The sequence below is a fragment of the Bombina bombina genome, chromosome 4, assembly GCF_027579735.1.
Source record: "Bombina bombina isolate aBomBom1 chromosome 4, aBomBom1.pri, whole genome shotgun sequence".
NCBI classification, from domain to species: domain Eukaryota; kingdom Metazoa; phylum Chordata; class Amphibia; order Anura; family Bombinatoridae; genus Bombina; species Bombina bombina.
In genome coordinates, this window is record NC_069502.1 from 813,686,799 (window position 1) to 813,758,887 (window position 72,089).

The following is a 72,089-nucleotide window of genomic DNA, read 5'->3' on the forward strand; positions in this document are numbered from 1 at the left end:
TTCTCAGAGTACATAAAGTACGTGATCAGTGCGATGGACCTGACTATGCCCCTTATGCTCAAAGACTTGATCTAGGCTGGGTGATAGTGGGCGATGAGTGCTTGGATAGAATGCGTAAGTCATCTGAGATCCACTCCTTCAAAACTTACATATTAGGAAATGGACGTGCATCCCACATCAAACAGTACCCTCACCATTATGAAGTAATGGAGAAGCCTCTTGACATCATCCAAATACCTGATGTTACTCCCATCCTTTGTGATGACAATCTGGGTACCACAGTGTTTTGTACTACAAGCGATGACAACAAAATAGCCTTGTCAGTGGAAGACAGAGAATTCATCAAAGTAATGGACAAAGAATTCTACAAGGACGAGTCTAAAAACTGGGTTTCTCCATTGCCTTTTCATGCTGCATTGGTCAAACTCCCAAAAAATTGTGAACAGTCGCTATCCAGATTCAACTCACTTCAATGAACACTAAAGAATAGGCCTGAAATGAAGGACCATTTCATTACCTTTATGAAAAGAATCTTTGACAATGATCATGCCGAGCCAGCTCCACTACTTCAAAAACTCCATGAGTGCTGGTACCTGCCTTTCTTCAGAGTGTATCATCCACGTAACACAAAACAAATCAGGGTAGTGTTTGACTCCAGTGCCAGGAATCAAGGCATATCCTTGAATGATGTTCTTCTTACTGGTCCTTACCTAACCAACAACCTTGGAGGTGTACTTATGAGGTTCAGAAGAGAGCCAGTTGCCATAACTGCTGAAATTGAACAAATGTTTCATTGCTTCATTGTACAAGAAGACCATAGGAACTTTCTAATGTTTCTGGGGCACCGTGACATCAACATGGACAATGAGATGATTGAATACTGCATGAAGGTACATGTTTTCAGAAAATGCCCCTCACCTGCTGTTGGTGTGGATGCTTGACACTTCTGTGAGAGAGACTTCTATGTGGACGATGGACTTAAATCTTTACCTATAGATGAAGAAGCCATAGATCTGCTCCAAAGGACACAACGTATGCTTTCTGAGGCTAACCTTAGACTACACAAGATTGCTTCAAATAGTGTTACTGTTATGAAGGCCTTTCAACCTGGGGACCATGCAGCAGGGTTTAAAGACTTAAATCTGGGAATGGATATTCCACCTGTACAGAGAAGTCTGGGCCAAGGGTGGGACTTATTAAAGGACACCTTTGGCTTTCAAGTCAGCTCTGAAAACAAGGCATGTACCAAACGTGTTCTATCAGTGGTGAACAGCCTATACGATCCACTGGAATTTGTGGCCCCCATCACCATACAAGGTAAAGCCCTATTGAGACAGCTCTCAGAGACTATTAAAGATTGGTATGCTCCACTACCAATAGACAAGCTTTCAAAGTGGGAGTCCTGGAAACAATCTCTACATGCCTTAGATGGAATTTGTATACCACGCTGCTACACTTCAGCTTCCCTTGCTACAAGTCAGAGAAAAGAGCTTAACATATTTTCAGATGCCATAGCAGCTGTTGCCTACCTCAAGGAAAGAGATTCTTCTAATCAAACTTATATAGGGTTTCTGTTTGGGAAAGCTAAATTAGCTCCTAAGCCTGAACACACAATTCCCAGGCTTGAACTTTGTGGGACCGTGCTAGCTGTAGAAATTACAGATTTCATTGTGCGGAAACTAGACAATCAGATAGATGACATCAAGTTCTTCACAGACAGCAAAGTTGTTCTGGGCTACATATATATACATATATATACATATATATATAAATATAGACAAAACGTTTCTAGGTCTATGTCAGCAACCATGTAGAAAGAATCAGGAAATCATCTAGGTCAAAACAATGGCATTATGTTCCATCTGAAATTAATCCTGCAGATCATGCCACCAGGCCGGTGTCTGCAAGTGTCTTTGCAATTTGTTCTTGGTTAACAGTTCTGGAATTCCTGCTGGATCATCCAGAAGAAACCACAGCTCATGTCTTCAGTCTTCTAGAACCTGACACTGATCCAGAGAAGTAAAAACCCTTGTCACCAGAACTGAACAAAGACTCGCTTTGAACGTTTCTGCAAGTGGACAAGGCGTGTACGCACCACTGCAAGGTTAGTCCATATTGCATACTTCTTTCACAAGAAGCCCTTAGATGCTCACTGTCAAGGTTGGCACATGTGCCAAAAGTTTCTTTCTGCAAATGATATTGCTGAAAGTGATCTGTTCATAATATGCAGTGTACACTAGGATGTATTTGGCTCAGAAAGTAAATGTATCGTGACAAGAGGGACATTCCAAAAAAACAGTCCAATGGCTTACCTGAACCCATTCATTGACGACGATGGCATGTTAAGGTTTGGAGTACATCTAAACAAGGCTTAGTTGGGAGGTCAAGAACAGAATCCTCTCATTATACCTGCTCGCAATCATATCACCACTTTGCTCATGCGGCACTACCATGAAGTGGTTAAGCACCAAGGTAGACACTACAGAGAGGGTGCCATAAGAGCTGCAGGCCTTTGGATTATAGGAGCAAAAAGACAGATTATAGCTACACTGCACAGCTGTGTTCAGTGCCATAAACTAAGAGGTAAACATCAGCAACAGCAAATGTCAGATTTGCGCGCTGACAGGTTAAGAACTGACCTACCTTTCACTCATGTTGGTTTGGATGTCTTTGGACTATGGATGGTAACAGCCAGCAGAACTCAAGGTGGCCAAGCAAATAGCAAACAATGGGCAGTGCTGTTCACTTGCATGAGTGTGCGTGCAGTACACATTGAAGTAATAAAATATATGGATGCCTCAAGATTCATCAATGCTCTAAGGTGATTCCTTGCCATCAGAGGACCAGTCAAAACATTAAGATCTGACCGTGTGTCAGGGTTTTTCCCTGTTGTGTTTGCCATGTGCTGCTGGTAGCCATTTTACTCACCTCTCTTCCTGACTATGGTGCATTGTGGGGGATGCTGCTCAATTCCTGCACTTCCTTTTATGGCCAGACTGGTGTGCATCATCCATGTGAGACAGGATGCAGTCTCAGAATTGTGATGTCATCACTTATTATTTAAAGGGCCTCTGTTCAGTATGCTTTGCCTTTGCGTTGTCTCAGACCTGTTTGTGAGAGTTCTTGTGTATTACCTGGCTGCCTGACGTCCTTCCTGGTTCCTGATCCCTGGCTTGTTCCTGACTCTGCTGTTTTCCTTGTTCATGATTCCGGCTCGTCTGACTATTCGCTTTGGCTCCTGACTCGGCTCGTCTGACTACCAGCTCTGGTTTTGATTCCTGGCTTGTTATTTGACTTGTGGACTTTTTATTATTTTTTGTTATTAATAAAGGTGTGATTATTTTTGCACTTCTCGTCTCAGTCTGATTCATGGCAACCTGACATTACGCAAAGGCCATGAATCCTGATGGTGCTAATAATCCACCTTTACCTGTCATCATTTCCAGGATGGATGTACAGGATCACCGCTTGGATCAATTTGCACTAGCCCTGCAAACCCTGCTGACTCGCACTGCACATTTGGACCAAAGTGTCCCGCAAGTTATGGCTGCTCCTGTTTCCGCTGCTGCACCTATGCCTACCAGGAGCATGTCCGGTTCTGCACCTCTACCTCAGCGATATGGAGGCGATCCTATTCAGTGCAGAGGGTTTTTGAACCAGGTGGGCATTTACTTTGAGATGTTACCTCAGACGTTTCCCTCTGACAGAGCTAAGGTGGGATTTCTCATCTCGTTACTCTCTGACACAGCTCTTGCCTGGGCTAATCCCTTGTGGGAGACTAATAAACCTGTGATTTCAAATTACCCTGAATTTGTGGCCTCCTTTCAAAGGGTATTTGATGTTCCGGCTCGCTCCTCCTCTGCTGCTAAACGACTCATGTCCATTCAGCAAGGTACAAGATCTGTTGCTCAGCATGCTATTGAGTTCCGTACGCTTGCTGCAGAGGTAGGTTGGAACAATGAAGCCCTTGTTGCCGCCTTCTTTCATGGGCTCTCTGATGTGATTAAAGATGAAGTTGCTGCCAGAGATTTACCAGAGGATCTTGATGCATTGGTGTCTTTTTTTATCCTAATTGACATCAGACTCAGAGAGAGGCCTTCTTTCAAGGAGCGCTTGCGGAAGCCTCCTGTTCCGTTGTCTCCTACGTGTTCGTTCCCACCCATGCCTCCCTCTCCTCCCATGCCTCCTGGTCCCTAATCACCAGGTACTGCTGAGCTGATGCAGCTGGGATTCACGCATCTCTCTGCGACGGAGAGGGCCTTTAGGAGGAGGGAGGGGCTCTGCCTCTATTGTGGGTTACAGGACCACCTTCTGAAGTCTTGTCCTACACGGCCGGGAAACGCTCACACCTAAGGTCCTGTCAGGGGCAGACCTTGGGTGGTTTATCCTCGTCCCCGGAACCGCTTAAGGAGAAACCTTTGGTCATGGTTGTCCTTTCCTGGGTAAACTCCTCCATAGTCACCCAGGCTCTTGTTGACTCCGGTGCTGCGGGCTATTTCATTGACAGTGCTTTTGTATCAAAGCACTCCATTCCCGTTTTGCCTCGGTCCGTTCCATTTGCTATTGAGGCCATTGATGGCAGGCCCCTTCAGCCCACACTCGTTACTCACGAAACTGCTCCATTGTCCATGGCTGTTGGGGCTCTCCATTTTGAAACCCTCCAGTTCCAGGTGATAAATTCTCTGCATTTTCCAGTTGTTCTGGGTTATCCCTGGCTCCAAAAGCACAATCCCAGTCTCGACTGGTGCAGGTCCAAAATTTTGTTGTGGTCCCCGCAATGTATTTCCACTTGTCGTCGGAAACCAGTTAAAGTCTTGTGCACTTCTTCGGTTTCTCAATTGCCAGAGGAGTACCGAGAGTTCCTAGACGTGTTTGACAAGGTGCGTTGCCTCCTCACCGGTCTTACGATTGTGCCATAGACCTGCAAACCGGAGCCATTCCTCCTCAGGGCCGGGTGTACCCTCTGTCTGTTGCAGAGAATTGTGCTATGGAGGAGTATGTTGCCGATGCTCTGTCGCGGGGGATCATCCGCAAATCCTGCTCTCCTGCAGGGGCTGGTTTCTTCTTTGTGAAGAAAAAGGGTGGCGAGTTAAGACCATGTATCGATTATAGGGGTCTTAATCGTCTTACCATTAAGAATGCTTACCCTATTCCGCTTATTACGGAACTCTTTGACCGCCTCAAGGGAGCTACGGTCTTTACTAAACTTGATTTGAGAGGAGCGTACAATCTCGTTAGGATTAAGGAGGGCCATGAATGGAAAACAGCATTTAACACCATGAGCGGGCATTATGAATATCTTGTAATGCCCTTTGGCCTATGTAATGCTCCTGCTGTTTTTCAGGAATTTATTAATGATGTCCTACGAGATATGTTGCAGCAGTGTGTGTGGTGTACTTAGACGACATCCTCATACACTTACCCACACTTGAGGTTCATTGTTCTGATGTTACATGGGTTCTTCAGAGACTACGTGAGAACGGCCTGTTTTGTAAACTCAAGAAATGTGAGTTCCAACAGACTAAAGTAACCTTCCTAGGTTATGTTATCTCTGTTGCAGGGTTCTCCATGAATCCTGACAAGTTATCTGCAGTTCTGCAGTGGCCTCGCCCAGTTGGTCTTTGGTCTATTCAACATTTTTTGGGGTTCGCCAATTACTATAGAAAGTTTATTAAAAACTTTCTTCCTTGGTCAAACCTATCACAGACATGACCTGTAAAGAGAATGATCCACTCCATTGGTCACCTACTGCCAATAAGGCCTTTGATAGTCTTAAGACTGCCTTTGCTGCCGCTCCAGTTCTGGCTCATCCTAACCCTGTCCTGCCTTTCATTCTTGAGGTTGATGCGTCTGAGACTGGAGTAGGTGCCCTCTTGTCTCAACATCCTACGCCTGACTGTTCCTTGCATCCGGGTGGTTTCTTCTCTAAGAAATTGTCTCCAGCAGAGTGCAATTATGAAATTAGCGACAGGGAATTACTGGCCATAATTTTGGCACTTAAGGAATGGAGGCATCTTCTTGAGGGTACTAGCGTGCCAGTGTTCATTCTTACTGACCACAAGAATTTAACTTATCTATCTGAAGCAAAACGTTTGTCGCCCCGACAGGCCAGATGGGCGCTATTTTTGTCTCGGTTTAATTATGTGGTCTCCTACCTGCCTGGTAGTAAGAATGTTAGGGCTGATGCCCTCTCTCAACAATTTTCACCTCTGTCCAAGGAGGAGTCTGTACCTACTCCTGTTATACCTCCTGACCATATTTTGGCTACCATTCATACTAATTTGACTTCTCCCTTGGGGGAGGAGATCCTGGCTGCACAAACCAATGCACCTCCTGAGAAACCTAGTGGTAAGTGTTTTGTTCCTGAGAGTCTTCGAACTAAACTTTTGCACACTTACCACTATCCTAAAGCCGCAGGTCACCCAGGCAAGAACCAAATGATTTGGTCTGTCACTCGACAATTCTGGTGGCCAGGTCTTCGTTCTGATGTTGCTGTGTATGTTGCCTCCTGCTCAGTTTGTGCACACAATAAGACTCCTCAACGTCTTCCTGTGGGTCTTCTTCAACCTACTGCTAATGGTGAGCGCTCTTGGACACATCTTTCCATGGACTTCATTGTCGAGCTCCCTGTTTCCAATGGCAATACTGTTATCCTTATGGTGGATAATTACCGTTTTTCTAAAATTTCACATTGCATTCCCTTGATGAAGCTGCCTACCGCTAAGGAGCTTGCTTCAATTTTTGCCCGGGAGGTCTTCCGTTTACATGGGTTATCCAAGGAGATAGTGTCGGACCAGGGTAGCCAGTTTGTCTCCAGATTTTGGCGTTACTTTTGTGCTCAAATGGGGATACAGCTTTCCTTCTCCTCTGCATATTACCCTCAATCCAATGGGGCTGCAGAACGGTCTAATCAAGCTCTGGAACAGTTCCTCCGTTGCTATGTCTCAGATCACCACAATAATTGGTCTGAACTGTTACCTTGGGCAGAGATTGCTCGTAATAGTGCTAATAATGCTTCCTCCAAGATATCCCCATTCATGGCGAATTATGGGTTTCAACCATCCTTGTTGCCCGATTCATTCATGTCTCAGGGTATTCTGGCTTTGGAGGAGCATCTCCGGCAACTCCGTTCCACATCGGTGCAGATTCAGGATTGCCTTCATCGTTCTATGCCGCGCCAAAAGTTCCAGGCTGATCGTAGGCGTCTGCCTGAACCTTCCTACCAGGTTGGTGAGAGAGTTTGGCTGTCCTCCCGCAACTTGAACCTTCGTGTGCCTTCCAATAAATTGGCTCCCCGTTATGTTGGTCCTTTTCGAATACTCCAACGGGTTAATCCTGTGGCCTACGCTCTTGACCTTCCTCCTGCTATGCGCATCTCCAATGTTTTTCATGTCTCCCTCTTGAAACCATTGGTTTGTAATCGGTTTACCACTGTGTTACCTCGTCCCCATCCTATCTTTGTTGACAACCATGAGGAGTATGAGGTCAGCAGCATTATTGACTCTCGTATGTCCAGGGGTCGTGTACAGTATTTGGTTCACTGGAGAGGCTACGGTCCGGAGGAGCGTTCTTGGGTTCCCTCCTCTGATGTTCATTCTCCTGTCCTCCTCCATGCCTTCCATGCCCAGTTCCCCAATAAGCCTTTTGTCCTCCCGTGGGGGAGGGGTCGTTGAGGGGAGGGTACTGTCAGGGTTTTTTCCCTGTTGTGTTTGCCATGTGCTGCTGGCAGCCATTTTACTCACCTCTCTTCCTGACTATGGTGCATTGTGGGGGATGCTGCTCAATTCCTGCACTTCCTTTTATGGCCAGACTGGTGTGCATCATCCATGTGAGACAGGATGCAGTCTCAGAATTGTGATGTCATCACTTATTATTTAAAGGGCCTCTGTTCAGTATGCTTTGCCTTTGTGTTGTCTCAGACCTGTTTGCGAGAGTTCCTGTGTATTACCTGGCTGCCTGACGTCCTTCCTGGTTCCTGATCCCTGGTTTGTTCCTGACTCTGCTGTTTTCCTTGTTCCTGATTCCGGCTTGTCTGACTATTCGCTTTGGCTCCTGACTCGGCTCGTCTGACTACCAGCTCTGGTTTTGATTCCTGGCTTGTTATTTGACTTGTGGACTTTTTATTATTTTTTGCTATTAATAAAGGTGTGATTATTTTTGCACTTCTCGTCTCAGTCTGATTCCTGGCACCCTGACACCGTGGAACTAAATTCCTTGGAGCCTATCGAGATTTACATCTCAACTCTAGGCCAATTCAAGACCTTTTAGCTGAAAAGGGTTGTACATAGATTTTCAATCCTCCTCATTCTTCCCACATGGGTGACTCATGGGAGAGAATGATAGACATCACACATAAAATACTGGACTCCATGCTTATGGACTTGAACTCCACAAGACTCACCCATGAGATTCTAACCACCTTACTGGCAGAAGCATCTGCCATAATCAATTCAAGACCACTTGTTCCAGTGTCTGTAGATCCAGAGACCCCAACTCTCCATACTCCAGCTACTCTTCTTATCCAGATGCTTGGGTCTGTTCCTGTTCCACTTGGAGACTTTAAAACAGGATATCTGTGGAAGTAAGTACAACACCTTGCCAAATGCTTCTGGAATCATTGGAAGATGGAGTATCTCCCTACTCTGCAAGGATGCAGGAAATGGCAACGTCTGAACCCTAACATCAAGGTTGGAGATGTCGTGTATAGACAGTAGAAAAATTATCTTGAAGGGGGAGGGGGTAAATGAGGGGGGCAGCTACACTACAGAAACAAAATGTGTGTTTTTTTAATAACAGAACAGAAAAATTATAAAAAATTGGGTACTGGCAGACAGCTACCAGTACCTAAGATGGCGGAAATTAGTTAGAAGGGGGAGGGTTAGAGAGCTTTTTGGGGTTGATCAGTGAGGTGGGAAAGTAAGGGAGTAATTCTACACTGAAGAAAATAATAATAAATAAAAAAGAAAAGGTCTAAAACTGGATACTGGCAGACTGCTGCGAGGTCAATTCTACTGGCTGATCCAATCAGCCAATCGGATTGAACTTCAATCCAATTGGCTGATTAAATCAACCAATCGGATTTTTCCTACCTTAATTCCGATTGGTTGATAGAATCCTATCAGCCAATCGGAATTCGAGGGATGCCATCTTGGATGACGTCATTTAAAGGAACCGTCATTCGTAGGGTAGTCGTCGGCCGAGGAGGATGTTCCACGCCGGAGGTCTTCAAGATGGAGCCGCTCATCGCCGCAAGGATGAAGATAGAAGATGCCGCTTGGATGAAGACTTCTGCCGGATGGAGGACCACTTCTGCCCCGATTGGATGAAGACTTCTGCCCGGCTGGAGGACCACTTTTGCCTGCATCGGATGAAGACTTCAGCCCGGCTGGGTGAAGCTCAAGGTAGGGTGATCTTCAATGGGGCAGTGTTAGGTTTATTTAAGGGGGGATCAAGTGGGTTTTAGAGTAGGGGTGTGTGGGTGGTGGGTTGTAATGTTGGGGGGGGGTATTGTATTTCTTTTTTTTTACAGGTAAAAGAGCTGATTACTTTTGGGCAATGCCCCGCAAAAAGCCCTTTTAAGGGCTGGTAAAAGAACTGGTTACTTTGGGGCAATGCCCCGCAAAAGGCCCTTTTAAGGGCTATTTGTAATTTAGTTTAGGGTAGGGAAATTTTATTATTTTGGGGGGCTTTTTTATTTTATTAGGGGGCTTAGATTAGGTGTAATTAGATTAAACTTCTTGTAATATTTTTTTATTTTTTTGTAATTTAGTGTTTGTTTTTCTTGTAATACAGTTTAGTTTATTTAATTGAATTTTATATTAGATAATTGTAGTTAATTTATTTAATTAATTTATTGATAGTGTAGTGTTAGGTGTATTTGTAACTTAGGTTAGGATTTATTTTACAGGTAATTTTGTAATTATTTTAACTAGGTAGCTATTAAATAGTTACCTGTAAAATAAATATAAATCCTAAAATAGCTACAATGTAATTATTAATCATATTGTAGCTATTTTAGGGTTTATTTTATAGGTAAGTATTTAGTTTTAAATAGGAATACTTTAGTTAATATTAATATTATTTATATTTATTTAAATAATAATTAACGGCTAGATTTAGAGTTTTGCGGCCAAAGGGGTGTGTTAGCTACGCGTGTTTTCCCCCCCCCCCCCGCACCTTTTAAATACCGCTGGTATTTAGAGTTCTCTGAAGGGCTGCGTTAGGCTTCAAAAAGGAAGCGTAGAGCATAATTTTCCGCCACTTCAACTCTAAATACCAGCGTTGCTTACGGGTCGCGGCCAGCTTCAAAAACGTGCTCGTGCACGATTCCCCCATAGGAAACAATGGGGCAGTTTGAGCTGAAAAAAAAACCTAACACCTGTAAAAAAGCAGCGTTAAGCTCCTAACGCAGCCCCATGGTTTTCTATGGGGAAACACTTCCTAAGTCTGCACCTAACACCCTAACATGAACCCCCGAGTCTAAACACCCCTAATCTTACACTTATTAACCCCTAATCTGCTGCCACCGCTATCGCTGACCCCTGCATTATATTATTAACCCCTAATCTACCGCTCCGGACACCGACGCAACCTACGTTATCCCTATGAACCCCTAATCTGCTGCCCCCAACATCGCCAACACATACATTATAATTATTAACCCCTAATCTGCCCCCCCAACGTCGCCGCTACCTTACCTACACTTATTAACCCCTAATCTGCCGACCGGACCTCGCCGCCACTATAATAAATGTATTAACCCCTAAACCGCCACACTCCCGCCTCGCAAACCCTATAATAAATAGTATTAACCCCTAATCTGCCCTCCCTAACATCTTTGACACCTAACTTCAAGTATTAACCCTTAATCTGCCGACCGGACCTCGCCGCTACTCTAATAAATGTATTAACCCCTAAAGCTAAGTCTAACCCTAACACTAACACCCCCCTAAGTTAAATATAATTTTTATCTAACAAAATAAATTATTTCTTATTAAATAAATTAATCCTATTTAAAGATAAATACTTACCTGTAAAATAAACCCTAATATAGCTACAATATAATTAATAATTATATTGTAGCTATTTTAGGATTTATATTTATTTTACAGGCAACTTTGTATTTATTTTAACTAGGTACAATAGCTATTAAATAGTTAATAACTATTTAATAGCTACCTAGTTAAAATAATTACAAAATGACCTGTAAAATAAATCCTAACCTAAGTTACAATTAAACCTAACACTACACTATCAATAAATAAACTAAACTACCTATAATTACCTACAATTAAATCAACTGAACTAAATTCCAAAAAAAACAAACACTAAATTACAAAAATAAAAAAAGATTACAAGAATTTTAAACCAATTACACCTACTCTAAGCCCCATAAAAAAATAACAAAGCCCCCCAAACTAAAAAAATGCCCTACCCTATTCTAAAATAAAAAGTTAACAGCTCTATTACCTTACCAGCCCTTAAAAGGGTCTTTTGCGGGGCATGCCCCAAAGAAAACAGCTCTTTTGCCTATAAAAAAAACATACAATACCCCCCCAACATTACAACCCACCACCCACATACCCCTAATCTAACCCACCCAACCCCCCCTTAAAAAAACCTAACACTAAGCCCCTGAAGATCTTCCTACTTTATCTTCACCCAGCCGGGTATCACCGATCCGTCCAGAAGAGGGTCCGAAGTCTTCATCCTATCCGGGCAGAAGAGCTCCTCCAGAGGGTCCGAGGTCTTCATCCTATCCGGGCAGAAGAGGACATCCGGACCGGCAGACATCTTCATCCAGGCGGCATCTTCTATCTTCTTCCATCCGGCGCGGAGCGAGACCATCTTGAAGCAGCCGACGCGGAGCCATCCTTCTTCACCGACGGACTAATGACGAATGAAGGTTCCTTTAAATGACGTCATCCAAGATGGCGTCCCTCGAATTCCGATTGGCTGATAGGATTCTATCAGCCAATCGGAATTAAGGTAGGAAAAATCTGATTGGCTGATTCAATCAGCCAATCAGATTCAAGTTCAATCCGATTGGCTGATCCAATCAGCCAATTAGATTGAGCTTGCATTCTATTGGCTGTTCCGATCAGCCAATAGAATGCGAGCTCAGTCTGATTGGCTGATCCAATCAGCCAATCAGTTTATTTTACAGGTAAGTATTTAGCTTTAAATAGGATTAATGTATTTAATAAGAAATAATTTATTTCGTTAGATAAAAATTATATTTAACTTAGGGGGGTGTTAGTGTTAGGGTTAGACTTAGCTTTAGGGGTTAATACATTTATTAAAGTAGCGGCGAGATCCGGTCGGCAGATTAGGGTTTAATAAGTGTAGGTAGGTAGCGGCGACGTTGGGAGGGGCATATTAGGGGTTAATAAATATTATGTAGGTGTCGGCGATGTTAGGGGCAGCAGAATAGGGGTACATAGGGATAATGTAGGTGGCGGCAGTGTGCGGTCGGCAGGTTAGGGGTTAAAAAAATGTATTAGAGTGGCAGCGATGTCGGAGGACCTCGGTTTAGGGGTGCATAGGTAGTTTATGGGTGTTAGTGTACTTTAGAGCACAGTAGTTAAGAGCTTTATAAACCGGCGTTAGCCCATAAAGCTCTTAACTCCTGACTTTTTTCTGCGGCTGGAGTTTTGTCCAGTTCTAACGCTCACTTCAGCCAAGACTGAAAAAGAAAAGATAGGAAAAGATAGGATACGCAATTGGCGTAAGGGGATCTGCGGTATGGAAAGTCGCGGCTGGAAAGTGAGCGTTAGACCCTTTCCTGACTGACTCTAAATACCAGCGGGTGGCCAAAACCAGCGTTAGGACCCCTTAACGCTGGTTTTGATGGCTAACGCAAAACTCTAAATCTAGGCGTAAGTTAGGGGGTGTTAGGGTTAGACTTACGTTTAGGGGGTAATACATTTAATGTAGGTGGCGGCAGTGTAGGGGGTCATATTAGGGGTTAATATATTTAATGTAGGTGGCGGCGGTATAGGTTGATCAGATTAGGGGTTAATATATTTAATGTAGGTGGCGGCGGTGTAGGGGGATCAGATTAGGGGTTAATATATTTAATGTAGGTGGCGGCAGTGTAGGGGGATCAGATTAGGGGTTAATACATTTATTGTAGGTGGCGGCGGTGTTGAGGGGTCAGATTAGAGGGTAATACATTTAATGTAGGTGGCGGCGGGGTCCGGGAGCGGCGGTTTAGGAGTTAATAATTAGGCTTATTGCGTTGTGGGGGGTTGTCGGTCTATTGGTTAATACATTTATTATTAGGAGTGAGAGGGGGGATTGCGGATATAGGGGTATACGTGTCTGGCTATTTTTGCGAGGCGTGTTAGACTGTTACAGGAGATTTTATACTTGAGTAAGTTTTTGCAGGTGCAGGCAGTTTCTAAAGTGCCGTAAGTCACTGGCGACTCCAGAAATTTGTACTTACACTTATTTCTGGACATCGCTAGTTTGTCCGACTTACGGCACTTTAGCAACTGCCGGCGGGGTATATTGGATACCCCGATGTGCGAGGTGAAACTACGGGCGGCGCGGGTTCCCTCGCTTGCGCCGAAAACTACGCCGTATATTGCATCGCGGCCCAGGTAGGGATTAGGGGGTGGGACGTGTCAAGTGGGAGGTTAATCTCTACACTAAAGCTAAAATTCACTGCCGGGAATAAATAAAACATAATTTATGTAAGAACTTACCTGATAAATTCATTTCTTTCATATTGGCAAGAGTCCATGAGCTAGTGACATATGGGATATACAATCCTACCAGGAGGGGCAAAGTTTCCCAAACCTCAAAATGCCTATAAATACACCCCTCACCACACCCACAATTCAGTTTACGAATAGCCAAGCAATGGGGTGATAAAGAAAGGAGTAGAAAGCATAAACAAAGGAAATTTGGAAATAATTGTGCTTTATACAAAAAAATCATAACCAATATAAAAAGGGTGGCCTCATGGACTCTTGCCAATATGAAAGAAATTAATTTATCAGGTAAGTTCTTACATAAATTATGTTTTCTTTCATGTAATTGGCAAGAGTCCATGAGCTAGTGACATATGGGATCAATACCCAAGATGTGGATCTCCACTCAAGAGTCACTAGAGAGGGAGGGAATAAAAAAACAGCCATATTCTGCTGAAAAAATTAAACCACAACCCAAAAAAATAAGTTTATTTTCATTTTGAAAGAAAAAAACTTAAATCAAAAGCAGAAGAATCAAACTGAAACAGCTGCCTGAAGAACTTTTCTACCAAAAACTGCTTCCGAAGAAGCAAATACATCAAAACGGTAGAATTTAGTAAATGTATGCAAAGAGGACCAAGTTGCCGCTTTGCAAATCTGATCAACTGAAGCTTCATTCTTAAAAGCCCATGAAGTGGAGACTGATCTAGTAGAATGAGCTGTAATTCTCTGAGGCGGGGTCTGACCCAACTCCAAATAAGCTTGATGAATCAAAAGTTTCAACCAAGAAGCCAAGGAAATAGCAGAAACCTTCTGACCTTTCCTAGGACCAGAAAATAAAACAAATAGACTGGAAGTCTTCCTGAAATTTTTCAAAAGCTCTTTCAAAGCTCTTACCAAAATATGCAAAGAAGACCAAGTCGTTGCTTTGCAAATCTGATCAACAAAAACTTCATTCTTAAAAGCCCAGGAAGTAGAAACTGACCTAGTAGAATGAGCCGAAATCCTCTGAGGCGGGGATTAACCCAACTCCAAATAATTATGATGAATCAAAAGCTTTAACCAAGATGTCAAAGAAATGGCAGAAGCCTTCTGACCTTTCCTAAAACCAGAAAAGATAACATAGACTAGAAGTCTTTCTGAAATCTGAGTAGCTTCAACATAATATTTCAAAACTCTTACCACATTTAAAGAATGTAAGGATCTCTCCAAAGAATTCTTAGGATTAGGACATAAGGAAGGAACAACAATTTCTCTACTAATGTTGTTAGAATTCACAACTTTAGGTAAAAATTGAAAAGAGGTCTGCAAAACTGCCTTATCCTGATGAAAAATCAGAAAAGGAGACTCACAAGAAAGAGCAGATAACTCAGAAACTCTTCTAGCAGAAGAGATGGCCAAAAGAAACAACACTTTCCAAGAAAGTAGTTTAATGTCCAAAGAATGCATAGGTTCAAATGGAGGAGCCTGTAAAGCCTTCAGAACCAAATTAAGACTCCAAGGAGGAGAAATTGACTTAATGACAGGCTTAATACGAATTAAAGCCTGTACAAAACAGTGAATATCAGGAAGTATAGCAATCTTTCTGTGAAATAAAACAGAAAGAGCAGAGATTTGTCCTTTATTATTATTATTATCAATTATTTGTATAGCGCCGCCAAATTACGTAGCGCTGGGTACAATGATAGAGGTATACAATGACAAAGATTTGTGATACAATACAAAACATAACAAGACTAAATAAATCTAGCACAGGAGGAAGAGGACCCTGCTCCGGAGAGCTCACAGTCTATAGGTTTAGGGTGCAGAGACATAAGGTTGGGGTAGCTTGTTACATCAGTTGTATTTGCAGCAGTGAGTCAGGCAGATCATGTACATGTATTAGCTTGGTTCGGATGCGGGATGGAGGAGAGATGGTAAGCCTCTCTGAATAGGTGGGTTTTCAAGGATCTTCTGAAGTTATACAAGGTTGGAGACAGTCTGATGGAGCGGGGTAGAGAGTTCCAGAGGACAGGAGCAGCACGTGCAAAGTCTTGGAGGCGGGAGTGGGATGTAGAAATAACAGGAGTGTAGAGACGTAGGTCAGAGGTTGATCAAAGAGTACGGGATGGGGAGTATTTCACTATGAGAGAGGAGATATAGTTGGGAGTTAGACTGTTGAGTGCTTTGTAGGTTAGGGCCTAATACTTTAAATTGTATTCTTGAGTGTATGGGGAGCCAGTGTAGAGACTGGCAGAGTGGAGCAGCTGATGTTCCTTTCAAGGAACTTGCAGACAAACCCTTATCCAAACCATCCAGAAGAAACTAAGATTCTAGGAATTCTAAAAGAATGCCAGGAGAATTTATGAGAAGAACACCATGAAATGTAAGTCTTCCAAACTCTATAATAAATCTTTCTAGAAACAGATTTACGAGCTTGCAACATAGTATTAATCACTGAGTCAGAGAAACCTCTATGACTTAGAACTAAGCATTCAATTTCCACACCTTCAAATTTAATGATTTGAGATCCTGATGGAAAAACGGACCTTGAGATAGTAGGTCCGGCCGTAACGGAAGTGGCCAAGGCGGGCAACTGGACATCCGAACCAGATCCGCATACCAAAACCTGTGTGGCCATGCTGGAGCCACCAGCAACACAAAAGACTGTTCCATGATGATTTTGGAGATCACTCTTGGAAGAAGAACTAGAGGCAGGAAGATGTAAGCAGGATGATAACACCAAGGAAGTGTCAACGCATCCACTGCTTCCGCCTGAACATCCCTGGACATGGATAGATATCTGGGAAGTTTCTTGTTTAGATGAGAGGCCATGAGATCTATCTCTGGAAGACCCCACATCTGAACAATCTGAAAAAACATCTGGATGGAGAGACCACTCCCCTGGATGTAAAGTCTGGCGGCTGAGATAATCCGCCTCCCAATTGTCTACACCTGGGATATGCACCGCAGAGATTAGACAGGAGCTGGATTCCGCCCAAGCAAGTATCCGAGATACTTCTTTCATAGCTTGGGGACTGTGAGTCCCAACCTGATGATTGACATAAGCCACAGTTGTGATATTGTCTGAAAACAAATGAACGGTTCTCTCTTTAGCAGAGGCCAGAACTGAAGAACCCTGAGAATTGCATGGAGTTCCAAAATATTTATTGGTAATCTCGCCTCTTGAAATTTCCAAACCCCTTGTGCTGTCAGAGATCCCCAAACAGCTCCCCAACCTGAAAGACTCGCATCTGTTGAGATCACAGTCCAGGTTGGCCGAACAAAAGAAGCCCCTTGAACCAAACAATAGTGATCTATCCACCATGTCAGAGAGTGTCGTACATTGGGATTCAAGGATATTAATTGTGATATCTTTGTATAATCCCTGCACCATTGATTCAGCATACAAAGCTGTAGAGGTCTCATGTGAAAACGAGCAAAGGGGATCGCGTCCGATGCTGCAGTCATGAGACCTAAAACTTCCATGCACATAGCCACTGAAGGGAATGACTGAGACTGAAGGTGCCGGCATGCTGCGACCAATTTAAAATGTCTCTTGTCTGTTAGAGACAGAGTCATGGACACTGAATCTATCTGGAAGCCTAAAAAGGTGACCCTTGTCTGAGGAATCAAGAAACTTTTTGGTAAATTGATCATCCAACCATGTTTCCGAAGAAACAACACTAGTTGACTTGTGTGAGATTCTGCAGTACGTAAAGACTGAGCTAGTACCAAGATATCGTCCAAATAAGGAAACACCGCAATACCCTGTTCTCTGATTACAGATAGTAGGGCACCCACAACCTTTGAAAAGATTCTTGGAGCTGTTGCTAGGCCAAATGGAAGAGCAACAAATTGGTAATGCCTGTCTAGAAAAGAGAATCTAAGAAACTGATAGTGTTCTGGATGAATCGGAATATGAAGGTATGCATCCTGCAAGTCTATTGTGGACATATAATGTCCTCGCTGTACAAAAGGCAGAATAGTCCTTATAGTCACCATCTTGAAAGTTGGTACTCTTACATAACGATTCAAAATTTTTAGATCCAGAACTGGTCTGAATAAATTTTCTTTCTTTGGTACAATGAATAGGTTTGAATAAAACCCCAAACCTTGTTCCTGAGGAGGAACTGGCATGATTACCCCTGAAGACTCCAGGTCTGAAACACACTTCAGAAAAGCCTGAGCTTTTACTGGATTTACAGGGATGCGTGAGAGGAAAAATCTTCTCACAGGAGGTCTTACTCTGAATCCTATTCTATACCCTTGAGAGACAATGCTCTGAATCCAATGATTTTGGACAGATTTTATCCAAAAATCCTTGAAACATCTTAATCTGCCCTCTACCAGCTGAGCTGGAATGAGGGCCACACCTTCATGCGGACTTAGGGGCTGACTTTGGTTTCCTAAATGGCTTGGATTTATTCCAATTTGAGGAAGGCTTCCAATTGGAAGCAGATTCCTTGGGGGGAGGATTGAGTTTTTGTTCCTTATTCTGATGAAAGGAACGAAAATGGTTAGAAGCCCTAGATTTACCTTTAGGTTTTTTATCCTGAGGCAGAAAAAGTCCTTTTCCCCCAGTGATAGTTGAAATAATAGAATCCAACTGAGAACCAATTAAATTATTACCTTGGAAAGAAAGAGATAGTAATCTAGATTTAGATGTCATATCAGCATTCCAAGACTTAAGCCACAAAGCTCTTCTAGCTAATATAGCTAAAGACATGGATCTAACATCAATTTTGATAATATCAAAAATGGCATCACAAATAAAATGATTAGCATGTTGCAGTAAGCGAATAACGCTAGATATGTCAGAATCCAATTCAGAATGCACTAAATTTTCCAACCAGAAAGTTGATGCAGCCGCAACATCAGCCAAAGAAATAGCAGGTCTGAGAAGATGACCTGAATATAAATAGGCCTTCCTTAGATAAGATTCAAGCTTCCTATCTAAAGGATCCTTAAAGGAAGTGCTATCTTCCATAGGAATAGTGGTACGTTTAGCAAGAGTAGAAATAGCCCCATCAACTTTGGGGATTCTTTCCCAAAACTCTATAGATTTTGCTGGTAAAGGATACAATTTTTTAAACCTTGAAGAAGGAATAAAAGAAGTACCTGGCTTATTCCATTCCCTAGAAATCATATCAGAAATAGCCTCAGGAATGGGAAAAACCCCTGGAGAAACCACAGGAGGTTTAAAAACAGCATTTAAACATTTATTAGACTGAACGTCAATAGAACTGGTTACCTCAATATCCAAAGTAATTAACACTTCTTTTAATAAAGAACGCATATACTCTATTTTAAATAAATTAGTAGATATGTCAGTGTCAATGTCTGAGGAAGGATCTTCTGAATCAGATAGATCCTCATCAGAAGAGGATAAATTATTATGTTGTTGGTCATTTAAAATTTCATCAGCTAAATGAGAAGTTTTAAAAGACCTTTTACATTTATTAGAAGGTGGAAATGCAGACAAAGCCTTTATAATAGAATCAGAAACAAATTCTTTAAAATTTACAGGTATATCATGCACATTAGAAGTTGAAGGAACTGCAACTGGCAATGTACTATTACTGATGGAAACACTATCTGCATGTAAAAGTTTATCATGACAACTATTACAAATGACGTTCGGTGGAATAATTTCTACAATTTTACAACAAATGCACTTAGCTTTGGTAGAACCGATGTCAGGCAGCAATGTTCCAGCAGAAACTTCTGAGGCAGGATCAGATTTGGACATCTTGCACAATGTAAGAGAAAAAACAACATATAAAGCAAAATGATCTATTTCCTTAAATGTCAGTTTGGGAAAAAATGCAATAGCATAGGCCTCTGATAGCAAAAAGAAAGAGGCAAACATACAAGGGGTATTGAAATAATGAAAAGTTTGGCACCAAGTATGACGCACAACATAACGTAAACTCTTTTTTGGCGCCAAAAATAACCAGAAATGACATACTTGCGTCACTAATGACGCCACCGTGTGAAAGGTCTCGGTGTCACGTATGACGCCGGAAATGACGAAGTAGCGTCATAAACTTATTTTTTTCGCGCCAAAAATTTCTCACGCCAAGAATGACGCAATAAAGTTTAGCATTTGACACACCCGCGAGCCTAATACCCGCAATTGCAAGAAGTAGTCAATTGAAAAAAGACTAAACCCCAGGTAAGAAAAAAATGTCTTAAAAATGTTTACATTCCCCAAATATGAAACTGACAGTCTGCAGAAGGAAATACATGAACCTGACTCATGGCAAATATAAGTACAATACATATATATAGAACTTATAAATGTATAAAGTGCCAAACCATAGCTGAGAGTGTCTTAAGTAATGAAAAACATAATTTATGCTTACCTGATAAATTTATTTCTCTTGTGATGTATCGAGTCCACGGATTCATCCTTACTTGTGGGATATTCTCCTCCCCTTCAGGAAGTGGCAAAGAGAGCACCCACAGCAGAGCTGCCTATATAGCTCCCCCCTTAGCTCCACCCCCCAGTCATTCGACCGAAGGCTAGGAAGAAAAAGGAGAAACCATAAGGTGCAGTGGTGACTGAAAGTTTTAACATAAAAATATATCTGCCTGTCTTAAAAAAAAAAAAAAAAAACAGGGCGGGCCGTGGAATACATCACAAGAGAAATAAATTTATCAGGTAAGCATAAATTATGTTTTCTCTTGTAAGATGTATCGAGTCCACGGATTCATCCTTACTTGTGGGATACCAATACCAAAGCTTTAGGACACGGATGAAGGGAGGGACAAGACAGGGACCTTAAACGGAAGGCACCACTGCTTGTAGAACCTTTCTCCCAAAAATAGCCTCCGAAGAAGCAAAAGTATCGAACTTATAAAATTTGGAAAAAGTATGAAGCGAAGACCAAGTTGCCGCCTTACAAATCTGTTCAACAGAAGCCTCATTTTTAAAAGCCCATGTGGAAGCCACAGCTCTAGTAGAATGAGCAGTAATCCTTTCAGGAGGCTGCTGTCCAGCAGTCTCATAGGCCAAATGGTTGATGCTTTTCAGCCAAAAGGAAAGAGAGGTAGCCGTAGCCCTTTGACCTCTCCATTTACCAAAGTAAACAACAAACAAAGAAGATGTTTGACGGAAATCTTTAGTTGCTTGTAAGTAGAATTTTAAAGCATGAACCACATCAAGATTGTGTAACAGACGTTCCTTCTTAGATGAAGGATTAGGACACAAAGAAGGAACCACAATCTCTTGATTGATATTCTTATTAGAAACAACCTTAGGAAGAAACCCAGGTTTGGTACATAAAACCACCTTATCTGCATGGAAAACAAGGTAAGGGGAATCACATTGTAAAGCACATAGCTCAGAAACTCTTCGAGCCGAAGAGATAGCTACTAAAAACAAAACTTTCCAAGATAGAAGCTTAATATCTATGGAATGCATAGGTTCAAACGGAACCCCTTGAAGAACTTTAAGAACTAAGTTTAGGCTCCATGGCGGAGCAACAGGTTTAAATACAAGCTTGATTCTGACCAAAGCCTGACTAAATGCTTTAACGTCTGGGACATCTGCCAGACGTTTGTGAAGTAGAATAGACAAAGCAGACATTTGTCCTTTTAGGGAACTAGCAGATAATCCCTTCTAAAAACCTTCTTGGAGAAAAGACAATATTCTAGGAATCCTAATCTTACTCCACGAGTAACCTTTGGATTCACACCAATAAAGATATTTGCGCCAAATCTTATGATAAATCTTCCTGGTGACAGGCTTTCTAGCCTGAATCAGGGTATCAATGACCGATTCAGAGAAACCCCGCTTTGATAGAATCATGCGTTCAATCTCCAAGCAGTCAGGCGCAGAGAAATTAGATTTGGATGCGTGAACGGACCTTGGATTAGAAGGTCCCGCCTCATTGGCAGAGTCCACGGTGGAACCGAGGACATGTCCACTAGGTCTGCATACCAAGTCCTGCTTGGCCACGCAGGTGCTATCAGAATTACCGAAGCTCTCTCCTGCTTGATTCTGGCAACCAGACGTGGGAGGAGAGGAAACGGTGGAAATACATAGGCCAGATTTAAGGACCAAGGCACTGCTAGAGCATCTATCAGTACCGCCTTGGGATCCCGGGACCTGGACCCGTAACGAGGAAGTTTGGCATTCTGATGAGACGCCATCAGATCCAATTCTGGTGTGCCCCATAGCTGAATCAGCCGGGTGAATACCTCCAGATGGAGTTCCCACTCCCCCGGATGAAAAGTCTGACGACTTAGAAAATCCGCCTCCCAGTTCTCTACTCCTGGGATGTGGATTGCTGAGAGATGGCAAGAGTAATCCTCTGCCCACCGGATTATTTTGGTTACCTCCATCATCGCTAGAGAACTCCTTGTTCCTCCCTGATGATTGATATAAGCTACAGTCGTGATGTTGTCCGAGTGAAACCTGATTAATTTGGCCGCAGCAAGCTGAGGCCACGCCTGAAGTGCATTGAATATCGCTCTCAGTTCTAGAATGTTTATCGGGAGGAGAGCTTCCTCCCGAGACCATAAGCCCTGTGCTTTCAGGGAGTTCCAGACTGCACCCCAGCCTAGCAGGCTGGCATCTGTTGTTACAATGAGCCACTCTGGCCTGCGGAAGCACATTCCCTGAGACAGGTGGTCCTGAGACAACCACCAGAGAAGAGAATCTCTGGTCTCCTGGTCCAGATGCAGTTGAGGAGATAAATCTGCATAATCCCCATTCCACTGTTTGAGCATACATAGTTGCAGTGGTCTGAGGTGTAGACGGGCAAAAGGAACTATGTCCATTGCCGCTACCATGAGTCTGATTACCTCCATACACTGAGCCACTGATGGCCAAGGAATGGAATGAAGAGCTCGGCAAGAGGTTAAGAGTTTTAACTTTCTGGCCTCCGTCAGAAATATTTTCATTTCTACCGAGTCTATCAGAGTCCCTAGGAAGGAAACTCTTGTAAGAGGGAAGAGAGAACTCTTTTTTATGTTCACCTTCCACCCGTGAGATGTCAGAAAAGCCAATATGATGTCTGTGTGAGACTTGGCTAGCTGGAAAGTCGACGTCTGAATTAAGATGTCGTCTAGATAAGGCGCCACTGCTATGCCCCGTGGTCGCAGAACTGCCAGAAGGGACCCTAGCACTTTTGTGAAAAATCTGGGAGCCATGGCCAACCCGAAGGGAAGGGCCACAAACTGGTAATGCCTGTTTAGAAAGGCGAATCTGAGGAATTGATGATGATCTCTGTGAATAGGGATGTGTAGGTACGCATCCTTTAAGTCCACGGTAGTCATATATTGACCCTCCTGGATCCGAGGTAGAATAGTCCAAATAGTCTCCATCTTGAATGATGGAACTTTGAGGAACTTGTTTAGAATTTTGAGATCCAAGATTGGTCTGAAAGTTCCCTCTTTCTTGGGAACCACAAACAGGTTTGAATAAAACCCTAGCCCCTGTTCTTCAGAACGATTTGTGGGGAAAAAACCTTTACAGCCCTCAAACACAGCAGGAACCTCTAGAGAAGCAGTTGGATGTCTCTAAGGAAAAGAAACTGCGCAACTGAGGCATGAAAATATGCCCCTCCCACCTCACTCGATGTTTTGAGGCCTATTAGAAAAACACCTGAGTGTCTCTAAATTAACCATGTGGGTTAAAAAACCGTAACACAAGCCACAATGACCTCTTTAGTCCCTTCAAAAAACGTTATAATTGCATCATTTACTGAACAAACAAAAACGTTTTTTCCTAACAGTGTCACCAGTAACAAATGAGCCCTTCAAGCAAGCTGAAATTCCTATCCAAGTGTCTGAATACAGTTTACCCTTCCCTCATGGGGATATTGCCAGCGTTTTCTAGAATAACACAGTCTGTCTAGAAAAATATAGACTGAACGAACATACCTCATATGCAGCTTAGCATGCAATCCGTTCCCCCAACTGAAGTTTTCCTGTACTCTTCAGCCCTTTTGAGAACAGCAGTGGATCTTAGTTACAAAGTGCTAATCCTCCTTGGAGAAATCTTCATCTCTTTTCTGCCAAAGAGAAAATAGTAAACACCGGCACCATTTAAAATAACAAACTTTTGCTTGAGAAATAAAAAACTAACATTTTTGTCACCACACTCGCTCTGCACTTCCTAGTTACTTAGAGTAGGCAAAGAGAATGACTGGGGGGTGGAGCTAAGGGGGGAGCTATATAGGCAGCTCTGCTGTGAGTGCTCTCTTTGCCACTTCCTGTAGGGGAGGAGAATATCCCACAAGTAAGGATGAATCCGTGGACTTGATACATCTTACAAGAGAAACATACTTACCAAAAGACACCCATCCACATAGAGCAGATAGCCAAACCAGTACTAAAACAGTTATTAGTAGAGGTAATGGTAAATTGAAAGTATATCGTCGATCTGAAAAGGGAGGTAGGAGATTAATCTCTACGACCGATAACAGAGAACCTATGAAATAGACCCCCGTTAGGGAAATCATTGTATTCACATAAGTGATACTCCCTTCACGTCCCTCTGACATTCGCTGTACTCTGAGAGGAATCAGGCTTCAACAATGCTGAGAAGCGCATATCAACCTAGAAATCTTAGCACAAACTTACTTCACCACCTCCATAGGAGGCAAAGTTTGTAAAACTGAATTGTGGGTGTGGTGAGGGGTGTATTTATAGGCATTTTGAGGTTTGGGAAACTTTGCCCCTCCTGGTAGGATTGTATATCCCATATGTCACTAGCTCATGGACTCTTGCCAATTACATGAAAGAAAGTGTGGTGTGCAGCTGCAATTAGCTGCCTTCTTATAACCAAAAAGCAATGACAAAGTCATATATGTCTGCTATTTTTGAGCAAAGAGGATCCCAGAGAAGCTTTTACAACCATTTGTGCCATGATTGCACAAACTGTTTGTAAATAATTTCAGTGAGAATCCTAAAGTTTGTGAAAAGTAAAAAAAAAAAATATTTTATGGGATTTGGCGGAGAAATGGTGGCATGGAAAATACAAAAATTGGCCTAGATCAATATTTTGGGTTGTCTACTAAAAAATATATAGTTTTAATAGGTGAATAAAAAAACAACACAAGGCTCTATTTCTGTTAAAATGTAGTGATGGTAACAATGCTAAACATGCTCTTTTTGGGGAAGATTTAGTCTGAAATTCCCGGTCCTTAAGGGGATAATTTCAGGTATTCAACGAGAAAGGGTTCAAATGTTTGTATATATATATATATATATATATATATATATATATATATATATATATATATATATATATATATATATATATATATATATATATGAGGTTAACAAGACCTTCATGAGCAGGGGCATTGCTAGGGGCACAAAGATTTGAGGCAAGAACCCAAGACAACATTTAGTGGCCATAAGCACATTCCACAACAACATACCTTAGATAAATTGTGTACTTACCGCTTCATCCTCTACATCTCCTTCCTTTTCCTCTAGTATTGTGCCCAGTGTATAATGGTAAATTATTGGCCTATATCGCCATTTAGAGGGATATCATTTAAAATCCATCAATCCCTTATATATTTCAGACTAGAAACACAAGCAAATGAAATTAAAGGTTCTGCAGTATTCTATTTAATATTACAGTGAAATGTAATAGCATGAGACAGTGTGGGTTAGGGGTAGATTAGGATAATGCTAACAAATCTAATTACCTTAAAGTCAATGAGGAACATTTTGTCATCAAAAGACAAAACATCATTCAGCATCTGCAGAAGACAAGATAAGAAGAATATTGCTATATGGACAATCCCAGTCTCATGTGTAATTTCTATTGTGTTTATCTGTCTTCATTTAAAGGGATAGAGAGATCAGAAATATAATATGCATAAGTAGTGAATAATGTGATACTGTAAGAGCAGACTATGATGTACTTAGTGGACACCTACAGTAACATAAATTCCCTTTCTTGCTCTCTCTAAACAAATAACAATTAAATTAACAGTTATTCTACTTACATTCTCAGCTGCCATAATTCTATAAAGGATACATTACAAGAATTCACTGAATACTTCTTATTTGCTTTAGAGCAAGAATCCAATGCTGTCAACTACACCTCCAATAGCACCAGTGAAGACTCTTACCTAAAGCACTCAGTGATAAAGTAGCATACTGTGACATCATAAGGTAATGGAATACTGTGCCATCATCAGCTTCTGCACTAGCTTGTTACCATGGATACTAGATAAACAAATAATATTTACCATTACTGAATATGACTGATTTACTATTGTATTAACTCTTTGTAAGCTAAAGCTCAGCAAACATTTTCCACACTTTGGTGTATACTTAAATACCAGAAACAATGTTGACATTTGTTCTGAGTTTAAAATGTTTCTATAGAACAAAAGTTGACATTTGAAGGTTGAATCTTCTGGAAAGCTGAGTAAGTCTAGGGGAATTGATATTTAAATAGAGCATTGCTATTTATACAATAAATTATAATTTATGTAATTTAGCGCTCCACCTGTAATCTAGCCCAGTGCTGCTAGGATTTCATACAACCTTCTAGCTCTTAGACAGCTTATGTGCACTTTGCAAGGAGTTGTAATATTGTGTAAAGTGCGTGTGGTACAAAGAATATTTTACACTTAAAGGGACATTATACACTCATTTTTTCTTTGCATAAATGTTTTGTAGATGATCTATTTATATAGCCCATAAAGTGTTTTTTTTAAATAAATGTATAGTTTTGCTTATTTTTAAATAACATTGCTCTGATTTTCAGACTCCTAACCAAGCCCCAAAGTTTTATGTGAATACCGTCAGCTACCTTCTCCAGCTTGCTCCTGTTTGTGTAAAGGGTCTTTTCATATGCAAAAGAAGGGGGAGGGGGGGGAGGGTCTTATTTCGCACTTGCAGTGGGCTTTCCAGCTACCTTTTCAACAGAGCTAAACTGACAGCTTCTAAGTAAGTTTTTAAACAGTTTTATACTGGATTTTTATATCAGTATCTGTGCATCTTATTCTTTATAGTAGTGTCTTTTACATGCAGTTATATGAAAATGAGTGTATACTGTCCCTTTAAGGCACTTTTGGTGCATTACATCATTGCTTCTTTTCTACACCATATCATGTTATTATTGGATATAAATACATGAGTAGGCCATAAGAAAATTGTATATACCAATAAAAATAACTATTTCCTTGGGAAAAAGACAAGAACTGAGCACATATTTGTTTCCTTCCACAGGGTTTTCAGATGCAAAGTCAATACAATACATTGGCTATTTGCACGTTTTTTCCCTATGTTTTGTTATGTACAAGCTCAGTTAATAAATGTGACGTTAAAAATTTACTTTCACACTCACTGCATATTCTTTGTTCCTCTGTCCGGCCAGTGAAAACCAGACTGCGCTTCCAGGTGTTGCCCTGCTGCCGATCTTTATGTGAGGAGACACCGGTTCCAAGGGTGTTGCAGTCTCCTGGTTATCACCAGTATGCAAAAACACCAAAAATGGCGGTGAGCCACCTCTTTAATTCTGCTGCCCCTCACAGCTACAAAACACTCCATCATAGCAGTGTCGTAACTCCAGGGCCCGGTCGCACCTGCTGACCCCCCTTCCCCCCCGTGGTGGAGCTCAAGGGCCCAGTGGCACCTGTAGCCTTTTCAACCCTGGAAGTTCTGCCACTGCTCATTCACTATACAGAGCAGCACATTCACTGTTTGTGTAAAGATATTACATCATTATACAGCACAGCATATTCATCAGTGTATATATACTCACATGCTCATCATATTTATACAGGGCAGTGTACTCATCAGGGTATAGTGTATAGAAACTGACATCATTATACAGCACAGTATACTCATCAGAATATATATACTCACATGCTCATCATATTTATACAGCGCAGTGTACACCTCAGGGTATAGTGTATAGAAACTGACATCTTTATACAGCACAGCACACTCATCAGAATATATATACTCACATGCTCATCATATTTATACAGTGCAGTGTACTCCTCAGGGTATAGTGTATAGAAACTGACATCTTTATACAGCACAGCATACTCATCAGAATATATATACTCACATGCTCATCATATTTATACAGCGCAGTGTACTCCTCAGGGTATAGTGTATAGAAACTGACATATTTATACAGCACAGCATACTCATCAGAATATATATATACTCACATGCTCATCATATTTATACAGCACAGCATACTCATCAGAATATATATATTCACATGCTCATCATATTTATACAGCGCAGTGTACTCATCAGGGTATAGTGCATAGAAACTGACATCTTTATACAGCACAGCATACTCATCAGAATATATATACTCACATGCTCATCATATTTATACAGCGCAGTGTACTCCTCAGGGTATAGTGTATAGAAACTGACATCTTTATACAGCACAGCATACTCATCAGAATATATATACTCACATGCTCATCATATTTATACAGCACAGTGTACTCCTCAGGGTATAGTGTATATAAACTGACATCTTTATACAGCACGGCATACTCATCAGAATATATATACTCACATGCTCATCATATTTATACAGCACAGTGTACACCTCAGGGTATAGTGTATATAAACTGACATCTTTATACAGCATGGCATACTCATCAGAATATATATACTCACATGTTCATCATATTTATACAGCGCAGTGTACACCTCAGGGTATAGTGTATAGAAACTGACATCTTTATACAGCACAGCATACTCATCAGAATATATATACTCACATGCTCATCATATTTATACAGCGCAGTGTACACCTCAGGGTATAGTGTATAGAAACTGACATCTTTATACAGCACAGCATACTCATCAGAATATATATACTCACATGCTCATCATATTTATACAGTGCAGTGTATTCCTCAGGGTATAATGTATAGAAACTGACATCTTTATACAGCACAGCATACTCATCAGAATATATATACTCACATGCTCATCATATTTATATAGCGCAGTGTACTCATCAGGGTATAGTGTATAGAAACTGACATCATTATACAGCACAGCATACTCATCAGAAGATATATACTCACATGCTCATCATATTTATACAGCGCAGTGTACTCATCAGAATATATATACTTACATCCTCATCATATTTATACAGCGCAGTGTTCTCCTCAGGGTATAGTGTAAAGATACTGACATCTTTATACAGCACAGCATACTCATCAGATAAATATACTCACATGCTCATCATATTTATACAGGGCAGTGTACTCATCAGAATATATATACTCACATGCTCATCATATTTATACAGCACAGCATACTCATCAGAATATATATACTCACATGCTCATCATATTTATACAGGGCAGTGTACTCATCAGGGTATAGTGTATAGAAACTGACATCTTTATACAGCACAGCATACTCATCAGAATATATATACTCACATGCTCATCATATTTATACTGCGCAGTGTACTCCTCAGGGTATAGTGTATAGAAACTGACATCTTTATACAGCACAGCATACTCATCAGAATATATATACTCACATGCTCATCATATTTATACAGGGTAGTGTACTGCTCAGGGTATAGTTTATAGAAACTGACATCTTTATACAGCACAGCATGCTCATCAGAATATATATACTCACATGCTCATCATATTTATACAGGGTAGTGTACTGCTCAGGGTATAGTTTATAGAAACTGACATCTTTATACAGCACAGCATACTCATCAGAATATATATACTCACATGCACATCATATTTATACAGTGCAGTGTACTCCTCAGGGTATAGTGTATAGAACTGACATCATTATACAGCACAGCATACTCATCAGAATATATATACTCACATGCTCATCATATTTATACAGCACAGCATACTCATCAGAATATATATACTCACATGCTCATCATATTTATACAGCGCAGTGTACTGCTCAGGGTATAGTGTATAGAAACTGACATCTTTATACAGCACAGCATACTCATCAGAATATATATACTCACATGCGCATCATATTTATACAGCGCAGTGTACACCTCAGGGTATAGTGTATAGAAACTGACATCTTTATACAGCACAGCATACTCATCAGAATATATATATACTCACATGCTCATCATATTTATACAGTGCAGTGTACTCCTCAGGGTATAGTGTATAGAAACTGACATCTTTATACAGCACCTCATACTCATCAGAATATATATACTCACATGCTCATCATATTTATACAGTGCAGTGTACTCCTCAGGGTATAGTGTATAGAAACTGACATCTTTATACAGCACAGCATACTCATCAGAATATATATACTCACATGCTCATCATATTTATACAGCGCAGTGTACTCATCAGAATATAAATACTCACATGCTCATCATATTTATACAGTGCAGTGTACTCCTCAGGGTATAGTGTATAGAAACTGACATCTTTATACAGCACAGCATACTCATCAGAATATATATATATACTCACATGCTCATTATATTTATACAGCGCAGTGTACTGCTCAGGGTATAGTTTATAGAAACTGACATCTTTATACAGCACAGCATGCTCATCAGAATATATATACTCACATGCTCATCATATTTATACAGCGCAGTGTACTCCTCAGGGTATAGTGTATAGAAACTGACATCATTATACAGCACAGCATACTCATTAGAATATATATACTCACATGCTCATCATATTTATACAGGGCAGTGTACTCATCAGGGTATAGTGTATAGAAACTGACATCTTTATACAGCACAGCATACTCATCAGAATATATATACTCACATGCTCATCATCTTTATACAGGGCAGTGTACTCATCAGGGTATAGTGTATAGAAACTGACATCTTTATACAGCACAGCATACTCATCAGAATATATATACTCACATGCTCATCATATTTATACAGGGTAGTGTACTGCTCAGGGTATAGTTTATAGAAACTGACATCTTTATACAGCACAGCATGCTCATCAGAATATATATACTCACATGCTCATCATATTTATACAGGGTAGTGTACTGCTCAGGGTATAGTTTATAGAAACTGACATCTTTATACAGCACAGCATACTCATCAGAATATATATACTCACATGCGCATCATATTTATACAGTGCAGTGTACTCCTCAGGGTATAGTGTATAGAAACTGACATCATTATACAGCACAGCATACTCATCAGAATATATATACTCACATGCTCATCATATTTATACAGCACAGCATACTCATCAGAATATATATACTCACATGCTCATCATATTTATACAGCGCAGTGTACTGCTCAGGGTATAGTGTATAGAAACTGACATCTTTATACAGCACAGCATACTCATCAGAATATATATACTCACATGCGCATCATATTTATACAGCGCAGTGTACACCTCAGGGTATAGTGTATAGAAACTGACATCTTTATACAGCACAGCATACTCATCAGAATATATATATACTCACATGCTCATCATATTTATACAGCGCAGTGTACTCCTCAGGGTATAGTGTATAGAAACTGACATCTTTATACAGCACCTCATACTCATCAGAATATATATACTCACATGCTCATCATATTTATACAGTGCAGTGTACTCCTCAGGGTATAGTGTATAGAAACTGACATCTTTATACAGCACAGCATACTCATCAGAATATATATACTCACATGCTCATCATATTTATACAGCGCAGTGTACTCATCAGAATATAAATACTCACATGCTCATCATATTTATACAGTGCAGTGTACTCCTCAGGGTATAGTGTATAGAAACTGACATCTTTATACAGCACAGCATACTCATCAGAATATATATATATACTCACATGCTCATTATATTTATACAGCGCAGTGTACTGCTCAGGGTATAGTTTATAGAAACTGACATCTTTATACAGCACAGCATGCTCATCAGAATATATATACTCACATGCTCATCATATTTATACAGCGCAGTGTACTCCTCAGGGTATAGTGTATAGAAACTGACATCATTATACAGCACAGCATACTCATCAGAATATATATACTCACATGCTCATCATATTTATACAGCACAGCATACTCATCAGAATATATATACTCACATGCTCATCATATTTATACAGCGCAGTGTACTGCTCAGGGTATAGTGTATAGAAACTGACATCTTTATACAGCACAGCATACTCATCAGAATATATATACTCACATGCGCATCATATTTATACAGCGCAGTGTACACCTCAGGGTATAGTGTATAGAAACTGACATCTTTATACAGCACAGCATACTCATCAGAATATATATATACTCACATGCTCATCATATTTATACAGCGCAGTGTACTCCTCAGGGTATAGTGTATAGAAACTGACATCTTTATACAGCACCTCATACTCATCAGAATATATAAACTCACATGCTCATCATATTTATACAGTGCAGTGTACTCCTCAGGGTATAGTGTATAGAAACTGACATCTTTATACAGCACAGCATACTCATCAGAATATATATACTCACATGCTCATCATATTTATACAGCGCAGTGTACTCATCAGAATATAAATACTCACATGCTCATCATATTTATACAGTGCAGTGTACTCCTCAGGGTATAGTGTATAGAAACTGACATCTTTATACAGCACAGCATACTCATCAGAATATATATATATACTCACATGCTCATTATATTTATACAGCGCAGTGTACTGCTCAGGGTATAGTTTATAGAAACTGACATCTTTATACAGCACAGCATGCTCATCAGAATATATATACTCACATGCTCATCATATTTATACAGCGCAGTGTACTCCTCAGGGTATAGTGTATAGAAACTGACATCTTTATACAGCACAGCATACTCATCAGAATATATATATATACTCACATGCTCATTATATTTATACAGCGCAGTGTACTGCTCAGGGTATAGTGTATAGAAACTGACATCTTTATACAGCACATCATACTCATCAGAATATATATACTCACATGCTCATCATATTTATACAGCGCAGAGTACTGCTCAGGGTATAGTGTATAGAAACTGACATCTTTATACAGCACAGCATACTCATCAGAATATATATACTCACATGCTCATCATATTTATACAGCGCAGTGTACTGCTCAGGGTATAGTGTATAGAAACTGACATCTTTATACAGCACAGCATACTCATCAGAATATATATACTCACATGTTCATCATATTTATACAGCACAGTGTACTCATCAGGGTATAGTGTATAGAAACTGACATCTTTATACAGCACAGCATACTCATCAGAATATATATACTCACATGCTCATCATATTTATAAAGGGCAGTGTACTCATCAGAATATATATACTCACATGCTCATCATATTTATACAGGACAGTGTACTCATCAGAATATATATACTCACATGCTCATCATATTTATACAGCACAGTGTACTCCTCAGGGTATAGTGTATAGAAACTGACATCTTTATACAGCACAGCATACTCATCAGAATATAAATACTCACATGCTCATCATAGTTATACAGCGCAGTGTACTCCTCAGGGTATAGTGTATAGAAACTGACATCTTTATACAGCACAGCATACTTATCAGAATATATATACTCACATGCTCATCATATTTATACAGCGCAGTGTAATCCTCAGGGTATAGTGTATAGAAACTGACATCTTTATACAGCACAGCATACTCATCAGAATATATATATACTCACATGCTCATCATATTTATACAGCGCAGTGTACTCCTCAGGTATAGTGTATAGAAACTGAAATCTTTATACAGCATACTCATCAGAATATATATACTCACATGCTCATCATATTTATACAGCGCAGTGTACTCATCAGAATATATATACTCACATGCTCATCATATTTATACAGGGCAGTGTACTCCTCAGGGTATAGTGTATAGAAACTGACATCATTATACAGCACAGCATATTCATCAGAATATATATACTCACATGCTCATCCAGTGGAGGCTCCTCCATATGTGCACTTTCGCACGTGAACCCCCAGGGGGCAGAGGAGGGGGCGGGGGAAATGAGCAGGAAAAAAAAATGAGAAAAAAAAATTATGAAAAATTTTAATTTTATTTTTTATTTATATTATTTAATATTATATTTATGACTGCTGCTGCTTTACTGGCACTTAGCTATAGTATAGCCTGCCCTACCCTATCTAAATCATCACTCAGACCCACTCAGTTCAGTAAACAGAACAGACAGACACAACTTTTATTATCATCAGGCTCAGGCAGGAGGCAGGAGCTAGGAGCGGGTGGACTACTCAGTGTGTGCTGACGTCCGTGACGTCACACCACACACCACACGACGGCGCTCGTCGCACTGCCTGAGCCCTGAGGCTGACTGAGGCTGATTGACAGACAGTAAGGGCAGGCTGAGGCTCCAGTCCCCACCCCACACTCGCACGTGCGGTAAGGAGCTCTATATGCCTGCACAGTGATCGCAATGTATTCACTGTGCAGGCGTAGCTCCTCCCCAGCCGTCATGCCTATAGAGGCATAATCGCACAGGCTGAACTGTGCGGTCGTTTCAGCCTGTGCTCTGTCTCCTCCCCCAGCCTATTGATCCGGACTTTGACTATCTGTGATAGGCTCTGGCTCACACGTGATGGTCCCCACGAGGCTCCTCCCGGCTCAACGGCGCGAAAATCTTTGTGGAGATAGCCGTTGAGCTGAGAGGAGTGTTTTGCATAGAGCTCTGTCTCACTGTGCAAAAATTGTTTAAAATTAACAAAACGATTTATTTTTTGCTGCCTGCTGGCAGCCATCAACATCAACAACAGTCAATATTTGCTTTTGCTGCTGCTGTCAGTGTCTGCTGAGGCGAGCTGCAGTGTGCAAATAGCCAGGAGGCTAATAGACAGATAGACTATAGTTAGAACTTAAAGTTAGCCATTATAATTATTCATTACATTAGGCTTAGGCTAGCTTAGCTTAGCAAATTAGTTTAGAACTGCTACTAGATTCACAGTCAGTCACTAGTCTAGTAGTATTCTGAATTTCTAGTATTCTATTCTATATAGAACTTGAAGATAGTTAATTTATACTAGTAATATATTATATTAGTTCAGTAAGTTTGTGGGCAGATATTTTAATGATTTTTGCTGCAGGCCTGCAGTTTTTTATATAGAGTAACAGTGAGTTGTGTCTTGAACTACTAGTGTTTAAAAAAAAAAAAAAAAACTTTTTTTTTCAACTTGTAATTTAAACAACAGATACAGTCTGAGTCTGAGATTGCTTTTTAGATAGAGTAACTTGAGTTGAGTCTAAGTTGAACTTGAATTAGTGTTAAAAAAAAAACATTTATTTTTCTACTTGTAATTTAAACAACAGATACAGTCTGAGTCTGAGATTGCTTTTTATATAGAGTAACTTGAGACTGAGTTGAGTCTTGAACTTGAACTAGTGTTAAAAAAAAAACATTTTTATTTTTCTACTTGTAATTTAAACAACAGATACAGTCAGAGTCTAAGATTGCTTTTTATATAGAGTAACTTGAGTTGAGTCTTAAACTTGAACTAGTGTTTAAAAAAAATCATTTTTATTTTTCTACTTGTAATTTAAACAACAGATACAGTCTGAGTCTGAGATAGCTTTTTATATAGAGTAACTTGAGTTGAGTCTTGAACTTGAACTAGTGTTAAAAAAAAAACATTTATTTTTCTACTTGTAATTTAAACAACAGATACAGTCTGAGTCTGAGATTGCTTTTTATATAGAGTAACTTGAGACTGAGTTGAGTCTTGAACTTGAACTAGTGTTAAAAAAAAAACATTTTTATTTTTCTACTTGTAATTTAAACAACAGATACAGTCAGAGTCTAAGATTGCTTTTTATATAGAGTAACTTGAGTTGAGTCTTGAACTTGAACTAGTGTTTAAAAAAAATCATTTTTATTTTTCTACTTGTAATTTAAACAACAGATACAGTCTGAGTCTGAGATAGCTTTTTATATAGAGTAACTTGAGTTGAGTCTTGAACTTGAACTAGTGTTAAAAAAAAATAAAAAAATATTTTTCTACTTGTAATTTAAACAACAGACACAGGGGCCTAGTTATCAAGCCGTCAACCTCAAATACGCTGGAATTCCGCAGCGTATTTGTGGCGAGGCTGATTCGCCTTAGTTATCAAAGGCTCGAGACCGGCAAAAGTAGAATTTTGTGACGTAAACTTCGATCCGCCGGACTCAGTCCGACACAGATCGATTCTTACGTCACTCCAGATGTTCCGCACACAAGTGCGGCACATTCTCACTACTTTTGCTAGTTATCAAAAAACTAGCAGGTACGCTCGGCACTTTTACGGCCCAGCGTACCTGGTTTTCTAAGCGCCAGCCTGGAGGCGGCGGATCCCATAGGAATCAATGGGAGTCTGACCATAGCGAAAGTACAAGTTCGCTGCTGACAGACATCCCATTGATTTCTATGGGAACTGTCTGCACCTAACACCCTAACATGTACCCCGAGTCTAAACACCTCTAATCTGACCCCCCCTACACCGCCGCAACTAAATAAAGTTATTACCCCCTAAACCGCCGCTCCCGGAGCCCACCGCAACTATAATAAATGTATTAACCCCTAAACCGCCGCTCCCTGAACCCGCCGCAACCTATATTAAATGTATTAACCCCTATCCTGCCCCCCCTACACCGTCGCCACCTATAATAAATTTATTAACCCCTATCCTGCCCCCCACTACGCCGCCGCCACTGTAATAAAATTATCAACCCCTAAACCTAAGTCTAACCCTAACCCTAACGCCCCCCTAACTTAAATAATTAATTAAATAAATCTAAATAAATTAACTCTTATTAACTAAATGAATCCTATTTAAAACTAAATACTTACCTTTAAAATAAACCCTAATATAGCTACAATATAAATAAGAATTATATTCTAGCTATTTTAGGATTTATATTTATTTGACAGGTAACTTTCAATTTATTTTAACCATGTACAATAACTATTAAATAGTTATTAACTATTTAATAGCTTACCTAGCTAAAATAAAGAGAAATGTACCTGTGAAATAAATCCTAACCTAAGTTACAATTACACCTAACACTACACTATACTTTAATAAATTATTCCTATTTAAAAATAAATACTTACCTGTAAAATAAACCCTAAGATAGCTACAATATAATTAATAATTATATTATAGCTATCTTAGGATTTATATTTATTTTACAGGTAACTTTGTATTTATTTTAGCTAGTTAGAATAGTTATTAAATAGTTATTAACTATTTAATAACTACCTAGCTAAAAGAAATACAAAATTACCTGTAAAATAAATCCTAACCTAAGTTACAATTAAACCTAATACTACACTATCATTAAATTAACTAAACTACCTACAAATAACTACAATTAAATACAATTACATAAACTAACTAAAGTACAAAAAATAAAAAAAGCTAAGTTACAAAAAATAAAAAAATAAGTTACAAACACGTTAAAAATATTACAACAATTTTAAGCTACTTACACCTAATCTAAGCCCCCTAATAAAATAACAAACCCCCCAAAATAAGAAAAATCCCTACCCTATTCTAAATTAAATAAATTTCAAAGCTCTTTTACCTTACCAGCCCTTAAAAGGGCCATTTGTGGGGGCATGCCCCAAAAAGTTCAGCTCTTTTGCCTGTAAAAGAAAAATACAACCCCCCCAACATTAAAACCCACCACCCACATACCCCTAATCTAACCCAAACCCCCCTTACAAAAACCTAACACTAATCCCCTGAAGATCATCCTACCTTGAGTCGTCTTCACTCAGCCGAGCCACCGATGGAACTGAAGAGGACATCCGGAGCGGAAGAAGTTAATCCTCCAAGCGGCGCTGAAGAAATCTTCCATCCGATTAAGTCATCATCCAGGCGGCGCTGAAGAAGTCTTTGATCCGGCCGATGTCATCTTCCAAGAGGCGCTGAAGATGTCTTCTATCCGTGCGAAGTCATCTTCCAAGCCGGGTCTTGAATCTTCCTTCCGCCGACGCGGTTTAGGGGTTAATAATTTTATTACAGTGGCGGCGGCGTAGTGGGGGGCAGGATAGGGGTTAATAAATTTATTATAGGTGGCGACGGTGTAGGGGGGGCAGGATAGGGGTTAATAGGTTTAATATAGGTTGCGGCGGGTTCATGGAGCGGCGGTTTAGGGGTTAAACTATTTATTTAGTTGCGGAGAGGTGCGGGATCAGCAGGATAGGGGTTAATAATTTTATAATAGAGGGCGACGGTGTAGGGGGGGCAGGATAGGGGTTACTAGGTATACTGTAGGTGGCAGCGGTGTCCGGGAGCGGCGGTTTAGGGGTTAATACATTTATAAGAGTTGCGGCAGGGTCTAGGAGCGGCGGTTTAGGGGTTAATACATTTATAAGAGTTGCGGCGGGGTCTAGGAGCGGCGGTTTAGGGGTTAGTAACTTTATTTAGTTGCGGGGGGCTCCGGGGCCGCCGTTATAGGGGGTAGAACAGTGTAGTTAGTGTGGGTGCTTAGTGACAGGGGTATTAATAAAGCTGGGAAAAAGCCGAAGGGCAGCGAGATCGGATGAGTGATAACTGTCACAGTCCGCTGCTCATCGCCCCGCGGCTTTTTGACAGCTTTATTTGATAACTTAGGCGAACGTATTCAAGGTCCGCGGCGGCGAAGGTAGGCGAGCTTAGGCGGGCGTATTGGGCCGGCGAAGCCAGAAAAGTAGACGGCTTGATAACTACCCCCCACAGTCTGAGCCTGAGATTAGCAAGTTTAGGAGTATACTGGACTTTTAGGGAGTTCTGTAACAATTTAGTTCAACTTCTAGTTGATATTTTCTAATAGCTGCAGAGCAGCAGAGCTACCTACCTACAATTTATATTTTAGATAACAACCGCCAAACTATTAAACTATTACTTCAAGTTGAGTTGTATATTTTCTAACAGCTGCAGAGCTACCTACCTACAAGTTATATATTAGATAACAACCTCCAAAATATTAAACTATTATTTCAAGTTGAGTTGTATATTTTCTAACAGCTGCAGAGCTAACTACCTGCTACCTACAAGTTATATATTACATAACAACCGCCAAAATATTAAACTATTACTTCAAGTTGAGTTGTATATTTTCTAACAGCTGCAGAGCTACCTACCTGCTACCTACAAGTTATATATTACATAACAACCGCCAAACTATTAAACTATTACTTCAAGTTGAGTTGTATATTTTCTAACAGCTGCAGAGCTACCTACCTATAAGTTATATATTAGATAACAACCGCCAAACTATTAAACTATTACTTCAAGTTGAGTTGTATATTTTCTAACAGCTGCAGAGCTAACTACCTGCTACCTACAAGTTATTTATTACATAACAACTGCCAAAATATTAAACTATTACTTCAAGGTGAGTCATCGCCCCGCGGCTTTTTGACAGCTTTATTTGATAACTTAGGCGAACGTATTCAAGGTCCGCGGCGGCGAAGGTAGGCGAGCTTAGGCGGGCGTATTGGGCCGGCGAAGCCAGAAAAGTAGACGGCTTGATAACTACCCCCCACAGTCTGAGCCTGAGATTAGCAAGTTTAGGAGTATACTGGACTTTTAGGGAGTTCTGTAACAATTTAGTTCAACTTCTAGTTGATATTTTCTAATAGCTGCAGAGCAGCAGAGCTACCTACCTACAATTTATATTTTAGATAACAACCGCCAAACTATTAAACTATTACTTCAAGTTGAGTTGTATATTTTCTAACAGCTGCAGAGCTACCTACCTATAAGTTATATATTAGATAACAACCGCCAAACTATTAAACTATTACTTCAAGTTGAGTTGTATATTTTCTAACAGCTGCAGAGCTACCTACCTATAAGTTATATATTAGATAACAACCGCCAAACTATTAAACTATTACTTCAAGTTGAGTTGTATATTTTCTAACAGCTGCAGAGCTAACTACCTGCTACCTACAAGTTATATATTACATAACAACCGCCAAAATATTAAACTATTACTTCAAGTTGAGTTGTATATTTTCTAACAGCTGCAGAGCTACCTACCTGCTACCTACAAGGTATATATTATAACAACCGCCAAAATATTAAACTATAACTTCAAGTTGAGTTGTATATTTTCTAACAGCTGCAGAGCTAACTACCTGCTACCTACAAGTTATATATTACATAACAACCGCCAAAATATTAAACTATTACTTCAAGTTGAGTTGTATATTTTCTAACAGCTGCAGAGCTAACTACCTGCTACCTACAAGTTATTTATTACATAACAACTGCCAAAATATTAAACTATTACTTCAAGGTGAGTTGTATATTTTCTAGCAGCTGCAGAGCTACCTACCTGCTACCTACAAGTTATATATTACATAACAACCGCCAAAATATTAAACTATTACTTCAAGTTGAGTTGTATATTTTCTAACAGCTGCAGAGCTACCTACCTACAAGTTATATATTAGATAACATCCGCCAAACTTTTAAACTATTACTTCAAGTTGAGTTGTATATTTTCTAACAGCTGCAGAGCTACCTACCTGCTACCTACAAGTTATATATTACATAACAACCGCCAAAATATTAAACTATTACTTCAAGTTGAGTTGTATATTTTCTAACAGCTGCAGAGCTACCTACCTACAAGTTATATATTAGATAACAACCGGCAAACTATTACACTATTACTTCAAGTTGAGTTGTATATTTTCTAACAGCTGCAGAGCTACCTACCTGCTACCTACAAGTTATATATTACATAACAACCGCCAAAATATTAAACTATTACTTCAAGTTGAGTTGTATATTTTCTAACAGCTGCAGAGCTACCTACCTACAAGTTATATATTAGATAACAACCGCCAAACTTTTAAACTATTACTTCAAGTTGAGTTGTATATTTTCTAACAGCTGCAGAGCTACCTACCTGCTACCTACAAGTTATATATTACATAACAACCGCAAAAATATTAAACTATTACTTCAAGTTGAGTTGTATATTTTCTAACAGCTGCAGAGCTACCTACCTACAAGTTATATATTAGATAAGAGCAAAGGACTGTTCTTTGTGTGTAAACTAACAGTTAAGATGGCACTTAGTAAAATTAGTGTGTCTGAGCTAAAGCAATTACATTTTTCAACGTTGCCCATTGAAAGAAAAATGGAAATTAAAATGCTCAGGCCAACACCTATGCTTAGCCTTACCCAGGTGACAAAATGTAAAACTAGAGATTACAAAAGAGAATTCAAACCCGAGGTATATGATAAATATCCATGGATTTGTGGTTGTGAATTATCTAACAGGCTCTTTTGTTTTTATTGTCTCCTGTTTGCAAAACAAAGTGGGGATTCAAGCTGGGTAAGTTATGGGGTCGCCAATTTATCACATTTAAGTCAAAAAAACAATAAACATAATTGCTCCCAATCACATTTAAACTCCACATTAGAGTTTAATTTGCTAGGAAGGGTTGATATTCGGCAACAACTTGACAGTGCATATCGTTTGAATATTAAAAAACATAATGAGCAAGTAACCAAAAATCGCTATGTTCTTTCCAAAATAATTAACTGTATTTTATTTTGCGGCGCATTTGAGCTTGCACTTCGAGGACATGATGAACGCGATGATTCATTAAATCCAGGCATTTTCAGAGGTCTTATAAACTTCTCAGCAGAGCTTGATGCATCTCTAAAAGAACATCTCGCTAGTGCCACTGTTTTTAAAGGAACGTCAAAAGAAATTCAAAACGATTTATTAGACTGTATGCTTACTGTTTGCCAGAACCAAATAAAGAAGGAAATCTCAAATGCAAGTTTTGTAGCAGTGATAGCAGATGAAACTACTGATGTTTCATCTGCCTTCCAATTGGTTGTTGTTTTTAGATACATTATAGGTAACGGACAACCGGTTGAGAGATTCTGGGAATTCACTAATCCAGCTGGACATGATGCAGAATCTTTAGCTACGTGTATTCAAGCTACTTTGGAAAAAGTTATAGACAACCCAGAGAAACTGATATCGCAGAGTTACGACGGTGCAAGCGTGATGAGTGGTCAGCATGCAGGTGTTCAGGCTATAATTAAACGTACTTACAAGAATGCACATTTTGTGCGGTTTAGGGGTTAATAATTTTATTACAGTGGCGGCGGCGTAGTGGGGGGCAGGATAGGGGTTAATAAATTTATTATAGGTGGCGACGGTGTAGGGGGGGCAGGATAGGGGTTAATAGGTTTAATATAGGTTGCGGCGGGTTCATGGAGCGGCGGTTTAGGGGTTAAACTATTTATTTAGTTGCGGAGAGGTGCGGGATCAGCAGGATAGGGGTTAATAATTTTATAATAGAGGGCGACGGTGTAGGGGGGGCAGGATAGGGGTTACTAGGTATACTGTAGGTGGCAGCGGTGTCCGGGAGCGGCGGTTTAGGGGTTAATACATTTATAAGAGTTGCGGCAGGGTCTAGGAGCGGCGGTTTAGGGGTTAATACATTTATAAGAGTTGCGGCGGGGTCTAGGAGCGGCGGTTTAGGGGTTAGTAACTTTATTTAGTTGCGGGGGGCTCCGGGGCCGCCGTTATAGGGGGTAGAACAGTGTAGTTAGTGTGGGTGCTTAGTGACAGGGGTATTAATAAAGCTGGGAAAAAGCCGAAGGGCAGCGAGATCGGATGAGTGATAACTGTCACAGTCCGCTGCTCATCGCCCCGCGGCTTTTTGACAGCTTTATTTGATAACTTAGGCGAACGTATTCAAGGTCCGCGGCGGCGAAGGTAGGCGAGCTTAGGCGGGCGTATTGGGCCGGCGAAGCCAGAAAAGTAGACGGCTTGATAACTACCCCCCACAGTCTGAGCCTGAGATTAGCAAGTTTAGGAGTATACTGGACTTTTAGGGAGTTCTGTAACAATTTAGTTCAACTTCTAGTTGATATTTTCTAATAGCTGCAGAGCAGCAGAGCTACCTACCTACAATTTATATTTTAGATAACAACCGCCAAACTATTAAACTATTACTTCAAGTTGAGTTGTATATTTTCTAACAGCTGCAGAGCTACCTACCTACAAGTTATATATTAGATAACAACCTCCAAAATATTAAACTATTATTTCAAGTTGAGTTGTATATTTTCTAACAGCTGCAGAGCTAACTACCTGCTACCTACAAGTTATATATTACATAACAACCGCCAAAATATTAAACTATTACTTCAAGTTGAGTTGTATATTTTCTAACAGCTGCAGAGCTACCTACCTGCTACCTACAAGTTATATATTACATAACAACCGCCAAACTATTAAACTATTACTTCAAGTTGAGTTGTATATTTTCTAACAGCTGCAGAGCTACCTACCTATAAGTTATATATTAGATAACAACCGCCAAACTATTAAACTATTACTTCAAGTTGAGTTGTATATTTTCTAACAGCTGCAGAGCTAACTACCTGCTACCTACAAGTTATATATTACATAACAACCGCCAAAATATTAAACTATTACTTCAAGTTGAGTTGTATATTTTCTAACAGCTGCAGAGCTACCTACCTGCTACCTACAAGGTATATATTATAACAACCGCCAAAATATTAAACTATAACTTCAAGTTGAGTTGTATATTTTCTAACAGCTGCAGAGCTAACTACCTGCTACCTACAAGTTATATATTACATAACAACCGCCAAAATATTAAACTATTACTTCAAGTTGAGTTGTATATTTTCTAACAGCTGCAGAGCTAACTACCTGCTACCTACAAGTTATTTATTACATAACAACTGCCAAAATATTAAACTATTACTTCAAGGTGAGTTGTATATTTTCTAGCAGCTGCAGAGCTACCTACCTGCTACCTACAAGTTATATATTACATAACAACCGCCAAAATATTAAACTATTACTTCAAGTTGAGTTGTATATTTTCTAACAGCTGCAGAGCTACCTACCTACAAGTTATATATTAGATAACATCCGCCAAACTTTTAAACTATTACTTCAAGTTGAGTTGTATATTTTCTAACAGCTGCAGAGCTACCTACCTGCTACCTACAAGTTATATATTACATAACAACCGCCAAAATATTAAACTATTACTTCAAGTTGAGTTGTATATTTTCTAACAGCTGCAGAGCTACCTACCTACAAGTTATATATTAGATAACAACCGGCAAACTATTACACTATTACTTCAAGTTGAGTTGTATATTTTCTAACAGCTGCAGAGCTACCTACCTGCTACCTACAAGTTATATATTACATAACAACCGCCAAAATATTAAACTATTACTTCAAGTTGAGTTGTATATTTTCTAACAGCTGCAGAGCTACCTACCTACAAGTTATATATTAGATAACAACCGCCAAACTTTTAAACTATTACTTCAAGTTGAGTTGTATATTTTCTAACAGCTGCAGAGCTACCTACCTGCTACCTACAAGTTATATATTACATAACAACCGCAAAAATATTAAACTATTACTTCAAGTTGAGTTGTATATTTTCTAACAGCTGCAGAGCTACCTACCTACAAGTTATATATTAGATAAGAGCAAAGGACTGTTCTTTGTGTGTAAACTATCAGTTAAGATGGCACTTAGTAAAATTAGTGTGTCTGAGCTAAAGCAATTACATTTTTCAACGTTGCCCATTGAAAGAAAAATGGAAATTAAAATGCTCAGGCCAACACCTATGCTTAGCCTTACCCAGGTGACAAAATGTAAAACTAGAGATTACAAAAGAGAATTCAAACCCGAGGTATATGATAAATATCCATGGATTTGTGGTTGTGAATTATCTAACAGGCTCTTTTGTTTTTATTGTCTCCTGTTTGCAAAACAAAGTGGGGATTCAAGCTGGGTAAGTTATGGGGTCGCCAATTTATCACATTTAAGTCAAAAAAACAATAAACATAATTGCTCCCAATCACATTTAAACTCCACATTAGAGTTTAATTTGCTAGGAAGGGTTGATATTCGGCAACAACTTGACAGTGCATATCGTTTGAATATTAAAAGACATAATGAGCAAGTAACCAAAAATCGCTATGTTCTTTCCAAAATAATTAACTGTATTTTATTTTGCGGCGCATTTGAGCTTGCACTTCGAGGACATGATGAACGCGATGATTCATTAAATCCAGGCATTTTCAGAGGTCTTATAAACTTCTCAGCAGAGCTTGATGCATCTCTAAAAGAACATCTCGCTAGTGCCACTGTTTTTAAAGGAACGTCAAAAGAAATTCAAAACGATTTATTAGACTGTATGCTTACTGTTTGCCAGAACCAAATAAAGAAGGAAATCTCAAATGCAAGTTTTGTAGCAGTGATAGCAGATGAAACTACTGATGTTTCATCTGCCTTCCAATTGGTTGTTGTTTTTAGATACATTATAGGTAACGGACAACCGGTTGAGAGATTCTGGGAATTCACTAATCCAGCTGGACATGATGCAGAATCTTTAGCTACGTGTATTCAAGCTACTTTGGAAAAAGTTATAGACAACCCAGAGAAACTGATATCGCAGAGTTACGACGGTGCAAGCGTGATGAGTGGTCAGCATGCAGGTGTTCAGGCTATAATTAAACGTACTTACAAGAATGCACATTTTGTGCATTGCTATGCACATCAGCTCAATTTAATTGTCAGCCAAGCAAGCAGTCAAAATCAACAAGTTCGAGTATTTTTTTCAAATCTAAGTGACATTACTAACTTTTTTAGTAACTCGCCACAAAGGATAGCTATTCTAGATGAAACTGTTAGAAGAAGGATACCTCATGGTTCAGCCACCAGGTGGAATTTTAAGAGTCGAACCGTCAATACAGTTTTTGAAAACAGGGAACAGTTAATTGAATGCATGGAAAAAATAGAGTCAACATCGAAAAAAGATATAGCTATAAATCAAGCAGGGGCTATTCGGCGTATGTTACAAGACTCGGTATTCGTGTTTTGGCTTACAGTTTTTCACAATATTATGCCACATGTAGATGTGTTATACAACCAACTTCAGAAAACACAAACAGATGCGGCACTTATTCAAAAACATATTAACACTTTCCAGCAGACAATGGAAAATGAAAGGAATAGAATGGACACAGTGACCATGACGATATCAGAAACAGAGGAAACATCTAGGAAAAGGAAGAGAGAAAATATTCACATTGCTCAGACTGTGGCAGCTAAAGAGATATGCGATGTTATCACAAATCAAGTAAAAGATAGATTTTCTTTTATAACTCACTACTCGGCTGTTTCTCTCCTCCAAGCGGAAAAATTTGCGGATTACGAGAAAAATTTTCCAAATCAGCTTCTTGAACAAACATCAGCGGTTTATCACACATTACAGAAAGATCGCCTGAAAACTGAACTAGGAGTAATTTACAGAAGACCAGATTTCCGAAATATGAATGGTGCCATCAGTCTCCTACAGTTTGTAATAGACAATAACTTGGACAGCACTTTCTCGGAGACCTACAAACTGTTGCAAATTATTTCGACTATTCCCGTGACAACTGCTGAGGCTGAGAGATGTTTCTCAACTTTAAAACGAGTTAAGACATTTCTAAGGAGCACCATGACTGAGGAAAGACTGACTGCTCTAGCCATGCCAACAATTGATCAATGACATGCCTACATTCACCGAAAATGTTATTGATTTATTTGCCTCAAAAAAAGACAGGCGGATTGACTTAATTTACAAAAATTGTACTTGAGTTATCAACATTCTGTTTTAATCTTTACCGTTGAAGTTAATTATTAAGCACTAGTGTAATAGAAATAATCTTCTTTTGTAGAAAGTAAAATGTTGGTGTATTTATATTAATGTTGCCACGGCCTTTGGCTGCATTGCCTAATATCGAACACTGGGGGCTAGGGCAACAATAATTGAGATGTGGTTTTATTTCTCTATAAAGTGGAAGGTTCTTTAAATCCAGGAATATATATATATTCCTAAATGTACATTCAAGATACTTATTATTTCGCAGCTTTGATTAATCATTTGGTTAATATATATGTTATTATATAATTTAACTGAGCATGTATATTTTAAGAATAAACACAATGATCAAGTAACCACAAATTGTTATGTTCTTTCCAAAATTATGAATTGTATTCTATTTTCCGGCGCATTTGAGCTTTCACTTCGAGGACATGATGAACGCGATGATTCATTACATATTGGGAGACATAAAAGGATTGTAATTTAATACTTAGTTAGTATGATAATAATCAGCTATACTATTAACTATTTGAAATCAATTGATTAGTCATTTCATATTCTGATATTATATTGCATTTAATTAGAATTCTGTAGTGATTAATTTATTGTAACGATATTTATATTTCCTTATTATCCCACTTTAATATAAATATATTCCATATTTGAAGTCATTGCCTAATAAAGTATAGGAGTATATAAAACTATATGAAAATTAGGTACAAGTCATTTCATATGAAATTTTGTATTCTATATGCTTGCATCAATTCTGACCTAGAAAACCTTTCCAGACGTATATGTGGATTCACACCTTCAAAAGTATTGTTAGTCTCATCATTTGTGTATCATACAAGGGATAATTACTTACTTTCCTGAAGATTGAGCATATCTGAACTAAAGTACAGAATTGTTTCTCTGTCACCCCAGAGAGGTAACATGGTTATCTTGTTTGTAGAGATCTAATCTCATTAAGCGATGAAGTAAAGAATCTTTTGAAGCTTAAACTTTAACCCCTTAAGGACCAAGGACGTACGCCACACGTCCTCAAAAAAAATACACTTAATGACCGAGGACGTGTGGCGTACGTCCTTGGTCTGGAAAGCAGCTGGAAGCGATCCTGCTCGCTTCCAACTGCTTTCCGGTTATTGCAGTGATGCCTCGATATGGAGGCATCCTGCAATAACCCCCCTTGGCCATCCGATGCAGAGAGAGCCACTCTGTGGCCCTCTCTGCACCGGACATCGGTGGCCGGTATCGTTGGTGGGTGGGAGCAAGTCTGGGAGGCGGGTGGGCGGCCATCGATGTGCCCAGTGGAGTGGAGGGGGGCGGGATCGGGGGCGGGAGAGCGCACGGGAGCGCGCGTGCGTGCACGGGGGGCAGCGGGCGGGCGCATGCACGGGGCGGGAGCGGGAGGGAACCGCTACACTACAGAAAAATAAAGTTTAAAAAGTACATCAAAATAACTTTTTGAAAGCTGTAAATAACAGCTAAGAGATGTGGAAGGGGTGGGGGGTTGATCTTGGGGGGGGGGGAAGCTACACTGCAGAAAAGGGTTTTTTTTTTTTTTAAAAAAGGCACATTTTTTCACTAAACTGGGTACTGGCAGACAGCTGCCAGTACCCAAGATGGCGCCCATTAAGGCAGAGGGGGAGGGTTAGAGAGCTCTTTGGTGGGGGATCAGTAAGGCTGGGGGCTAAGGGGGGATCCTACACAGCAGCATATGTAAATATGCTATAAAAAAAACACAAAAAAAGCCCAAATATAGCTTTTATTTTAGTACTGGCAGAGTTTCTGCCAGTACTTAAGATGGCGGGGACAATTGGGGGGTGGGGGAGGGAAGAGAGCTGTTTGGGAGAGATCAGGGGGTCTCATGTTTCAGGTGGGAGGCTGAGCTCTACACTAAAGCTAAAATTAACCCTGCAAGTTCCCTACAAGCTACATAATTAACCCCTTCACTGCTAGCCATAATACACGTGTGAAATGCAGCGGCATTTGGCGGCCTTCTAATTACCAAAAAGCAACGCCAAAGCCATATATGTCTGCTATTTCTGAACAAAGGGGATCCCAAAGAAGCATTTACAACCATTTGTGCCATAATTGCACAAGCTGTTTGTAAATGATTTCAGTGAGAAACCTAAAATTGTGAAAAATTTAACGTTTTTTTTAATTTGATCGCATTTGGCGGTGAAATGGTGGCATGAAATATACCAAAATGGGCCTAGATCAATACTTGGGGTTGTCTACTACACTACACTAAAGCTAAAATTAACCCAAGAAGCTCCCTACATGCTCCATAATTAACCTCTTCACTGCTGGGCATAATACACGTGTAGTGCGCAGTGGCATTTAGCAGCCTTCTAATTACTAAAAAGCAACGCCAAAGCCATATATGTCTGCTATTTCTGAACAAAGGGGATCCCAGAGAAGAATTTACAACCATTTAAGCCATAATTGCACAAGCTGTTTGTAAATAATTTCAGTGAGAAACCAAAAGTTTGTGAAAAAATTTGTAAAAAAGTGAACGATTTTTTGTATTTAATCGCATTTGGCGGTGAAATGGTGGCATGAAATATACCAAAATGGGCCTAGATCAATACTTTGGGATGTCTACTAAAAAAAATTATATGCATGTCAATGGATATTCAGAGATTCCTGAAAGATATTAGTGTTCTAATGTAACTAGCGCTAATTTTGAAAAATAATGGTTTGGAAATAGCAAAGTGCTACTTGTATTTATTGCCCTATAACTTACAAAAAAAGCAAAGAAGATGTAAACATTGGGTATTTATAAACTCAGGACAAAATTTAGAAACTATTTAGCACAGGTGTTTTTTGGTGGTTGTAGATGTGTAACAGATTTTGGGGGTCAAAGTTAGAAAAAGTGTGTTTTTTTCAATTTTTTCCTCATATTTTATAAAAATTTTTATAGTAAATTATAAGATATGATGAAAATAATGGTATCTTTAGAAAGCCCATTTAATGGCGAGAAAAACGGTATATAATATGTGTGGGTACAGTAAATGAGTAAGATGAAAATTACAGCTAAACACAAACACCGCAAAAATGTAAAAATAGCCTTGGTCCCAAACGGACAGAAAATGGAAAAGTGCTGTGGTCATTAAGGGGTTAACAAATGGTCCCTTTGTATATTTTTTAGATATTGTGCCTGTGAGCTGTATTGGAGCATAGTATTTATATATAATTGATGTTACATTTCATAAAAATATATTTCATATCTGAGTACATTACTTTAATACAGTTTGAGTGCATGAAATCATAAACAGTTGTATGCAAAAGTTTAGGCACCTCTGACAATTTCCATGATTTTCTGTTATAAATAATTGGCTGTTTGGATCAGTAATTTCATTTTGATCTATCAAATAAATGAAGGACACAGTAAAAATTCAGTAGTGAAATTAGGTTTATTGGATTAAGAGAAAATGTGCAATATGCATCAAAACAAAATTAGACAGGTGCATACATTTGTGCACCCTTGTTATTGTGTTGATTTGAATACCTGTAACTAGCTAGCACTGATTAATTGGAAGACAAAATTGGTTTGGTGAGCCCATTAAGCCTTAAACTTCATAGACAGGTGTATCCAATCATGAGAAAAGGTTTTAAGGTGGCCAATTGCAAGTTGTTCTCTATGACTCTCCTCTGAAGAGTGGCAACATGGGGGCCACAAAACAACTCTCAAATGACCTAAAAACAAAGATTGTGCAACATCATGGTTTAGAGGAAGGCTACAAAAAGCTATTGCATAGATTTAAGATGCCAGTGTCCACTGTGAGGAACATAGTCATCATGGTGAGGATATGGAAGACCACAGGCACAGTTCTTGTTAAGGCCAGAAGTGGCAGGCCAAGTAAAATATAGGATAGGCAAAGGATGATAAGAACGGTCAAAAACAGCCCACAGACCACCTCCAAAGACCTGTACTACTGGGAATATTGTTGAGGTTCTCATGGATTCCACTCAATATCAGCAGATACTTGAGAATAATGTTGAGGAATCAGTCACAAACTTCAGTTGAAGTTACCCCCAGGCCGGGGCTGGATATTTCAAGAAGACGATGATCAAAAACACTGCTGGTTCAAATGGGAGGGGCCATTTCATGGGCGTGACTTTCACAAAGGGGTGTGGCTTTTAAAATGGGTGTGGCTTGTTAAAGGGGCGTGGTTTTTAAAAAGGGGCGTGTCTTTCTAAAAGGGGCAGGGTCTTGTGCACCCCCATCCTAAAAATTCACCAGCCGCCACTGTGCTCATCATATTTATACAGCGCAGTGTACTCATCAGGGTATAGTGTATAGAAACTGACATCATTATACAGCACAGCATACTCATCAGAATATATATATACTCACATGCTCATCATATTTATACAGAGCAATGTACTCATCAGGGTATAGTGCATAGAAACTGACATCTTTATACAGCACAGCATACTCATCAGAATATATATATACTCACATGCTCATCATATTTATACAGCGCAGTGTACTCCTCAGGGTATAGTGTATAGAAACTGACATCTTTATACAGCACAGCAAACTCATCAGAATATATATACTCACATGCTCATCATATTTATACAGCGCAGTGTACTCCTCAGGGTATAGTGTATAGAAACTGACATCTTTATACAGCACAGCATACTCATCAGAATATATATACTCACATGCTCATCATATTTATACAGGGCAGTGTACTCATCAGAATATATATACTCACATGCTCATCATATTTATACAGGACAGTGTACTCATCAGAATATATATACTCACATGCTCATCATATTTATACAGCGCAGTGTACTCCTCAGGGTATAGTGTATAGAAACTGACATCATTATACAGCACATCATACTCATCAGAATATATATACTCACATGCTCATCATATTTATACAGCGCAGTGTACTGCTCAGGGTATAGTGTATAGAAACTGACATCTTTATACAGCACATCATACTCATCAGAATATATATACTCACATGCTCATCATATTTATACAGCGCAGAGTACTGCTCAGGGTATAGTGTATAGAAACTGACATCTTTATACAGCACAGCATACTCATCAGAATATATATACTCACATGCTCATCATATTTATACAGCGCAGTGTACTGCTCAGGGTATAGTGTATAGAAATTGACATATTTATACAGCACAGCATACTCATCAGAATATATATACTCACATGTTCATCATATTTATACAGCACAGTGTACTCATCAGGGTATAGTGTATAGAAACTGACATCTTTATACAGCACAGCATACTCATCAGAATATATATATATACTCACATGCTCATCATATTTATACAGCGCAGTGTACTCCTCAGGTATAGTGTATAGAAACTGACATCTTTATACAGCACAGCATACTCATCAGAATATATATACTCACATGCTCATCATATTTATACAGGGCAGTGTACTCCTCAGAGTATAGTGTATAGAAACTGACATCTTTATACAGCATACTCATCAGAATATATATACTCACATGCTCATCATATTTATACAGGGCAGTGTACTCCTCATGGTATAGTGTATAGAAACTGACATCATTATACAGCACAGCATATTCATCAGAATATATATACTCACATGCTCATCATATTTCTACAGCGCAGTGTACTCATCAGGGTATAGTGTATAGAAACTGACATCATTATACAGCACAGCATACTCATCAGAATATATATACTCACATGCTCATCATATTTATACAGAGCAATGTACTCATCAGGGTATAGTGCATAGAAACTGACATCTTTATACAGCACAGCATACTCATCAGAATATATATATACTCACATGCTCATCATATTTATACAGCGCAGTGTACTCCTCAGGGTATAGTGTATCGAAACTGACATCTTTATACAGCACAGCAAACTCATCAGAATATATATACTCACATGCTCATCATATTTATACAGCGCAGTGTACTCCTCAGGGTATAGTGTATAGAAACTGACATCTTTATACAGCACAGCATACTCATCAGAATATATATACTCACATGCTCATCATATTTATACAGAGCAGTGTACTACTCAGGGTATAGTGTATAGAAACTTACATCTTTATACAGCACAGCATACTCATCAGAATATATATATACTCACATGCTCATCATATTTATACAGAGCAATGTACTCATCAGGGTATAGTGTATAGAAACTGACATCTTTATACAGCACAGCATACTCATCAGAATATATATACTTACATACTCATCATATTTATACAGCGCAGTGTACTCCTCAGGGTATAGTGTATAGAAACTGACATCTTTATACAGCACAGCATACTTATCAGAATATATATACTTACATACTCATCATATTTATACAGTGCAGTGTACTCCTCAGGGTATAGTGTATAGAAACTGACATCTTTATACAGCATACTCATCAGAATATATATACTCACATGCTCATCATATTTATACAGCGCAGTGTACTCCTCAGGGAATAGTGTATAGAAACTGACATCTTTATACAGCACAGCATACTCATCAGAATATATATACTCACATGCTCATCAAATTTTTACAGCGCAGTGTACTCCTCAGGGTATAGGTTATAGAAACTGACATCTTTATACAGCACAGCATACTCATCAGAATATATATATACTCACATGCTCATCATATTTATACAGAGCAATGTACTCATCAGGGTATAGTGTATAGAAACTGACATCTTTATACAGCACAGCATACTCATCAGAATATATATACTCACATGCTCATCATACTTATACAGGGCAGTGTACTCATCAGAATATATATACTCACATACTCATCATATTTATACAGCGCAGTGTACTCCTCAGGGTATAGTGTATAGAAACTGACATCTTTATACAGCACAGCATACTCATCAGAATATATATACTCACATACTCATCATATTTATACAGTGCAGTGTACTCCTCCGGGTATAGTGTATAGAAACTGACATCTTTATACAGCATACTCATCAGAATATATATACTCACATGCTCATCATATTTATACAGCGCAGTGTACTCCTCAGGGTATAGTGTATAGAAACTGACATCTTTATACAGCACAGCATACTCATCAGAATATATATACTCACATGCTCATCAAATTTTTACAGCGCAGTGTACTCCTCAGGGTATAGGTTATAGAAACTGACATCTTTATACAGCACAGCATACTCATCAGAATATATATACTCACATGCTCATCATATTTATACAGAGCAATGTACTCATCAGGGTATAGTGCATAGAAACTGACATCTTTATACAGCACAGCATACTCATCAGAATATATATATACTCACATGCTCATCATATTTATACAGCGCAGTGTACTCCTCAGGGTATAGTGTATCGAAACTGACATCTTTATACAGCACAGCAAACTCATCAGAATATATATACTCACATGCTCATCATATTTATACAGCGCAGTGTACTCCTCAGGGTATAGTGTATAGAAACTGACATCTTTATACAGCACAGCATACTCATCAGAATATATATACTCACATGCTCATCATATTTATACAGAGCAGTGTACTACTCAGGGTATAGTGTATAGAAACTTACATCTTTATACAGCACAGCATACTCATCAGAATATATATATACTCACATGCTCATCATATTTATACAGAGCAATGTACTCATCAGGGTATAGTGCAGTGCTTTCCAAACTGTGTGTCGGGACACACTAGTGTGTCGGCAGCAGTGTTTAGGTGTGTCCCTGCTTCAGCACAAATTTTTTTAAATTTTTATTTTTTTGGTCTCCGACTTTCTGCCTGCCTGCTACGCATATCACATGGATGACACGTGATTGATACCTAGTGGGTATCATCTTAACCTATTGGCGCAGCTTAGCGGGAACTGTAACTATTCCCGTTGGTGGCTTTGGCAAGTAGCTATTGGTGATATTAAACTAATTTTTAATTCTTGCACATACTGTTACTTGTAAATTCATTTAGTTATTATATCATGTATGTGTGTGTCTGTATCTCTTAAAACAAGTTAATTTAACCTCCTGTTTGCTAGTACAACTGAATTACTGTGTCGCGAAATGATGTAGGTCTAAAAAGTGTGTCACCAACATGAAAAGTTTGGAAAGCTCTGGTATAGTGTATAGAAACTGACATCTTTATACAGCACAGCATACTCATCAGAATATATATACTCACATGCTCATCATACTTATACAGGGCAGTGTACTCATCAGAATATATACACTCACATACTCATCATATTTATACAGCGCAGTGTACTCCTCAGGGTATAGTTTATAGAAACTGACATCTTTATACAGCACAGCATACTTATCAGAATATATATACTTACATACTCATCATATTTATACAGTGCAGTGTACTCCTCAGGGTATAGTGTATAGAAACTGACATCTTTATACAGCATACTCATCAGAATATATATACTCACATGGTCATCATATTTATACAGCGCAGTGTACTCCTCAGGGAATAGTGTATAGAAACTGACATCTTTATACAGCACAGCATACTCATCAGAATATATATACTCACATGCTCATCAAATTTTTACAGCGCAGTGTACTCCTCAGGGTATAGGTTATAGAAACTGACATCTTTATACAGCACAGAATACTCATCAGAATATATATATACTCACATGCTCATCATATTTATACAGAGCAATGTACTCATCAGGGTATAGTGTATAGAAACTGACATCTTTATACAGCACAGCATACTCATCAGAATATATATACTCACATGCTCATCATACTTATACAGGGCAGTGTACTCATCAGAATATATATACTCACATACTCATCATATTTATACAGCGCAGTGTACTCCTCAGGGTATAGTGTATAGAAACTGACATCTTTATACAGCACAGTATACTCATCAGAATATATATACTCACATACTCATCATATTTATACAGTGCAGTGTACTCCTCCGGGTATAGTGTATAGAAACTGACATCTTTATACAGCATACTCATCAGAATATATATACTCACATGCTCATCATATTTATACAGCGCAGTGTACTCCTCAGGGTATAGTGTATAGAAACTGACATCTTTATACAGCACAGCATACTCATCAGAATATATATACTCACATGCTCATCAAATTTTTACAGCGCAGTGTACTCCTCAGGGTATAGGTTATAGAAACTGACATCTTTATACAGCACAGCATACTCAGATATATATACTCACATGCTCATCATATTTATACAGCGCAGTGCACTCATCAGGGTATAGTGTATAGAAACTGACATCATTATACAGCACTGCATACTCATCAGAATATATATAATCACATGCTCATCATATTTATACAGGGCAGTGTATTCATCAGGGTATAGTGTATAGAAACTGACATCTTTATACAGCACAGCATACTCATCAGAATATATATACTCACATGCTCATCATATTTATACAGTGCAGTGTACTCCTCAGGGTATAGTGTATAGAAACTGACATCTTTATACAGCACAGCATACTCATCAGAATATATATACTCACATGCTCATCATATTTATCCAGGGCAGTGTACTCCTCAGGGTATAGTGTATAGAAACTGACATCTTTATACAGCACAGCATACTCATCAGAATATATATACTCACATGCTCATCATATTTATACAGCGTAGTGTACTCATCAGAATATATATACTCACATGCTCATCATATTTATACAGCGCAGTGTACTCCTCAGGGTATAGTGTATAGAAACTGACATCTTTATACAGCACAGCATACTCATCAGAATATATATACTCACATGCTCATCATATTTATACAGTGCAGTGTACTCCTCAGGGTATAGTGTATAGAAACTGACATCTTTATACAGCACAGCATACTCATCAGAATATATATACTCACATGCTCATCATATTTATACAGCACAGTGTACTCATCAGGGTATAGTGTATAGAAACCGACATCTTTATACAGCACAGCATATTCATCAGAATATATACTCACATGCTCATCATATTTATACAGCGCAGTGTACTCATCAGAATATATATACTCACATGCTCATCATATTTATACAGGGTAGTGTACTCATCAGGGTATAGTGTAGAGAAACTGACATCTATATACAGCACAGCATACTCATCAGAATATATATACTCACATGCTCATCATATTTATACAGGGCAGTGTACTCCTCAGGGTATAGTGTATAGAAACTGACATCTTTATACAGCACAGCATACTCATCAGAATATATATACTAACATGTTCATCATATTTATACAGCGCAGTTTACTCATCAGAATATATATGCTCACATGCTCATCATATTTATACAGAGCAGTGTACTCATCAGGGTATAGTGTATAGAAACTGACATTTTTATACAGCACAGCATAACCTTTTATGTCGTCAAGCTCCGGCCCCTTAAATCAACAAAACACCCTCATACCATCCTTCCAACAACCACCCTCATAAATAACAGACAACAGACTTAGCTTTGGTACAAATTGGCCGCAGCCCTTTATTCAATAAAACTTTAATAACTTGATAAATAAAGGTGCAAATAACTGTAAACATTTTACACATCAAACAACAGCGGTGCTAGTCCTTCCTGATTTCCATATCTTTTAACTATGACCGTAACTCCTTTTACTGGACCCAACCGTGAAAATGGTTGGGCCCGTCAGCGATCATCCATATAAGTTTCTAAGGAACCCCGTGCCCTTAGAAACCCCCATCTTGAATTCCCCCATGGGAATGCAAAATACCACCACACTTAACCATTGGCCATAGCTTTCCTGTAATTTAAGGGCTAGCACCCCCGCCTTCCAACTGCGACAGAAACCTAAAATGACAAATAAAAACACACCTCTCACACAAATATAAGGGACGGGTGGGAGGGAGATGTTTTCTCTACTCCTACAATAACAATCTGCTGGTTTTCCCGCTCAGCCCACCTCTTTAACACTTTGCCTCCAGCTCCTCCTATAGCACCTCCTACCCCATACAGGGCCTCTTCCTCCTGAGGTCAAAGCTCCCTCTGTCTATGCCCTGCAGCCTCCAGGAGCCACTTGACCTTTTATGTCGTCAAGCTCCGGCCCCTTAAATCAACAAAACACCCTCATACCATCCTTCCAACAACCACCCTCATAAATAACAGACAACAGACTTAGCTTTGGTACAAATTGGCCGCAGCCCTTTATTCAATAAAACTTTAATAACTTGATAAATAAAGGTGCAAATAACTGTAAACATTTTACACATCAAACAACAGCGGTGCTAGTCCTTCCTGATTTCCATATCTTTTAACTATGACCGTAACTCCTTTTACTGGACCCAACCGTGAAAATGGTTGGGCCCGTCAGCGATCATCCATATAAGTTTCTAAGGAACCCCGTGCCCTTAGAAACCCCCATCTTGAATTCCCCCATGGGAATGCAAAATACCACCACACTTAACCATTGGCCATAGCTTTCCTGTAATTTAAGGGCTAGCACCCCCGCCACCGACTGGCCTGACACCTCAGCCCAGTCCCGCCAACCGCACACAGTGCCTTCTGAAAATTAAAGATAAACAGCTGCGGACCAAAGTCATTCAACTGCTCCCCATCTGGCAGATAGAACTCATCCACTCCAACCTCAGCTAAGTCTGAGCAGTGCACCACCACACCAAGTCTCCGCACAAATGCCCCCATGATCGTCGTTTAACGTCCCCATGAACTTTCATTTTTTTTTTTTTTTTTTTTTTTTAAAGCATTCAACACTTAAAGAATACACAGACACCTTATGTTTGGTAAAATACTGGCCACAGCCTGTTTAGTAAATAACAAGTTTAAAAACACCAAATACATAACTCTTTAACCATTGAAACTCAGTCAACTATGAAGATGCTAGCTCCCAAACTTAATTTACCAATCTCCATATACTTGTTGACCAGGCCGTATATAAATTCACCTGGACTTAAATAAGTCCGTTATTTCTTTAATAAAAAACCCAAGCTCCAAGGAACCCTGTGTCCAAGAAGCTACTTAACCTGCTCTCCCACCCCGTGGGGAGGCTAACCCATTCACTTAAGGCCATAGTCCAATTGCAGACACGAGGGAACTAGCACCCACCAAAGACTGAAAAACATAAAACTGCAAATAATGGGAGGGAGGGAAGGAGGGAAACTTGTTTGCTGCCTAAGAAGTAATTTTCTGAAAATAGCCACCCATACACTTGCCTTACATAGCCTTTCACAGATACCCATTCTACTCCCCATAACGTCCCCATGAACTTTAATTTCGCAAAAGCATTTACTTAAAGAATACACAGACATCTGATGTTCGGTAAAATTACTGGCCACAGCCTGTTTATTAAATAACAAGTTTCAAAAACACCAAATACCTAACTCTGTAACCATATAAACTCGGTTAACTATAAATATGCTAGCTCCCAAACTTAATTCACTAATCTCCAATTACTTGTTGACCAGACCGTATATAAATTTACCTGGACGTACATATGTCCGTTATTTCTTTAAAACTCCCCAAGCTCCAAGGAACCCCGTGTCCAAGGAGCTACATAACCTGCTCTCCCACCCCGTGGGGAGGCTAACCCATTCACTTATGGCCATAGCCAATTGCAGACGTGAGGGAACTAGCACCAACCAATATCGTAACCATGGCCGATCACCGGATGTATAAAGCCTGGAAAGGCTCACACAGCCTCTCCAACTACCACTTAAACTACCACACGAGGCTTCTCTGAGACAAGAACCTAAATCCACACCTCCGGCCTGTGACACCACAACCCCCGGAGACGGGAACAGATCAGCGTAACCCACCCTCAGCAGCAATATGCAATCACATCTAAGGCCCCGTACTCCAAACCATTCAAAATTATTTTATGCTTATCAAAAAAACCTTGGCTGAAGGATCACTCCACCCACACGTGAACCGGAGCTACCAGGACATGACCGGAACAGCCATAAACAAATTAAACGTTCAAATTCTTAAAAACACCCATGAGGGAGAAGATTAAAAGAACCTCCACCCAACCACACCTTGGATAACCTGTTCCACTAAACCCACAACAACAGCTTCAGTGGGTGCCCCGATCCTAAAGGAGGGCAACGTACAATTTTACTGTGATCAAAACCCAACTCCCCTAGATCCCTTGCAAAAAAACTGACCAAAATTGAAACTGTAACAGCACCCCACCATCTTTGCGGATAAATATTGGCATCCGCCCTAGTAGGGAACAATGTCAGACCGCCCCTTTCTTCCATTCGGACAGATGTAGATAACCTGAGGTAAAAGAACACCTGCAAGCCCATGGCAATCACATCTTCAGAACCCATTCCCAGTGGGACCAATTATTACGGCTGAGCAAGCCTAATAGAGAGAACATGGAAAATAAAATGTAATCCCCCCCCTTCAATACCCCACTAGGAGTGCAATTGTCTTCTCCTAGCTGTGTTAATATATCTTAGCCTTGAGATAAAGGATGGGTGGGAACACCACAGGCGAAATACAATATGACATACGCCCGTATCCAGGAAATGAAAATGCCTGCAAGCCATGTCATAAACTCCAGCAAGCAAAATTGATCATTGCAGTCTAATTAAAGGGACACTCAAGTCAAAACCAAACTTCATGATTCAGATACAACATGCAATTCCAAACAACTCTCCAATTTACTTCCACTAACTAAATATGCACAGTCTTTTTATATTTACACTTTTTGAGTCACCAGCTCCTACTGAGCATGTGCAAGAATTCACAGCATATACGTATATGCATTTGTGATTGGCTGATGACTGTCACATGATACAGGGGGAGTGGAAACAGACACAACCTTGAAATTTATTTAACAAAATCTACTACTCATTTGAAGGTCAGACTAAGTGCTATTGCATTGTCTTCTGATTATGCATTTGTTGATTATGCAAATCTATAGCATTGACTGGTCCTTAAAGGGTGGGAAACCCTTTAAGTAAACTGTCCCATCAAGATATAACGTAAAATCATTGAAGTTGCAACAGCCATCATATATATAGAGAATACCGCATTATTATTATTATTCGGTAATTAGAAAGCACCATGCTATGATTACGGACAGAGGGCTGAAACCTGAAAACTTTGGTGCTTCTCCATCTGCCATTGTGGGATGCTTCCTCTTCATAACTGTTGAACAATAAAAAAAAAAAAAAAACTTTATTCATCATCAGTGGCTCCCCTCTTTGATTTAATTTATAAAGCGCCAACAGATTCCGCAGCGCTATAAATCTAGGTCGTACACAAGGAAACATTTATAGGCCTCAAATGTGTAGAGGCCCAACCCAAAGTGTTAACGTTGCAGGCCGCACTTATAAAAGTGATCTACAAACCGCTGGGCTCATAGGATATAAAAAGTACCCTAGCAATGTCGCTAGATTCAACATAACAGAATGGAGGAAGCCACCGGTAGCGCAGTTTTCTCTTCATTATGACAGAGTATAATATTTGCACACCCGTACTACCACATAGAGAAAAGAAAATCCCCCATGTCCTAAACTAAATTCTTCCTAGGATTAAAATTCAAAACATTGAAAATTAATTGCTCAACAAAATAATATTTTATATAACCACACATACAATGTATATATTAAACAATATAAATTATAGAAATATTTGTATGACCGCAAATACCCTTATAACATACATATATACATATATATACATACATTCTACATAGGCAACAAAACAGAAAATTATACCAAATTACCGTTAGCTGCCACTAGATGGCAGACAAAACAAAGAGATCCCTGGAAATAAAGACAAAAACCATTCTAAACTCTTGAGGCAGAGCAGGGAGTGTAAACCAGCACACCAGAAGAGTTAGTAGTAAACATGCAAAATTACAATATACATATATATACACATACACATCTATATATACACACACACATATATATATATATAGTCTGTATAACCCCTATGGGAGCAAACTTCTTCAGCAGAAGATAAAACACAAAACCAAACCTCCTCTGAAATGAGATAACCCCCTACTAGCCAAGAGATCCCCAACATGGAGTATCATCAACATTCCTTGTTCCCCCAAATGTATAACAATTTTTAACCACTACCTGACTGACCACAAAATGTTTAGGCAAAATACATGGAACTGCCACAAAATGTCAGACAAAACAATGGATCCCACGAAATAAAGCAAAATTGCTCTAAGCTCTTAAGGCAGAGCAAAAGTGAAAGACAACACAGCAAGAGAATCAGCATTAATAAGCGATTAGTATTAATAAACGTGCAAATTATAAATATATATATAATATGTATATCCCCTAAAGAAACCAAACTTGTCCCTGAGGAGAGAAAAAACACAAAACCCCTTCTGTAAAATAAAACAATATTAGGCCCTAAACTTGCCACAGGTCTAGATCAGCAAGATTGCGCCAAAATCCAGCGGCGGGAAAGTTAACCCTACCATCGCCGTATACACGTAGGGCCTCCCCTTAGCTAATCATAAAACATAAGCATAGAACTCTATTAGAGTGCATTTGAAAATTCACTTTATATTCCGGAAAATACAGCACTATGCCCAGAAGAAATAAATTCCCTTCACTATGCGTACCCTTATTCCTACGTATAGTAGCAGCAACAAACATAAAAGGTGCCATATAAAACTGCAATGACAGAGAAAAGTCTCTATAGCACATGCAAATGTAAGGAACATGTAAGCGCTGGTAACAAACACTATTGATAAACAGACAGGTTCAATAAGCAACATCTAAAACAGATTCTCAACCAGTGCAGCTGCACATTTTGCACCTGGGTGTAAATAAAATACGTACGTTTATAACTATAAAGCAGCTTATCCCAAATTATTGCTTCGAATTGTCACATCTAAAGGAACAAATAATTTTACAATACTCCCCAAATGTCAAACGGAACGCAGTAAATACAGGAGCTGTTACTGACCTCACATATTGCAAAGATCCTGTCGCTCCATATAGTCAGCGCATACTTAAAACACCCCACAATTGTTTGCTCAGCTACCTGGCTCCATCGGTCATAGGTCCCAGCCTGAAGAAAAAACTTCCTGTGGCAAATCACCACCCGTGGTCTTTTTCCCTGGACCGCTGCTACCACGTGGGGACCCGGTGAGACTGCAATTAAAAAACCCCCCTGCTGCCTTTCGGATACAGACTGCTCGGCCATGCTTCCTTGCCGCGCAGAGCCTCTGATAGAACCAAATCAGATTTAAAAACCTACATGAGGAAAGGCGCTCTCCTCATCCACTATTACCAACAGTAACCCCACTTGTAATTGAAATGAAAAGGTGATTTCAAATCAAAAGGGGGTAGCACAAGCAAAATCTTACAGGGCTGAAAGTCTATTAACCCCTATGCCTGGGAAGGGGAAAGCAGCCAGCCATACTACTCTCCTATGCAGCAGAGTGAAAATCATATACGCATCACACAATCCTGCCCAGCATACACAGCCCACACTAAATCCCAAAATTAATAGTATATGATAGATTCCCCTGACTCCAATCTCTTAAGGAGGGGGATAAACCCCTAATGTGCTTGGACCTCCAACTAGAAGGAACAAGCAATTACCTTAGGGGCTCCAGCTGCAGGACAGGAAAAAAACCATCAGATGTTTTCTCTACTCCTACAATAACAATCTGCTGGTTTTCCCGCTCAGCCCACCTCTTTAACACTTTGCCTCCAGCTCCTCCTATAGCACCTCCTACCCCATACAGGGCCTCTTCCTCCTGAGGTCAAAGCTCCCTCTGTCTATGCCCTGCAGCCTCCAGGAGCCACTTACTCATCAGAATATATATACTCACGTGCTCATCATATTTATACAGCAGTGTACTCATCAGAGTATAGTGTATAGAAGCTAACATCATTATACAGTACAGCATATTCATCAGAATATATATACTCACATGCTCATCATATTTATACAGCGCAGTGTACTCATCAGAATATATATACTCACATGCTCATCATATTTATACAGCACAGCATACTCATCAGAATATATATACTCACATGCTCATCATATTTATACAGCACAGTGTACTCATCAGGGTATAGTGTATAGAAACCGACATCTTTATACAGCACAGCATATTCATCAGAATATATACTCACATGCTCATCATATTTATACAGCGCAGTGTACTCATCAGAATATATATACTCACATGCTCATCATATTTATACAGGGTAGTGTACTCATCAGGGTATAGTGTAGAGAAACTGACATCTATATACAGCACAGCATACTCATCAGAATATATATACTCACATGCTCATCATATTTATACAGGGCAGTGTACTCCTCAGGGTATAGTGTATAGAAACTGACATCTTTATACAGCACAGCATACTCATCAGAATATATATACTAACATGTTCATCATATTTATACAGCGCAGTTTACTCATCAGAATATATATGCTCACATGCTCATCATATTTATACAGAGCAGTGTACTCATCAGGGTATAGTGTATAGAAACTGACATTTTTATACAGCACAGCATACTCATCAGAATATATATACTCACGTGCTCATCATATTTATACAGCAGTATACTCATCAGAGTATAGTGTATAGAAGCTAACATCATTATACAGTACAGCATATTCATCAGAATATATATACTCACATGCTCATCATATTTATACAGCGCAGTGTACTCATCAGAATATATATACTCACATGCTCATCATATTTATACAGTGCAGTGTACTCATCAGAATATATATACTCACATGCTCATCATATTTATACAGCGCAGTGTACTCCTCAGGGTATAGTGTATAGAAACTGACATCATTATACAGCACAGCCTACTCATCAGAATATATATAGTATACTCACATGCTCATCATATTTATACAGCCCGGAGTACTCATCAGGGTATAGTATATAGAATCTGACGTCTTTATACAGCACAGCATACTCATCAGAATATATATACTCACATGCTCATCATATTTATACAGCGCAGAGTACTCATCAGGGTATAGTGTATAGAAACTGACATCTTTATACAGCATAGCATACTTATCAGAATATATACAGTATACTCACATGCTCATCATATTTATACAGCGCAGTGTACTCATCAGGGTATAGTGTATAGAAACTGACATCTTTATACAGCAAAGCATACTCATCAGAATATATATACTCACATGCTCATCATATTTATACAGCGCAGTGTACTCATCAAGGTATAGTGTATAGAAACTGACATCTTTATACAGCACAGCATACCCATCAGAATATATATACTCACATGCTCATCATATTTATACAGGGCAGTGTACTCCTCAGGGTATAGTGTATAGAAACTGACATCTTTATACAGCACAGCATACTCATCAGAATATATATACTCACATGCTCATCATATTTATACAGCGTAGTGTACACATCAGAATATATATACTCACATGCTCATCATATTTATACAGCGCAGTGTACACCTCAGGGTATAGTGTATAGAAACTGACATCTTTATACAGCACAGCATACTCATCAGAATATATATACTCACATGCTCATCATATTTATACAGCACAGTGTACTCATCAGGGTATAGGGTATAGAAACCGACATCTTTATACAGCACAGCATATTCATCAGAATATATATACTCACATGCTCATCATATTTATACAGCGCAGTGTACTCATCAGAATATATATACTCACATGCTCATCATATTTATACAGGGCAGTGTACTCATCAGGGTATAGTGTAGAGAAACTGACTAAGGGGATAAATTTCTTACTTGAATCCATACAAGAATACAATATGAACCAACCAATTAATACCCCATACCCCTAAATAAAAACACAACACTCAGGGTTTGGGAAGAAAAAACCGACCTCCCCCAACGGGGGGAGGGGTTGCTTTATTAACCTAATTAACTAATTGAATCAATAACAACTGCTCCTAGCTGGCAAGATACCCTGTCCTAACAACCCACTAAGGGGTGTGGCCGCCCTGGGAATGAGGACGCCCTCATTCCGCCTACTTGTTCGCTCAAGGAAGATCGCCCAGCGAGCCGACCAATCCCTAGCCCCTCGGCGACTAGGGTCCTCCACGCTCACTGTCCCTTCCCTCTATCCTTGTCCTCACATATCTTTGATGCCACACCCCTTTCCGCCCTGAGAAAGCATGACGCCATGCCAACTCCCAACTACCTACCGGGTTGCGGGGTCTCCAAACTGGATAGACATCGGTCCCCCAGCCAAAAGACTGTTAGTTCCGACGGGAGACCCCATACTACTATTACTGCCCCTGGGCTTACCAAGGTCCACATGATTATGCAGCCCCCTGCCAAGGGAAACTAAGCCAGCTTAAATACGAACCGCCATCAATCCGCTTCATCGCCTGTAAAGGAATAACATAAACCACAGGGAGGGCTGGGAGGGAAGACAAAAAACAGGTTAGTGATTTACTTTCTGTTTACCTTTCCTTTTATCACTTCTGAATCTCCTCCCATCATTCCCACACTGTCAGAAAACAACACTCCCCTTTTAACCCTTTCCACTCTTTCCTTCCTTCAGAATAAATTCCCCCTTAATTTGTTTCGTCCCTAATTAGGTCCTACACTTTTCTAAGGGGATAAATTTCTTACTTGAATCCATACAAGAATACAATATGAACCAACCAATTAATACCCCATACCCCTAAATAAAAACACAACACTCAGGGTTTGGGAAGAAAAAACCGACCTCCCCCAACGGGGGGAGGGGTTGCTTTATTAACCTAATTAACTAATTGAATCAATAACAACTGCTCCTAGCTGGCAAGATACCCTGTCCTAACAACCCACTAAGGGGTGTGGCCGCCCTGGGAATGAGGACGCCCTCATTCCGCCTACTTGTTCGCTCAAGGAAGATCGCCCAGCGAGCCGACCAATCCCTAGCCCCTCGGCGACTAGGGTCCTCCACGCTCACTGTCCCTTCCCTCTATCCTTGTCCTCACATATCTTTGATGCCACACCCCTTTCCGCCACCCCAAAAGAGGACACGGTACTCTTGCCCCCCCCTAACACACACAGGAAGCCAGGACCTGCCTGATGTTCACCAAAAACAAGTCCATACCCTTATCCGACAGATGAACTTGATCCCTCCTGAACAGACTCACATCATCAATTTTGATGTTCTCATGAGACACCACCTTACCTCCTGCTGCTAATACTACCCTGCCAACATCCCTATTCAGCTTCCTCTTCACCCGGAAACCCGCTTTCCTGGTGGCCATATGTCTCCAAACATTCCTTGAGACAATCTTAGACCATATGATCGTAACCCCTTGAAATTGAGTCTGCAACCATTTGATGTCAGACACCATTATGTCCGACAAATCCCCCATAGGCATAGTCCCTACATCGTTGCCTCCCAGATGAAGAAGAATGACGTGCGGCTTGCCCCATCTTCTCCTAGCCTCCGCTACTTGCTCAGGTAAGTGCCGCCACATCATGCCTCTCCTGCCTAACCATCTAATAGACACCCTCGCGGACGGCAGTCCCAACTGCTGTCCTCCCGGCTGAGACGCAGCCCGAATAGCCGCCCAATGGATATATGAATGTCCGACCACCCATATTCGCCTGCAAGCTGCAACCTGACCTGAAAAACATTGACAACCATAAAGTCCTGGCTTCCCAAACACCCAACCATAATACAACATTTCCGAAAAAACCACAGAAACTCTAAATCAAACTAATGCTGACTAAGTGGCCTAATGTATTTTTTGTATTGCGCCGACGACCACCTCCCCAATGCCTTTATCTGCGCCTCAGACTGTCCTGCCATGGCCGCATCCGTAGCCGAACCTATCCGGAACGAATGCGGCGCCACGACTGCCGGATCCCATCCCAATTCAAGCACAACTTTTCTTAAAACTGCCCTATACTGAAACTGTGACAAATAAGAGCCATCCTCATGCACCAAAAAGGGGCCACTCACATCGGGCCTAACTGCTATGAACCTACAGCATAGCTGTACCGGACAAATAGACGGCTCCACCTGCGACAGCAAGTTGAGCCATCTACCCTTCCCTGCCTGATCTGTCTTCGATCTAGCAACAAAAACTAACACCGCCCCATCCTCTACTCTCACATGCTCCCTCAACAATCCTGCACCCTGTAAACTTCTGGATCTGGACACCAACTCGCTTATCCTGAGAGCTGCAAAGTATGCTAACGAAAAAGCTACCGCAAACAAATAGACCTCAAACTTGGAATCACAAACACCATCTAATTGTCCTATCAGCTGCGCCAATCTAGCCCTAGTAATTGGTTCTCTCATATCCTTGCGTCTGCCCCCTAACCTACGAACCCCTTTTAATGCGGTCCTAGCTATAAAGGTCCTGGTTACATCCTCCACCCCATATAATTTTGAGAAAAAAGCAACTGCAGCCACCTTACCTCCTATGACTCCCGCCGAAACCCCTGCCAACTCCATTGCCCCAAGCCAGCTAATAAACAACGCCACCGAAGGAGTCCTCCATGTGGCACCATACACCCTCAAAAACTCGCCCCACTCACCCCAAGCGCTGCCGTAAGCCTGCCAAGTCCTAGGAGCCAATGCGCCCTTTAATAGCCTTAACGCTGCTCCCCAGAATTCGCCACCTGCCAAAAATACGTTTTGACAAGCATTACCTCCCTCTCCAGCGCAGGCCTATCCTACCTTTAGCCCGGATCCCTTAACTTAACCAAAAAACCTGCCCACGTAAGTAAACGTCAACTGCAATCAACACTCATAAAAGACACCCGTAGTGCCTAACTTCGCAACTGCAAACAAAACTTCTGAACTTAAGAATGCCCTATCCCCCAAACAGTAAAAAATTTAACTATTGCTGCGGTGCCCACCGGAGAACGCACCCCTGCCTAACGCACCCTGTCTGGCCTGCCGTTCGCCGCTAAAGCTGTCCCTCTTCCGAGCACAGTCATTTCCCGGATGAGCCCCCCCGCAATATATACATACGTGCCTAAAAAGACACTGCATACCCCTGTCACACATCTTCTCCTGAAACCGCCAGCATTCCCTACCCCCTTTTCTCCGAAATGTTCGATTCTGTTGCCCAGAAACCGTCAGTCTCTCTGCAACCGCTATTGTCCCTTCCATGAGATCAAGATTGGACCACAAGTCCATCTCCTTCATCCCAAAAGTCAGGACTGGATTTGCCTCTAACGTTCTGCGAAACTGGGCATCATATTGACGCCAAGCTGTTCCTTTCCCTCGCTCATGGATGTCATCAATGACCTCCATGTATTTTAGTATATTCACCGCCTGGCCTGGGTTCGCTTCAATATAACATGACGCAAGCACTCTAAAGCACCTCATCCACTCCTGATACGTCTCAGGTCTCTTTATCTTTTTGTCACCTGTCCCATCCTCTGCCATTTCCCTAACCTGATACGCTGCCCTAGATAATTCAAAGATTTTAACAAACCACCCCTCTCTAATCTTCCTAGCTATCTTGGGTTTCAAGTGAGAATGTAAGGAATTAATTATGCAGGGATACGTGTCCGCTGTCCCCGCTACCCCGGATTTTTTACCCTTACTAGGCTCCTGTACTGTTGTCAAACTGGAAGACCCCACCAATACACCACCTGACTGACTTTTTTCCCCACATCCTACCTTGGGCGTCCTACCTACTAATTTACGAATTTTCTTAAACAACTGCCTATGTCCCTCATCCTTAAGACTCGTGGAGCTATCCGAATCCCCAGAAGTGGAGGACTCGCTCTCTCTAAGGTGTGGTGCGGTTAACAACTTACCAGGCCCTGACGCTGCAGATGCCGCCACCTCCGATGTCCCTGCTACTCTGCTCACCGAGGTTCCTTCGCAGCGCCCAGACAGCGCCCTCTCCTGCATCCCACTGTTCACCTCCTCCATGAGCCTGTTATGGTTTCCAACCTGCAAAATAGAAGAAACGGAGGGAGCACCACAGGAAGTAGCAGACGGCCCAGCAGACCCCCCAGCCACCTCCTCAGAAAAACCAGCCCCCACATTAATCCTGACCCTATTCTTAGCTAGCAATCTTTTTTGAAGGTTAGACATAAGGTCCATATGACCTACTCTCACACCTGTTAGGTTTCTCTTAGGTGTAACAAAATTCCCAACTGGCACCCTCCCTGCTCTTTCTTCCGTCACCACAGGCTGTTCCCTGCCTGCCACAGTTCTCAAATCACTTCTTGTTTGAAACACTAAATCCCTTTCCGAAGATAAACTATCCTGTCCTTGAACTGCTCGTTGCCTAGGGGAAACAGGCTTATCTACGCCTGCTACTGATCTCCTAACATCTCCTCTTAAACATCCTGCCTCTTTCACTCCTATGGTTGAAGCTCTTGGCCCCGGGAATGCTCGCTGCCCAGTGAGAACAGGCTTATCTACGCCTGATAAAGTCTCTAACGATCCAGCCCCTACACCTGCTCGTTGCCTAGGGGAAACATGTTTAGCCATGCCAGATGAACAAGGTTTCTGTCCTGCGACACCTTTTCCCGCCCCCCTCACACTGCCTAGACCCCTCCCTCCCCCAACCCCTCCAACCACGGTCCTAACCGAGCGGGTAAGAGACCCGCGGGACCCCCTGCCCCTCCGTGGTGCTCCACTCACCTTCCGGATTCCGGAACCGCCTGCGACCTCTGCCGCACTCACACCCGACATGCCCGCTGCCTCACTGCCGCTGAAGTGAACGACCGGAAGATCCAAAATGGCGGCCGGCACAGTGAGGGGCGGAGCAATGCCAGGCGCGCGCGCGAAAGAGGCAGCAGGGGAGGAGACACTCAGCTCACCACGCGGCTCCAGGAAAGGAGCCCCCGGCCTACCTTCCATACCCTGCTGGCCTGACACAAAGCCAGGCGAGGGTGACCTAACGGGGCTCCGCTGAGAAAAGCGGAGCTCCGGGGAGTGAAGCAGCGTGGCATCCGCTGCCCCCCTCGCCAGGTCCGCCGCAAATGCAGCCACTAGGGACCTGGGAGGGGGAACACTGGGAACCGGGAGGGAAGCCCCTGGCAGCCCCACCACAGAAAAACGGGTAGGAAAATCTAGAGGGCCCTGAGTTAGAGTAGAGACAGGGAAGGAAGTAACAGAAGATGACACCAGGTTAGGAAGGGATACAGGAGCAGAAAAAATAGGACCAGAAGGGCTAGACACAGGGATAGAATAGATAGGAAGAAAGGCAGTGGAAACAACAGGAGCCCCAGCAGCAGAAATTACTGCAGGGGAAGAAGCAGGGATAGTCAAAGAAGGAAGAGTAGAGACACTAGGAGGGTCAGAAATGCCCACAACATCACCAGCTGCTGAAACAACTGTCCTCTTCTTCTTTCCAGATGCATCCTCCTCCTCATCAAACCTCCTTGGAGCCTTAGCAGACCTCTTGGACCTCTCCATGATGACACCTGTAAGACAAAAAACAGGTTAGTGATTTACTTTCTGTTTACCTTTCCTTTTATCACTTCTGAATCTCCTCCCATCATTCCCACACTGTCAGAAAACAACACTCCCCTTTTAACCCTTTCCACTCTTTCCTTCCTTCAGAATAAATTCCCCCTTAATTTGTTTCGTCCCTAATTAGGTCCTACACTTTTCATCTATATACAGCACAGCATACTCATCAGAATATATATACTCACATGCTCATCAGATTTATACAGGGCAGTATACTCCTCAGGGTATAGTGTATAGAAACTGACATCTTTATACAGCACAGCATGATCATCAGAATATATATACTCGCATGCTCATCATATTTATACAGTGCAGTGTACTTATCAGGGTATAGTGCATAGAAACTGACATCTTTATACAGCACAGCATGATCATCAGAATATATATACTCACATGCTCATCATATTTATACAGGGCAGTGTACTCATCAGGGTATAGTGTAGAGAAACTGACATCTATATACAGCACAGCATACTCATCAGAATATATATACTCACATGCTCATCATATTTATACAGCACAGTGTACTCATCAGAGTAAAGTGTATAGAAGCTAACATCATTATACAGTACAGCATATTCATCAGAATATATATACTCACATGCTCATCATATTTATACAGCGCAGTGTATTCATCAGAATATATATATACTCACATGCTCATCATATTTATACAGTGCTGTGTACTCATCAGAATATATATACTCACATGCTCATCATATTTATACAGCGCAGTGTACTCCTCAGGGTATAGTGTATAGAAACTGACATCATTATACAGCACATCCTACTCATCAGCATATATATATACTCACATGCTCATCATATTTATACAGCCCAGAGTACTCATCAGGGTATAGTGTATAGAAACTGACTTCTTTATACAGCACAGCATACTCATAAGAATATATATACTCACATGCTCATCATATTTATACACCGCAGTGTACTCCTCAGGGTATAGTGTATAGAAACTGACATCTTTATACAGCACAGCATACTCATCAGAATATATATACTCACATGCTCATCATATTTATACAGAGCAGTGTACTACTCAGGGTATAGTGTATAGAAACTGACATCTTTATACAGCACAGCATACTCATCAGAATATATATATATACTCACATGCTCATCATATTTATACAGAGCAATGTACTCATCAGGGTATAGTGTATAGAAACTGACATCTTTATACAGCACAGCATACTCATCAGAATATAT